Source organism: Tachypleus tridentatus, chromosome 7, assembly GCF_004210375.1.
Source record: "Tachypleus tridentatus isolate NWPU-2018 chromosome 7, ASM421037v1, whole genome shotgun sequence".
Lineage (NCBI taxonomy): Eukaryota > Metazoa > Arthropoda > Merostomata > Xiphosura > Limulidae > Tachypleus > Tachypleus tridentatus.
Genome location: NC_134831.1, coordinates 113,349,827 through 113,421,915, shown reverse-complemented (window position 1 = coordinate 113,421,915; position 72,089 = coordinate 113,349,827). Strand labels below are relative to the sequence as shown.

The following is a 72,089-nucleotide window of genomic DNA, read 5'->3' as shown; positions in this document are numbered from 1 at the left end:
ACTGTTTTGGATTCCGTGGGTTTTAAGCCAGGCAGGTTGAGACTGAAAAAACCATCGGCAGTAGACAGGATCGTCCCCACCATCTTTCCTCGTGTAGAACTGAGGACTGATCTCAGCCTGCAGCGTATAGGCCGAGTATTAGTTACCATAGTCGACAAAGTATAAACAAATAAAACCCAGTTTGTGATACCAATAATTTATAAACACCAGACAGGTTTAGAAATGCTTAAAGTTGCACGTGAAATAATACAGACCATATTTGTTGTCATGACTTAGGCTTACCATTTTTCCACTGGAGGTATGACCGATTCGCAACCGGACTGGGCGCTATCAGTGTCACTCACAGTTCCAGTGCTCTCGCTCGTGGAACTGTCCTCATCACTTGAACTTGTCAGATCTGTGTTAAAAGTAACTGTTCTAGGTTCGTTCAGAGTAGGTTAGTAATGGTATGGTGCTACTCAACACTGTTCAGAACATAAAGTCAAAACAGACTCCGTCTCTGTTTCTCCGTATGCACTGGACACGTTTATTTACATTCAACGCGCTGGCGTTGGCGGTTTGTTTGGCAACTATTACGTCACAGTACTTTTCCTAGCGGCAAACGTAAAAACTAAACGTTCGGATTGCCGCTCGGAAAGGGCTCTTTCTGCACCAAGTTCTATGTTTCATTTATAAGCACATATTTTTTATAAAAATTGTGAACCTGCAAAATTAATCAGTATGAGTAGTTCTTTTGACTGCAAAGTTTTCTTTTTTTCTGTAAAATTCATCTTTAAATACATCTTTTGTCGTAAACAGGTGGTCAACGGTACATAATGAAAATATAAGTCACCAATGAAATTAAAGTTAGCTGTTCTATTTATTTTAAATGAGATATAAGCATATTTTTACAATAAATAACTTATTTTACAGTGTTCACCAAACACTGAGAAAGTTGTGAACAGCTAGAATAGATTTCTCTCAATTTTTAAATTATTAATTTGTTTTATTTGTATGCTTTATAATGTTTTTCTTTGTTTCGAGAAAGATAACTATCCAAACAATATTAAAAATAAGTTTATATATTTTGTTCTCACTTACTTTCAGTTGCAAGTCTACGTTGGTTCAAGTTCAAAATTGTCTGTCGGATATCTGTTATGGCTGAACAACAACAACATTTAGAAACAAACTTATCTGAAAATAAAGACAAACAGAAGAACAAACTGAAATCTTCACCCGATAGGTCAGCCCAGCTCTCCAACGCCACTCCAAATTTAAACAAATTTGCAAGCTAAAAAAGAACAACACTTTTAAAGTGTTTTAAGACTATTTTTACGTGTTATTAAGTTAAGATTTACGTGCTTTCACCAATAAAAATTATTAATTATAATTAATGTATAAATATAAGAAACAGAAAATTAAGTTCAATGAATATATTTGTGTATGTTGTGACCTATTGTACAAAGGTAATTTTTTATATGCTGCGGAAAACTGACAAACGATTGGTGCTTTGTGAGAAATTAGGCTTATTGCTTAATAAATGTTAGAGTATTCTACTTACATAAGAATTAAAAGTGAAAAAAATTATAGAACATTATATAATGCAAAAAGTAAACTTCTTTTTTTCTTCTTAACGTTAATAGGATTGAGTTTTGTAGTAATTGTTTCTTGTTTTCAAATGATCCGAAAGAATTGCCTGAATGAAACAGATATACGTTTATTTTTTGTTTATATTAGTTTGGCAAGTTATAAATGTCTCGGACCCAGCATAGCCATGTAGCTTAAAGCGTGTGAGTCATAATCTGAAGGTCGTGGGTTCGCATCCCCGTCGCACCAAACATGCTTGCCTTTTCAGCCGTGGGAGCGTTATAATGTGACGGTCAATTCTATTATTCGTTGGTAAAAGAGTAGCTAAAGAGTTGTCGGTGGGTGGTGATGACTAGCTACCTTCCCTATAGTTTTATACTGCTAAATTAGGGACGGCTAGCACAGTTAACCCTCGGGTAGCTTTGCGCGAAATTGAAAAACAAACCAAAACAAATTGTATAAAAATATACATGAATGAATGAGTACATATCAAAGATTCCTCAAGTGAATCCAAAATGTTGTCGACGCGGTAAACAGAGTGTAAATAGATCATTGCGAAGCTCTGCACTTAAAAATCCAACAATCATATCATTAAACAGAAATACAATACCTAAATTTTCCTGAAGCCTCGCCCTCTCTCAAACTAAAGAACAATATTGTTGAAACACAAAGTGAAATTAAACACCAACAGTATTGAAATAGTCAGTGAAACTTAACACCTATAATGTTGAAACAGACAGTGAAATTGAAAACCAACAGTGTTGAAACAGATAGTGAAACTGATAAACAACAGTGTGAAAACAGTCAGTGAAATTCAAGACCAGTAGTGTTGAAACACAAGTGACAGTGAAGACGTACAGTGTGAAAACAGACAGTAAAACTGAAGACCAGAAGTGTTTAAACAGATAGTGAAACTGAAAACCAACAGTGTTGTAAGAAACAGTGAAATTGAACACCAAGTGTTAAAAGAGACATTGAAATTGAAGAGCAATAGTGTTGAAACAGACAGTGAAGTTCAAGACAAACAGTGTTTACACAGTCAGTGAAACTGAAGACTAACAGTATTAAAGAGTGAAACTGAAGACCAACAATGTTGAAACAGAAGTGAAAGTAAAGACCAACAGTGTTGAAACGGACAGTAAAACTGTAGAGCAGCACTATTGAAACAGGCAGTAAACTTGAAGACCAACAATGTTGAAACAGCTATTGAAACTGCAGACCAGCAGTGTTAAAACAGACAGTGAAGTTGAAGACCAACAGTGTTGAAACAGTCAGTGAAAGTGAAGACCAACAGTGTTAAAACAGTCAGCGGGAGTTAACACCAATAGTCTTGAAATGGAAGTTAAAGTGAAAACCAAGATTGTGAAAACAGATATTGAAACTGTAGACCAATTGTATTGAAACAGGCAGTGAAACTGGAGACCAGTAGTGTTAAAATAGAGAGTGAGAGTGAACACCAACACTGTTGAAACAGAGAGTGAAATTTAAGTCATTAGTGTTAAAAAGTCAGCGAAATTGAATACCAACAGTGTTCAAACAGACAGTTGAACTGAAGACTAGTAGTGTTGAAATAGACAGTGAAAGGTATGACCAACAGTGTGAAAACAGTCAAGCTGAAGACTGACAGTGCTTATACAGAAGTGAAAGTGAAGACCAACAGTGTCGAAACAGTCAACGAAAGTGAAGATGAACAGTGTTGATACAGTCAGTGAAACTGAAGACTAATAGTGTGAACACAGTCGGTTAAAATGAAGGTAAGCACTGAAGAAACAGACAATGAATGGTTAGATCCATACTGGTGAAAGGGACAGTGAAATTGTAGACCTACACTGTTGAAAGATTAAGTGAAAGTGAAGACCAACAGTGTTGAAACAGGGAGTGAAATTGAAAGACATACAATGTTTAATTAGTCAGTGAAGGTGAAGGTTAACATCGTTGAAACAGTGAAAGTGAAGACCAACACTGTTGAAATGGACTGAAATTGAACACCAACACCGTTCAAACAGTCAGTGAAACAGAAGACCAATAGTGTTGATACAGACAGGAAATTGAATACCTACTGTGTTCAAACATTCAGTTAAAGTGAAGACCAACACTGCTGAAACAGACCGTGAAATTGATAACTTACTCTATTGAAACAGTCATTGAAAGTGAAAACCAGTTGCGTGAAAATAGACACTGTTAAAGACCAACACTATTCAAAAACACACTGAAACTGAAAACCAGCACTGCTGAAACTGACTGCAAAATTGAAAATCTCCACTGTTCAAACATTCAGTGAAAGTGTCAAAAAACAGTTTTGAAACAGACAGTGAAATTAAAAACTGACGACACTACTGAAACAATCATTGAAAGTGAAGATCAACACTGTGCTAACCGTCAGTAAAACCAAAGACTAATAGTGTTGATACAGTTAGTAAAATTGAAGACGTACACTGTTGAAACATGCAGTGCAAGTGAAGACCAACACTGTTGACACAGTCCGTGAAATTGAAGACCAGTGGTATTAAATTATAGCGAAAGTGAGATCAACACTGTTGAAGCAGACTGAAAATTAAGACTATACTGTTGAAACAGAGTGAAATTGAAGACCATTAGTTTTGAAACACACAGTGAAACAGAAGAACAATAGTGTTGAAACAGTGAACTTGAAGATCAACAGTGTTGAAACAGTCAGTGAAAATGAAAACCAACATTGTGAAAACAGTTGAACTCAAGACCAATAGTGTCGAAAAAGAAGCTAAATGAAGACCAACTGTGTGAAAACAGACAGTGAATCTAAACATCAAGTGTTAAAATTGAAAACCCACGGTGTTGAGACAGTCAGTGAAACTGAAGACCAACTGTGTGAAAACAGACAGTGAATCTAAACATCAAGTGTTAAAATTGAAAACCCACGGTGTTGAGACAGTCAGTGAAACTGAAGACCAACTGTGTGTAAACAGACAGTGAATCCAAATATCAAGTGTTAAAATTGAAAACCCACGGTGTTGAGACAGTCAGTGAAACTGAAGACCAACTGTGTGAAAACAGACAGTGAATCTAAACATCAAGTGTTAAAATTGAAAACCCACAGTGTTGAGACAGTCAGTGAAACTGAAGACCAACTGTGTGAAAACAGACAGTGAATCTAAACACCAAGTGTTAAAATTGAAAACCCACGGTGTTGAGACAGTCAGTGAAACTGAAGACCAACTGTGTGAAAACAGAAGTGATAGTGAAAACCAACTGTATAAACACAGACAGTGAATCTAAACATCAAGTGTTAAAATTGAAAACCCACGGTGTTGAGACAGTCAGTGAAACTGAAGACCAACTGTGTGAAAACAGACAGTGAATCTAAACATCAAGTGTTAAAATTGAAAACCCACGGTGTTGAGACAGTCAGTGAAACCGAAGACCAACTGTGTGAAAACAGACAGTGAATCTAAACATCAAGTGTTAAAATTGAAAACCCACGGTGTTGAGACAGTCAGTGAAACTGAAGACCAACTGTGTTGAAACAGAAGTGATAGTGAAAACCAACTGTGTACACACAGACAGTGAATCTAAACATCAAGTGTTAAATTGAAAACCCACGGTGTTGAGACAGTCAGTGAAACTGAAGACCAAGTGTGTGAAAACAGACAGTGAATCTAAACATCAAGTGTTAAAATTGAAAACCCACGGTGTTGAGACAGTCAGTGAAACTGAAGACCAACTGTGTTGAAACAGAAGTGATAGTGAAAACCAACTGTGTACACACAGACAGTGAATCTAAACATCAAGTGTTAAAATTGAAAACCCACGGTGTTGAGACAGTCAGTGAAACTGAAGACCAACTGTGTGAAAACAGACAGTGAATCTAAACATCAAGTGTTAAAATTGAAAACTCACGGTGTTGAGACAGTCAGTGAAACTGAAGACCAACTGTGTTGAAACAGAAGTGATAGTGAAAACCAACAGTGTACAAACAGACAGCAAAACTGAAGACCAGTACTATTCAAAAGTGATATATTAAGCTTGGTATGTGGTATTTACAAAATAAAAAATTCAGATTGTATAAAAGTCACTGTTTACCATGTTCTACTGAATGACCAGATTTCCTGGAAACGGAACAACATTAAATTATCACAATGAACTTGAAGGAAACAAATTATAACAATAAGACTGATCCTTAATTGTAGTATATAATCACTGAGAAATGCACATTAGTGGGTGTCTACAGAAATTTACTGTGGAGGGGAGAGTTGTGTGAAATTGTGAATTGTATGAAAAAATCATACGAGGACTGTTAAAAAAATACGCGGACTGATGTCATAAAACAAAATGTACTTTATTTAGAAGTTACAGGTCTGGGACCCCTTCAAAGTACTCTCCTCCCCAACGCACACACTTATCCCAACGGTGTTTCCACTTGTTGAAACAGTCCTGGTACGCTTCTTTTGTAATGTCCTCCAGCTCCTTCGTCGCATTTGCCTTAATCTCGGGAATCGTCTCAAATCTTCTTCCTTTCAAGGGTCTTTTGAGTTTGGGGAACAAGAAAAAATCGCAAAGAGCAAGGTCAGGTGAGTAGGGGGGTGGGGGGGAAGAACAGTGATCTAGTGTTTGGCCGAAAACTCACGAGTTCTGAGGCAAATTTCGCAGCAACGCGGTGCATCTTCAATTTTTCGGTCAAAATCTCGTAACAAGATCCAACTGATATCCCACACTCTTCAGCAAGCTCCCTGACAGTCAGACGTCGAGTTGCCCACACCAGCGTGTTGATTTTGTCGACGTGTGGGTCGTCAGTTGACGTGGAAGAACGTCCAGGACGCTCATCATCTTCAATGGACTGTCGACGATCCTTAAAACGTTCATGCCACTTGAAACATGCCGTACGCTTCATAGCAACATCACCGTAAGCCGTGTTAAGCATAACAAAAATTTCAGTCGCAGATTTTCCAAGTTTAACACAAAATTTCACAGCAAGTCGTCGCTCCTTCAGGTCATTCATTCTGAAATCCGCCAAACGAAAAAATCGCACTTCAATTAAAACCGCGTAGCTAATACACAAATGAAGATATCTGCAATCGGGAAATGGCGTCGTAATCAGCTGATCTGTGCGAACCTAGCGACACCAAGCGGATTTCCCTGAAACCAACTGGAGTCGCGCAATTCAAACAGTCCGCGTATTTTTTGAACAGCCCTCGTATACATATGCTGAATGAATAAAGTAGTAATTGTCTCTTATTTTCCTAGGGGAACACTCCCCCCTTTATTGATACCCATGTGTACACTCAAGCTAAAAAATGACATTGTGGCTAAATGTGTTTAGACTTTTTTGAGTAATGTATAAGTGAAATTATTAGTGTAACAAGATCAAATAAGAATTAGTTTAGGCTTTATTATGAAATGTGTTATTATTGACCTGTATTATTATTGTAATGTTTTGTTTAATTTCAGTAGTATCAGCTACGTTAAATTGTTATGTGTCAATCTAACTCTTTCCTCACTAACAAAATGTGTTGTACAGCTGAACTCTATGGAATAAACATAATGAAGGAAATGAGAGATTTAAAAGTTGGTGAGTGAAACAAGTTTGGTTCTATACCTTGTGAAGTAATATTCTGTCTGGGATTTTCTTTACTAATTATCTGACATGAAGTGTAAGCTAATTAGCTCATATGAATATATTGTATTATCAGTTGAAATGTGTTAACCAACAAAAGTTTCTGTTAGAATTATCTAGCCCATGAACTTAATAAAACATTTAATAGTAATTTTAAACTAACTTTTCATGTGAAAATAAACTAATAAACCTTCTAAAGCAATATGAAATTAAACCGAGCATATATCAAATAAATATTAAATACAACAGTATTATAAACCAACACTAAAAACGCTTGCTATAGATATATACATTATGCACATGTGTACATTATGTGTAAGATTGCCAGTGTGCTACACAAAAGCGGCTCAGTTCAGTTCCTTTTGTGCTATCGACAACCGTTTGTCCACAGTTTTTAATGTCCTTGGCACAGTGCCAAACATGCATCAACTTCCCAATAGTTCACTACACTTCTGTCTTCCTTATGATTTACCACAATGATTCTCAACCTGTGTGTCGCGAGAGATTGGCAGGTGTGCCGCGGTGTTTTTGAAACACATTCAACTTTCTTGGGATTTTACAAGCAAGTCGAACACATCAGTTAATAAAAGTTACTATAAAGACACTCTGAAACCTTCCAAAACATTCTATGGTTTTCATTGAACTGAGAAGTTCATACTTAAATTTCATTCTCGACTGTAACGGTTCGACTGTTAGTTTAATTGTGGCGCAACAAGCGCTTCGTACGTCATAAATGATGCATCAAACAATCAAACTGCTTTCTGGAACACGTTCTTATTCTGCGGTAAGCTACAGCTGCTACGCTGTAGGTAGAAATTTCACATCAACTGCAAAACTTCGTGCTTATCGTGTATGAATTAGCTTTATCATTTATCCATGGAAAAATATTTAAGTAAGTCTGGTGCTGCAAAGAAGAATGTGTTGAATCAAAAGCAAGGAATCAAACGAAAGTACAAAAACAAATACATTGAATACAGTTTTATCACTTTGTAATCGGAACATTCTCAATTACCATTCTGCCTACTCTGCAATGCAGCTTTATCGAACGAGGCGCTTGTTCCTAGCAAACTGAAGAGACACTTGGAAACAAAACATTCAGCTGTGAAGGATAAACCAAAAGAAAACTTCGAGAATCTCGCGGCTCAACAACATGAACAATCAAGGAAGCTTGTGAACTACATGAAGCTGCCCGAAAAAGGATTGATTGCAAGTTATAAGGTTGCTCAATTGTTGGCAAAACGCAAGAAAGCGCATACGGAGGCCAAATCAGTCATTGCGCCAGCGTTAGCAATCATCGTTGAAACTATGCTTGGAACGGATGCCGCCAAAAGATTAAGCAAGTTCCACTGTCCAATGACACAATTTTGCGCAGAATTGTAGACTTGTAGAATTTGAAGGATTAAGTTTGCGAACACTTCGAAGCTCCTGAAGATGAATTGTCTCTGCTATGGTCTCTTCAATTTGATGAATCTACTGACGTTAGTGGAAAAGCTCAAGTTCTGGCTTTTGTTCGATTAATAAAAGATGGAAAAATCGTAAACAAATACTTATTTTGCAAAAATTTAAAAAGTACAGCGAAAGGCTAAGACATTTTCGAGGTGGTGAATGAAAACATTTTGCTCTTCAAGTTACATTGGAATAACTATGTCAGCGTTTGTACCGATGGCTGTCCTTCAATGTAAGGACAAAAGAAGGGATTCGTCACCTCCAAATCTTTGCCGAAAGATTTGCAGTCTGTTATGAATCAAGTTATTCAAGTGGTGAATTTCATCAAGTCTCGGCCACTTCAATCTCGACTTTTCTCTCTTCTCTGTGAGGCGATGGATTCGACTACAAAAGCTACTGTATCACATTGAAGTTCGATGGCTTTCGAAAGGAAAGGTGTTAAAACGTCTTGTCCAACTAAAAACTTGCTCTGGACGTGATTTTCGTTCTAAGACTTTTTAAATTAACTCTTCTGTGTTACGTGTATCTAAACGTGATGCACAATGACATTAATATCGTTTGCTTTGGCCGTGATTTTCGTTCTAAGGCTTTTAACGCTTGTCGTATAACATGTACCTAAAAAAATCATTAAGGCTTTCCTGGTGTGCCATGAAAATATTCAGATTGTCGTAGTGTGCTGCAAGTGAGAAAAGGTTGAGAACCACTGATTTATTGTGTCTACATGAGGACACATATAAGCTTCAATTTCGTATTATAATTCAAAATTGTTTTCTTCATAATGATGTTGTTAAATTGTTCATTTTAAATTCTGAAGCCAATGTTACTTATTGCTGTAGATATTTCTACCAGTATTACAAATTTGAAACTGATTTGTCAACCTCACTTGAATAACATATGTAAATTAATGTCTGTACTTCTGCCTTACCTCCTGATATATTTCTCAGTTGACATTACTACTTCTTCATGTTTCTTTTTACCCTTTATTGTAGTTTAGAGTAGACATATGTAATTAATGTTTTCTGTTTCGGTAAAGTCTACCTTCTGGACTGCTGTGGTTCATCTGTGCCTTGAGAACGTTGGGTTTCAGAAATCATTCACTCTCACATTCTCTTATTTTTCTTCTTATTCAGTCACATATTGTAGATTAGAAAATCTTAACTTCATTCAGAATTGAGCAGTGGAAATTGTTTGTTAAGGTTCTACAAGGTTTTACTTTTCTTTCTTTGTAGTTCTGCCACCACATGGTGTGCTATAGACCTGCCTAAAATTATCTATTCCTAGAAATATTTAATTTTAATATGGAAACTATGAGGTTGTTATGAAAGATTCTATATCAAGGTCACTTCATAACAACAGTGTATACACAGGATAGTTACAACAATGTATACGCAGGATACTTACAACAGTGTATACACAGGATACTTAGAACAGTGTATACACAGGATAGTTACAACAGTGTATACACAGGATACTTACAACAGTGTATACACAGGATACTTACAACAGTCTATACGCAGGATACTTACAACAGTGTATACACAGTATACTTACAACAGTCTATACGCAGGATACTTACAACAGTGTATACGCAGGATACTTACAACAGTGTATACGCAGGATACGTACAACAGTGTATACACAGGATACTTACAACAGTGTATACACAGGATACTTACAATAATGTATACACAGGATAGTTACAACAGTGTATACACAGGATACTTACAACAGTGTATGTATACACAGGATACTTACAACAGTCTATACGCAGGATACTTACAACAGTGTATACGCAGGATAGTTACAAGAGTGTATACACAGGATACGTACAACAGTGTATACACAGGATACGTACAACAGTGTATACACAGGATACTTACAACAACGTATACACAGGATACTTACAACAGTGTATACACAGGATACTTACAACAGTGTATACACAGGATACTTACAACAGTGTTTACACAGGATACTTAGAATAATGTATACACAGGATACTTACCTTCACATCCCTGTTTATCTTTCATCCAACATTTTACTTCTTTGATATATGGAGGAGGTATTTCACATTCCTTCTTTTTGGCTTGGTTTCAATCATTTTTCTCGAGTCATCTAGTTTTTTCTGGTCTTCTCCATTAGTTTCATTCAATACCAGTCTTTGTTTTACATGGATTGACTTATTCTGTTGCATCTCTTGAATACACTAAAGTGACCAGTCAGTTAGCTACAAGTCTTGGGTTGATCATCCATAGCTCCATATTACATTTAGCACCAAGACGACATTTACATTTGTGCTTTTCGACTAATACAGTTTAAGTTATTGGTTCAGCCATATGCTATGACATTGCAAGCCTTGGAATATGGTATCCATACTCTTATACGTTTTACTTTGGATATGATGGCTGTATTTCACAAAGCCATTACTGTATGGTATGCTCATATGTGAAACTTGTAGTGACACCTTGATTCCCAGTAGGACTGTTGTTGTTGCACAGCATGCCTCATTCTTTCACCACTTTTGTGTTTCTCTATTTGTTCTATATCTTATATAACTACAAGTTTACTTTTCACTGTTAGCCATCTATTGTTGATAACATTTCCTTGTTGTATATCAGTCTTATTGGGCTACCTCTTCAAAGCCGATGCATGAAACTTAATATATTGTATCTTCAACACCTCAACAAGTTGTTTTCCTTATGTATTTGTTTCATGATTGTAAACTTTATTCAAAAAAATGGTTACAGAACTCCTCCATCTGCCACCTTCAGATTCCATTTCATCTGTTTTTTGCCCTCATTATTGAAAGACATAATATACATTATACAAGCCTTACAGTAATTCCACATGTGGTCCTATATGGGACTAGAGTTTAATCTTGTATTTCATTTTCTTTTTTCTTCCTTCAAACTCATAAATAACTTGTTCATCCTGTCATCTTTCATTCAAATTACATATTCATTTAGTATTTGCATCAGGCATAAGATACTCTACAATCTGTGCCCACGATGCTTCAATAGTTTTATTTTTGAAATAAATTTTAATCACATATTAAGCTTTCCTTCCTAGAACTGAGACTGTATTTTGCACTTTAATATATTTTGAGTTACCATTGTTTTTTCCTTGAGTCTGTTCTGTTTCTTCCTCTATCATAGTGAAAACACTAGTTTTATAAAGTGATTGGATTTTAAATGAATGTAGAGGGCCTTGGATTCAAGAGGACTTCCAGTCATTACATGTTAGCGGGCTCTTCTTCCTCCGTCGAGACTTTTCCATTCAATATATAGAACAACACATAGTGTTTTTTACCCTGACTAAATGTTACATCATCATCTGAGAATGTATATGACTCCCCAGCTATGTATATATTGTGAGACTCTCCAGTTTTTATATTAATTAAAGGGCACCTAAACTGATGAGTTAATCTACTGCAGAAGGATATCTTTTTCTGAGAGTCTTATGAAAATGGTCTACTTCATTTATTTCTGACATGGTTAAAGTCCAATCCAATCTATTGTTTTCTAACACTGGTTTTTGATTTTGTTCAACTTCTGATTAATTACCTCTTCTAACTGTCATATTTAGCTTGTTAATTTCCTTTCTCAGAACCCAGCTTTTGAGACCCATTGGTCTTTATGACTTTCTTTGGGTTCAGTCTTCCATCTCAGGTTTTTGAATTTGAAATGTAAGGCAACCTGTTTTAAATTTTACATTTTTAGAACTTCAGAAATACATTTTCATGTACCTCCCAACAACTAGATTTCCTTCCTGACTGCAAGTTAGAAAACTGGTATGGTGGTAAATCAGAACTTATATAGATCTTCACAAGGCAGATGTGTTAAAATAAGCAGGATAGTGGAGAACTCTCCAAGTTAACTGGTGTTCTATACTGTGCCATAGACATTGAGAACTACAGTTATACTTAGTTTGACAGCATGAGAGTATCTCACTAAGGATAGGTTTTAAGTGATTACCTGTTTGAAATTAATTTAAATTCTAATCAGTGATGACAAGAACACTCACTTGTAGAGAAAAATATATATGTAAAACCGGCTGGTTTGGGTTGAGAACATTTTTGTGTAAAGGAGCAAACAACGTTTCAATCTTCTTCGGTTATCGTCAGGTTCACAAAGAAAGAACGAAGTAACTGACGATATATATGCAAAAGGCTGGTTTGGGTTGAAAAAAATTTTTACATATATATTTTTCTCTACAAGTGGGTTTTCTCGTCATCACTGATCACTAACTGACTGACAGCTGACCACAAGTTTGAAGGGGGTTGTGTAACTGGGTGTAAGAGTATAGAGGGCGAGCTGAGATGTTTGATTATATTTATTAATATAGGTATAAAGGTGTTCCTTTGTATTGGTTTATTTTGAGTTGTTGTATAAGTAAGGCTTCTTTAATTTTGCTTTTGTTTATGTTTGTTTCTTTATTTAGTATTTGAGTGTTTTCTATGGTTATGTTGTGTTTATTTGATTTACAGTGTTCGAAAACGTGTGAAGATAATTTTTTGTGTTCTTTAAATCTAATTTCCATTTCTCTACTTGTTTCTCCAATATAGAAGTCGTGGCAGTTATCAAATTGTATTTTATAAGTAATATTGGTGTAGTGTTTGTCAGTGTAGTTTTTACATAGTATAGATGTTAGTTTTGTGTCTGGTTTTTGAATAAATTTGGTATTAACTGGAATGTCATATTTTGTTACTAGTTTTTGCCAAATGTTGGTTATTTTTCTGCTGATGTCGGGAATATATGGTATGCATCAGTATATGGTTTCGTGATTTTTTGATTCGTGAGATATATTTACTTTTGTTGGTTGATTTTGCTATTTGTTTAGGTGTGTGTGTGTATAACGTTTTCTATGGTTTGTGGAGGAAACTTATTGATGTTGATGAAGTATTGTAACAATAAATCCTAATTTTAATGCTAGATATGAGTCAGGGATTGAAGAAATTTCGGATCAGCAAGGATTACAGAAGAATTGTGCTGGAGCATCAGTAATCGTACAAGCCAGTGCTGAAAATGTTAGTTTTAATGGGCATGGCTTGCGATCGCGTGATTGTGGCGTGTGTGGCTGTGTTGCGGGCAGTGAATATATTAAAGTGTTTGTGTGATATTGGGTGTTCTAGAGTTTGGTTGCGTTGTGCGTGTTGGAGCTTATTGTTTCTTTACAACAAACAGGGTATTCTACACTAAATTCTTATGAATTAATAACACTGTGATTCACATGTGAAACTGTGACATGTTATTGTTGAGTGGCTCTTAGCATAACACTTCCTATAGAAATATGAAACATAGAAAACTAAAACCCATCTAAAGCAGGGGCGATCAACCCGCGTCTCGCGAGCCACATGCGGTTCTTTGACATATAACATACGGCTCGCGGAAATATGTTGGATGAGCTCCTTTTTGCAACACAATTAATGTAAAACGTAAATAAAAAAAATTTAAGTGTTATAATTATTTACTGGATATCCACTGAGAATCCACTGGAGTAAAACGTACGTTTAATGCTAATGGTGAGAAAATATATTGAAGAATTTAAATCATAATTTTAATGCTAGATTTGAGTCAGAGATTAAAGAAATTTCGGATCTGCAAGGATTACAGAGGAATTGTGCTGAAGAATCAGTAATCCTACAAGCCGGTGCTGACAATAATCAGTGATGACGAGAAACCCACTTGTTGAGAAAAAGTAAAAGTGTTTTCTCAGCCCAAACGAGCCGTTTTTGCATATAAATTTCGGTGCTGACAATATTTGTTTTAATGGGCGTGGCTTGCGATCGTGTGATTGTGGCGGGTGTTGCGGGCAATGAATTTGGCGGAGTGTTTGTATGACACTGGGCGCTAGAGTTTGGTTGCGTTGTGTTTGTTGCAGCTTATTGTTTCTTTTGACTTCAACTTTTCAGAAGTGTCTGAAAATTTTGTGAAGGAAGATGACGTCATCTTACATCAGATTGTAAGAAGGGAAAGTATGAAGATGAAAATAGAAATTTTAAGCCAGAGTGGGAGGAATTTTTTACATTCATCATTAAAGCAGGTAAACCTTTGTGTCTTATCTGCAACTTGCTAGTCAGACATTACAAAGCTAGTAACTTGAAACGCCACTATGAAACAAATCACAAAATGTTTTCGTTTGGTTGTTTATCTAAATCAGAATTACAGTAAAACAAGTTAACTGTGTTAAAATCATCACTAAATAGCTAAACGCCCATATTCTGATTGTGAAGCTGTTAAGAAAAATATAACTGAAGTTGTTGCAGTGTTAGATCCAAAGAACACAAAACTTCAGCGACTAATGACACAAACACTAGCTTCACACCACACTACAGAGATACGTATCTCCCAGATCAGTGCTGATGTTGCAGGCAAAATGCAAAATGATTTAAAGAATTCCCTTGCATTCAGCTTAGCCCTTGATGAATCTACAGACATACAAGACAGTCCACAACTGGCGGTATTTATTCGTCATGTTTCGTTTGACGTAACTGTGAAAGAAGAGATGTTGGACTTAGTGGCACGAAAATAAACAACTTGTGGTGTTGACATTAAAATGCGCTTGACGGAGCCTTAACATATGCTGATATTCCACTGGATAAACTCGTCAGTGTTGCAACAGATGGAGCACCTGCAATGATGGGGAAAATGCAGGATAAATTGCACTTACGAAAAGTGATTCCAGCTTTCCAGAGTTTCTTCCTGTTCATTGCATTATTCACCGTGAACACCAGACAGCCAGATACTTCAAGCATGAAGATGTTATGAAATTTGTTCTTGAAATTTGAATTTCATACGTTTAAATGGGAAGAACCACCGACAGTTCAAAAATTTTATTGAAGAACTGGAGGTTGAAGATAAACCTAGTGATGTCTCTTTCTACTGCATTGTAAGGTGGCTGTCTACCAGCAATGTCTTAAATAGGTTTGTGGATCCGTTGAAGCCTATTATTACTTTTCTTAAAGAAAAGAAAAGATTCTATCCTCAAATGAAAATTGTGAATGTCCCTTACTGATATAATGAGTCATAAGCTAACTTTCAACTTAGCACTCCAGGGGAAGGATAAGATTCTTTCTAACCTTACTCAGACAATTTTCAACTTTCAGAATAAAATAAGAATTTTTTAAAGAGACATATTGTGAAGAAACTTCAGTTACTTTCTCAATACCAAAAGAAGAGTAAACACATTCCCGGATACTGAAATAAAAACCAGAAACTTGAAGGATACAAAGATAAATTACAAGACTTGCTTGATAATTTCCGAGACGGGTTTGAGGACTTGCAGAAGCTAAAGCCTTGATTTACCATTTTTGTAAATCCACCGATGTTTGATGTGATCCATGATGGTTGTGCAATTCTCGAACCTGTAGTTACACAAACATCTGCTGTGGAAATGGAACTAACAGAACTACAGGAGGACCTGGGTCTAAAGATGTTCCATAAACCCCATTATATAACTGAGTTCTGGAACAAAGTTCCAGAAATAAAATATCCTGAACTGAAGAGATTCAGTGTGTGACTCATCTCAACTTTAGCACGACATACTGCTGTGAATCACTGTACTCTGTCATAAAGTCTGTGAGTCGAAGAATCATGCAATCCTTACAAATCAACACCTGACGGAGCTAATTCGTACATCCTTGACAACATACTAGTCGGGATTTCAACCACTCACAACCAAGATTGAAACTCTTGTAGCAGTGTAAGACTAGGCAGCTAGTCATTACCACCCATCGCCAACTCTTGGGCTACTCTTTTACCAACAAATAGCGGGATTGACCATCACTTTATAACGCCCTCACGGCTGAAAGGGCGAGCATATTTGGTGGGAATGGATTAGAACCTGCGGCCCTCAGATTATAAATCGAATGCCTTAACCACCGGGCCATGAACCTCAGGAAGGACATAAACTATACGAGGTAGTAATCCATAAGGGTATAATTAGTTGAACGCACTGTCTGTAATGTTTTTATTTTGTTTTTTTAAATTTCCTAAGAAAGGGTTAAAGTTAAAGATTAACAGTATATTTTTGCTGTTAGTAACTTTATACAGTTTAATAATTTTCCTATTTTGTAAACGTCATGACGAGCAGTCTTCAGTTCTTACATCTAAAAATTAAATATACTAAATGTACAAAGTCTAACAGGTAATGTTCTTAAAATCAGTCTTACTATTGTTAAACTTTGCTACTTTACTACTATTACGTTTGCAGAGTCTTAATTGCTTTAAGGCAAAACTAATAAGCAGTTTAGGTAATGATATAAATATAGTTATTGACATATGTGTATAATACCTGTTTTTATAACCTTCTTGTACACACCATAGGAAGACCTATAGGAGAGGGTTAATTAATTTATCCTTTAACCAACAACAAAGTCCATCAGACCAATCTCATAACCATTATTACTAGTTACAGTTTACATACTACTAACTTCTAATATGTTGTGTCTTCACAGAATTCGGTAAACATTATTAAACATTACAAGGCTTTTGCACATGAAAAACCAGGTTTTTTTAGTGAAGTAATTTTTAATAGTTTAACATACCAGGATGAAAGGCACACTTCTTACAGCCCTTACATTACTGGAGTGAACCACGAGCTATATTTAACTGAGCAATACTTATTTCCAGGTTTTTCCAAATCACTGGTTAGTAGGTATTTGTGTCTGACATCCATACTCAGAAGTGACATTAAGTTACAATTTTTTGTTCTTATTCACTTGCTTATGTTTGTTGTTTCCCTCTTGCAAGGCTAGTTGTCACAGTTTTCAAAGGTTATTCTTCTTTGGAAGCAGTCCTAGGCTATGGTCCTGTCAGTGTCTACCTCTCTCACTTCATCTCCCAGTCTTCTTTCTTTTCTAGCAATCCTGGGGCTTTGTGTGTCCTATCTCATCATTTCAATCTCCTTTTTACATACTTTACCTTTTCCATTGTTCTCTTTTCTATCCACTTCTCACTGATCCTCTGTATCTTCATTATTGACAGGGAGAATTATAGAATCTGTCTCCCACTCTACTGTGGATTTTTATTCTAGTCTTTTTGTTGTCACTATAAAGTTAGGGGTTTCTGTCATTTCTTTATCATCTCTGAATCACTTTTTTCATTATTCCTCAGTTCTGTGTACAGAAGAAATATCTGTACCAGTAACCAAAGGAAGTGGAACTTGTGATTTGTTGGAATGTATGTAAGGGACAGAGATGGGTGTTGAAGTTGATTCATCAACTTTTAACCATGGAGGTCAAAAGACTTTTCATTTTGTTTTGAGAACAATTCTTTTGGAGGCACAGAGATATCCGTCTGAACTCCCACTGTAGTAGTGGAACAAAGTGCAGCAGCAAACGTCCGAGATGAAGTGGTGGACAACAACTTTCGAGCTTCAGGATAAGTAATGTTATGAATCGTTGGGGGAAGTGAATGGGAAATGAGTCTTAATTATAATAAATGCAAAGTATTGTATGCAAGATATCACAATTTAAATTATGAGTATAATTTAGATGTAAATAACAGTTTCGTGAAAGAAAGGGATCTGAGTGGAATGGTTGATCAGTCTCTTGAATTATTTAAGCATTGTGTTGTTGCAAGTGATAGAACAAACAGGATTTTAGGTTGTATTTACAAAAATATTGTGTTCAGTATCAAGTTCATTAGTAACAATATTATTGTGTTCAGTATCAAGTTCATTAATAACAATATTATTGTGTTCAGTATCAAGTCCATTAGTAACAATATTATTGTGTTCAGTATCAAGTCCATTAGTAACAATATTATTGTGTTCAGTATCAAGTTCATTAGTAACAATATTATTGTGTTCAGTATCAAGTCCATTAGTAACATTATTGTGTTCAGTATCAAGTCCATTAGTAACAATATTATTGTGTTCAGTATCAAGTCCATTAGTAACAATATTATTGTGTTCAGTATCAAGTCCATTAGTAACAATATTATTGTGTTCAGTATCAAGTCCATTAGTAACAATATTATTGTGTTCAGTATCAAGTCCATTAGTAACAATATTATTGTGTTCAGTATCAAGTCCATTAGTAACAATATTTTGCTTTCTCTCATCCAACCACTCTATAATCTAGCAAATGGAAATTTTTAAAACTTTTTGCATGCTATCATTGGATTTATGTGACTTGACATTTAAAGCTGTTTGGTGCGACAAGTGGATTTACCCAACGGTGTTGCAAAAACACTTCCTTATAGTGCAACAGCTGGGACCCCCACATGTCCTTGTAATTCCCACACTAGTACTGTGTGTACATACATAACTAGAAAAATGTAATGCTGTATATCACACATTTTATTGTTTCCCAGTATCACTGAAATAACACAAAAATTATGTTGTTTGTAAAATTTAAACTGTAGATCTATTCCTGTAATTAAAAACATTAAATTATGGTTTTTGTATCTGTTGAAATTCAAAACTAGTTATTTTGTATTAAGGACTTTTTAGGCATACTAATTGTGTTTTATTTATAAAGCAAATTGAGTTCTTAATATGTTTAGACTAAATTTCTGATTTAATGTATCTGCTCTTTTGCTTCCACAGTTTCTAAATGTTAATCAAAGGAATTCTGATTTCGAAAATTTGTTGTACTACAAATGTTTTAACATTTTTATGTCAAATTATTCTCAGAACATTTTGAAATTATTTCACATACAATGAGATTGTGATTTGCTTTTCTTGTTTTTTAACTATTGACAATGTTTAAAGTGATTTGTTTCTATATTGATCAAGAAAAGCAGACCTGAGAATAAACTTTAGTATGGATGTGATTTTTCTTACATTAAGATGACTTTATTTCATCATTTTGGGAAACAAATATGCTATCTAAGTCCAGTGCTTGTGCAGTCCATGAAAGCGAGTACACACTCCATGAAACCATATAAACAGGTATGCATTGGCTTCATAGAGTTTGGGAAATTAAGTTTTCAAATTTTTTGAAAAAGTATGGATCACATTGAAGTTTTACACAAACTGTACTATTTACACCGACTCACTTAGCTCTCCTTCTGGCCCTGGAATCACATAGAAGTTTTACACCAACTGTACTATTTACACCGACTCACTTAGCTCTCCTTCTGGCCATGGATCACATGAAGTTTTACACCGACTCACTTAGCTCTCCTTCTGGCCCTGGATCACATGAAGTTTTACACCAACTGTACTATTTACACTGACTCACTTAGCTTTTCTTCTGGCCCTAGAATCACATGAAGTTTTACACCAACTGTACTATTTACACCAACTCACTTAGCTCTCCTTCTGGCCCTGGAATCACATAGAAGTTTTACACCAACTGTACTATTTACACCAACTCACTTAGCTCTCCTTCTGGCCCTGGATCACATGAAGTTTTACACCGACTCACTTAACTCTCCTTCTGGCCCTGGATCACATGAAGTTTTACACCAACTGTACTATTTACACCGACTCACTTAGCTTTTCTGCTGGCCCTAGAATCACATGAAGTTTTACACAAACTGTACTATTTACACCAACTAAGCTCTCCTTCTGGCACTGGATCACATAGAAGTTTTACACTAACTGTACTATTTACACTGACTCACTTAACTCTCCTTCTGTCCCTGGATCACATGAAGTTTTACATGAACTGTACTATTTATATCGACCCACTTAGCTCTCCTTCTGGCCCTGGATCACATAGAAGATCACATGAAGTTTTACATGAACTGTACTATTTATATCGACCCACTTAGCTCTCCTTCTGGCCCTGGATCACATAGAAGTTTTACACTAACTGTACTATTTACACCGACTCACTTAGTTCTCCTTCTGTCCCTGGATCACATGAAGTTTTACATGAACTGTACTATTTATATCGACCCACTTAGCTCTCCTTCTGGCCCTGGATCACATAGAAGTTTTACACGAACACTACTATTTACACTGACTCACTTAGGTCTCCTTCTGGCCCTGGATCACATGAAGTTTTACACGAACTGTACTATTTATATCAACTCATTCAGCTCCCCTTCTGGCCCTAGAACCATTTCACGCTAGTTCTCTCCCTCTTTTAGTCGATGTTCAAACCAACTGGTTAATTTCTCTTTATCATCCATTTCTATCTAGTTCTTATGAATAAAGATCCATGTCAGCATTTGCGGGTACGAGCTCGCTAACACCACTGCTTAATCTGTCTGACCCATACATGGACTATGGTCCTGTATTCAAGGCTCGGCTCTGCGCCAGTTGGCAATTGACTTGGAGTGAGCAACATGAAAACAAACTTTTCCAGAGAAAACCCTCTATTGGACTTTAGTAGTCTTGTTTCAGTAAGGATCAGAAGCTGTCCTGCCTAGGCTACATTGTTAGGCCCGGCGGGTTAAGGCACTCCAATCGTAATCTGAGGGTTGCAGGTTCGAATCCCCATCGCACCAAACATGCTCGCCTTTTCAGCCGTGGAGGCATTATAATTCAACGACAATACAGTCGTAAAGAAATATCCTGCACTCAAACATTATAATACAACAAAACACACAAAGAAATATCCTGCACTCGAACGTAATAATACAACAACACACACAAAGAAATATCCTGCACTCGAACGTAATAATACAACAACACACACAAAGAAATATCCTGCACTCGAACGTAATAATACAACGGCACACACAAAGAAATATCCTGCACTCGAACGTAATAATACAATGGCACACACAAAGAAATATCCTGCACTCGAACGTAATAATACAATAGCACACACAAAGAAATATCCTGCACTCGAACGTAATAATACAATAGCACACACAAAGAAATATCCTGCACTCGAACGTAATAATACAATAGCACACACAAAGAAATATCCTGCACTCGAACGTAATAATACAATAGCACACACAAAGAAATATCCTGCACTCGAACGTAATAATACAATAGCACACACAAAGAAATATCCTGCACTCGAACGTAATAATACAACAACACACACAAAGAAATATCCTGCGCTCGAACGTAATAATACAATAGCACACACAAAGAAATATCCTGCGCTCGAACGTAATAATACAACACACACAAAGAAATATCCTGCACTCGAACGTAATAATACAATGGCACACACAAAGAAATATCCTGCACTCGAGGCGTAATAATACAATAGCACACAAAGAAATATCCTGCACTCGAACGTAATAATACAATAGCACACGCAAAGAAATATCCTGCACTCGAACGTAATAATACAATAGCACACACAAAGAAATATCCTGCACTCGAACGTAATAATACAATAGCACACACAAAGAAATATCCTGCACTCAAACGTAATAATACAATAGCACACACAAAGAAATATCCTGCACTCGAACGTAATAATACAATAGCACACACAAAGAAATATCCTGCACTCGAACGTAATAATACAACAACACACACAAAGAAATATCCTGCACTCGGGCGTAATAATACAATAGCACACACAAAGAAATATCCTGTTTCGGGCGTAATAGCACAACACACACAAAGAAATATCCTGCACTCAACGTAATAATACAATAGCACACACAAAGAAATATCCTGCACTCGAACATAATAATACAATAGCACACACAAAGAAATATCCTGCACTCGGGCGTAATAATACAATAGCACACACAGAAATATCCTGCACTCAACGTAATAATACAGCACACACAAAGAAATATCCTGCACTCGGGCGTAATAATACAATGGCACACAAAGAAATATCCTGCACTCGAACGTAATAATACAATAGCACACACAAAGAAATATCCTGCACTCGAACGTAATAATACAATAGCACACACAAAGAAATATCCTGCACTCGAACGTAATAATACAATAGCACACACAAAGAAATATCCTGCACTCGAACGTAATAATACAATAGCACACACAAAGAAATATCCTGCACTCGAACGTAATAATACAATAGCACACACAAAGAAATATCCTGCACTCGAACATAATACAATAGCACACACAAAGAAATATCCTGCACTCGAACATAATAATACAATAGCACACACAAAGAAATATCCTGCACTCAAACATAATAATACAATAGCACACACATAAATAAAGAAAAAGGCGAAGCTTTCAAAGCTCAACTTCAAAATACATTTAAAACTCACTGTGATCCAACCATATATTAAACAATAAAAAATAATTTGAATCAATTTTTCCAATAAATATAACTGAGACAAACACAAAACCCATCACAGATTATGAAAACACGTTGCAACAAATGAAATATCGCTACAAGAACTACTTGAAGCAATACAAAACACTAAAAACAAATCTCCAGGTGAAGATGAAATACAAGTTATTCTTCTAAGAAAGAGCACTCTCCGAAATTGTTTGACCACCTAAAAACACTTTTTAATCTATCTCTACCTTCAGGATTCATCCCAGTTTCTTGGAAGCTTGCTAATATATCAATGTTCCATAAGGAAGGAAAGCCAGCAAATAAACCTAATAGCTACCGACCAATCAGCCTGACCAGCTGTGTAGGCAAAATTCTCGAAAGAATAATCAGAAATAGACTCTCCACATTCTTGGAGATAACATCAAAATTACCAAAAGAACAAAATGGATTCAGGAAGTTTAGACAAAGAACAGATCACTTAATCAGATTAATTGAAACAATAATAAACAGCTTCAATAAAAAAGAATGTACTGTCTCTTGCTTCCTTAATATCAAGAAAGCATTCGACACTGTATGGCACGATGGTCTAAGGTTCCGAATGAATGAAATGGGACTACTGCATGGAATTATTCACTGATTATCTAACTTTTTGGAAAATAGAAAGTGTAGAGTGAATGTTGAGGGTACCTTTTCTGGGTACTTTACTCCAGAAGCTGGTGTGTGTGTTTTTTCTTATAGCAAAGCCACATCTGGCTATCTGCTGAGCCCACCAAGGGGAATCGAACCCCTGATTTTAACGTTGTAAATCAGGAGACTTACCACTGTACTAGCGAGGGGCCAGATGCTGGTGTCTCTCAGGGAGGGGTAGTTAACCCTATATTCTTCATCATGTATGTAAACAATATGCCACTGAAGGATCCGAATCATGGATTCTCTTCACAGTTCACAGATGATGTGGCAGTCTGGAAAAGTGCTCCAACACCAGCAATAGCAGCCACCAACATACAACCACAACTAAATAGAATAAGTGAATAGTGCCAAAAATATAGAATAAAAATAAATGCAATCAGTGATGTCGAGAAAACCCACTTGTAGAGAAATATATACGTAAAAACAGCTTGTAAAATATTTTCTCAACCCAAATGAGACGTTTTTACATATATATATATCAAAATAAACACAGCAAAAACAAAACTCATAGTCTTTACGAAATTGACAAAATACAAAAAAACAACAGCCAGAATTATATATGAATGGCACACTGCTTCAGACTGCCACATTGGCAAAATTTTTAGGTCTAACCTATGATTCAAAATTAACTTGGATTAATCATGTCAACAAAATTAAAAATAAAGTCTGGCGAAGAACTAACTATGCTAGGAGTCTAACTGGTAAAAACAGTGGAGCAACTACAGACAACACACTAAAAATATATAAAGCATATATTAGACCTGTAATAGATTATGCAGCTCCAGCATGGATAACTGTAAGCAATAAAATAATTAAAACCAAACTACAAACAATCCAAAACACACTCCTCACAACTGCATAGAGTTCCAAGAACTATATCATCTCAATTCATTCACAAATATTCAAACATACCAACCACACCAGATAGACTCCTACATATTACAATAATGTACTTTAATTAGAATTGGATGAAAAATGAATTACAATGTGAACTAAACAGGTACCTCATACATGATGAAGCTAAGCCTAAATATCTCTCCCCAGTTTATTTATATTTTAAATATAAAAATATATAAATACCTAAAAATAATAAATATTAACTAAAAAAAAGTGCCACCAACAAACTTGACATTCTGCTGATAGAATAGAATAATAACCATATATGTACCACAATACATGGACATTGTAAGGATCAGAATAACATTCAGTTCAATAATTACAAATTACAATATGCAAGGCCATAAGTGCAGGGGAGGAGGAAGAGGTCACAGAGAACCTGACCCTCCAGGGTATGAACATATCCCAAACACCGAGAGAGAGATTTATCTGGGAGTGATGCATCAATGTGTGGTCTGTGTGACACTCAGGTCACAATAGTCCACATTTAATGTTGTACTGTTGTTACGACAGTGAGCGACGACACCATTTTAAGACATTTTTACCATGGGTTCACCCTCGACGTTGGACAGTGTCATTGGTGGTGACATTGCCTATCTCAGTTGTGTTTTTAAATTTTTAAGGGGCATTGGTATTTTTAACTCTATTTAAACTTTGTTTAACATGATTCCTTTTTATAAATTTTGATAATTTTACTTCTGTTTCACCAGTTACTTGTCGCAGATAGCCTAGTTGCTTGTTTCATTGAACGCTAACCAACTCACTTCATTCAACTGATGTATCTTATCTCCTAGAATACTGACTACAATACTTAACCATTGATGAAACTATTACATCACCAAATGTTAGGTAATTTCTTCAAACACATCTGATACAGAGGTTAGGATGATAGGGTATTCTTGAACGATAATTTCACATATACATATTTCTGCATTACATCTGTTCACATTTTCCAAACAAACTTGTTTGTAACATTGTCAAAATGGTTTGTACTTTAACATATCAAATATTCCTTACGTTGTATTATAATATCATTGTGCTTTCAATGAACTTTAATTATACAAAATATTTGTTTCTTTCGAATGTTCACACAGAGACACCTCACACTTCTCGTCACTGATCTGATAAACTAGAGATAAAACAACCAGTAATAACTCATAATAACCAGTAATACATCAAACTTGAAACAAATCATGAGGTTTGTTCACTCTTAATGTATCCACAGATTGTAAATGTATCTCAGAACGGCTAGTATGGCAATTAACACTTTTATTGATAAGCAGAGAACAACGTTTCGACCTTTCTAGGTCATCTTAAGGTTAACAAAGAGTTTGTAACTGACCGTTGCCGGGCACATCTAAGGAACGAGAGTATAATGTGTATGGGATTGCAGGGGGCATTACAGTTAGATGTTAGGTTATTAATTAGTACATGTATAAAGGTGTTTCTTTATATTAGTTTAATTCTGGGGCTTCTTTGAATCTGGATATCCACAGACTGTGTTTTATTAAATATAACATTATACAGATTGTGTTTTAGTAAGTATAACATAAACACATTGTGTTTCAGCAAATATAACATTATACAGATTGTTTTATTAAGTATAGCATTATACACAATGTTTTAGTAAGTATAACATACAGATTGTGTTTGAGTAAGTGTAACATTATACAGATTGTGTTTTATTAAATATAACATTATACAGACTGTGTTTTAGTAAGTATAACATAGAGATTGTGTTTTATCAAGTGTAACATTATACAGACTGTGTTTTAGTGAGTATAACATACAGATTGTGTTTGAGTAAGTGTAACATTATACAGATTGTGTTTTATTAAATATAACATTATACAGACTGTGTTTTAGTAAGTATAACATAGAGATTGTGTTTTATCAAGTGTAACATTATACAGACTGTGTTTTAGTGAGTATAACATACAGATTGTGTTTTAGTAAGTGTAACATTATACAGATTGTGTTTGAGTAAGTGTAACATTATACAGATTGTGTTTTATTAAATATAACATTATACAGACTGTGTTTTAGTAAGTATAACATAGAGATTGTGTTTTATCAAGTGTAACATTATACAGACTGTGTTTTAGTGAGTATAACATACAGATTGTATTTTAGTAAGTGTAACATTATACAGATTATGTTTGAGTAAGTGTAACATTATACAGACTGTGTTTTATTAAATATAACATTATACAGACTGTGTTTTATTAAATATAACATTATACAGATTATGTTTGAGTAAGTGTAATATTATAGACTGTGTTTTATTAAATATAACATTATACAGATTATGTTTGAGTAAGTGTAATATTATAGACTGTGTTTTATTAAATATAACATTATACAGATTATGTTTGAGTAAGTGTAATATTATACAGACTGTGTTTTATTAAATATAACATTATACAGACTGTGTTTTATTAAATATAATATTATACAGACTGTTTTATTAAATATAACATTATACAGATTATGTTTGAGTAAGTGTAATATTATACAGACTGTGTTTTATTAAATATAACATTATACAGATTATGTTTGAGTAAGTGTAATATTATACAGACTGTGTTTTATTAAATATAACATTATACAGATTATGTTTGAGTAAGTGTAATATTATACAGACTGTGTTTTATTAAATATAACATTATACAGATTATGTTTGAGTAAGTGTAACATTATACAGACTGTGTTTTATTAAATATAACATTATACAGATTATGTTTGAGTAAGTGTAACATTATACAGACTGTGTTTTATTAAATATAACATTATACAGATTATGTTTGAGTAAGTGTAACATTATACAGACTGTGTTTTATTAAATATAACATTATACAGACTGTGTTTTATTATACAGATTATGTTTGAGTAAGTGTAATATTATACAGACTGTGTTTTATTAAATATAACATTATACAGACTGTGTTTTATTAAATATAACATTATACAGATCATGTTTTAGTAAGATTCTGATTTCTCTTCACTTGTGAGCTTTATGAAATTTTACTTCTTTAGTGCAGTAATTATAAAAATGGAGAAAGTGAATATTCCAATATTTTCCACCTACCATCAATAACCCTTTTTGAAAGTTACTAATGACAGGTGGCAAACATGAAACAGGTATAACACAATAACAAATAGTAAGCCATATGACAAACCATTTTCTAGTTGCCAAATTGTTATAAAAATGACATGAATAACTATTATATAATAAAGAACCAATACTTTATTCTATACAAGATAAAATAAATACTAATCCATGACTTGAATGTAAGTATTTGTTTGAAAAAACTAATATGCACCAAAATTATCAGATTATAATTTACAGAGTTTTACTCACTTATAATGAAAATTGACACAGTTATGTACCTTGAAAACTGCATCGTTAAATTAGAGCTGAACACACTACACTTTCAAATCTGATAGAATCTGTGACATAAGAAATATTATCTGATAAAATTGCACAAACATTTTCCAAAGGTTCTTTACCCTTAAACAAATAAAGCAAATTCATTCACCTAAGGTTTCAAAAGGATACATAAAACAGATAATCCGTGAGTACACTTTCATCTGTGGCTTCCTCTGTGATTGGTAAATGTGAAGACAAGAACAGAGTGAAATACAGATATTAAAAATAAGACACTAACACCTTGAGTTAAACAAATATACAGTAGTTAAAATGAACCTCAAGAATTTAAAACTCTTACCTTAGTCAGGAGTTTCACAGATGATCAGTTAAATAGGAGGAGTCAGAAACTCAAAAATAACCTTGGACTGAAACATTTCACATGACTTGAGGTTAAAAATCTTTTGTCCTTTTTGTATATTAAGACTAACTATCAGTTGCTATTTTTTATCATCGGCACAGTTCTTTTCAACTTTAATAATATGAAAGATTTCCACATAATATTGTACACAAACTTCCACATTTCTTTACACTGTATACTATACAAGAAAGTGTCCTAGTCCATCTACTGTTGTTGTGATTAACATTCAAAACATCTTGGGTTATTTATGAAACTTTTAAAACATATCCTAAGTAATGAACTGAACAACAATGTACACTAGAGTCAAATTTCTTTCAGTTAAACACATTTCTTTCAAAAGGTTTTAAACAAGACAAAATCCAGACGATAAAAGGCAAAAGTCCTAGAAAAAAATACAGAATTGTCCTTTTCTTAGCCCTAAATGTTTAGCGCAACTTGTCCAATATGTTTTACTTTCCTTAAGAAAGCAGAAGATGTTAAGTTTGGTAAAGAGTGGTTTTCTTGTTAAACTATATCATAGATGGAGTTCAACCAAACTGAAAGCTGAAACCACTGGGAGCCTGGCTAAAAGTACCACCACCAAAGTTGCTGAACGAAAAACCTCCAGTTGTACCAAAAAATGTCTGGAAGATATGGTTGGGATCAATATCTCCTGTTAAATAAAAAATGTAAAGTATATACACATCTATACTATTACATACCATGAATGTTGTTCAGAAATATTCATAAATATTACAAATAAGAAATAGACACAAATAATAATGAAATAGACACTATCCTTTTCTTACATCTTATAATTTTCCTTTAGTCTCATTAACCAGTAATTTTGTCATTATTTCTGAAGATATCCATAATATGTTCAACTGTAAAATTTAAATATTATAATATACCAGTATTTCTTCCACAAACAATCAGAATACACAATGATAAATTTTCTACACACCATCTACTCTATGTGGACATCGAAACTACATCGCATGGTTTGAAAGATATCTGGGTGAATACGACTGCCAAATCTAATGTTTCTTAAGTCATTTTTCTTATCAGAGCAACCATTATTAGCTTGGTGGTACCAAGATATATGTCCAGTTTCAAGAAATTGATTTTGGGTTTAAGGGTCTCTTTCTTAATTGTAGTCTTTTCTTCATAACAAGACCACTGTGGTGGAATGACTTGGGCTATGATTCATGGTCGACTGGTTTCCTAAACATTCTGGTATTCAAGTTTTTCAACTCCCAGTGAAAACTGTTAATGCAACCTTAATTTAGTGTTCCATAGTGCTAAAATCATTAATAACCTCACTATGACCTCTTGAGAATATTGCAACAAGTTTCTCTAATATTAAGTTCATTCTACCCTGAAATGGTGAGAAATTCATAATGAGCTAAATATAACGATGGTAAACTAAAGTCATGGTTCACACTTGTGATGACATACTCCTGCAATAGTCTATGTAAATCAGTTTTCTATGACATCCCAAAACTATCACAAGTACTCCTGCATACACAGACACTGATAGCTATATACAAAATCAGTTTCAGCTGGTAGAAACATAATTTGGAGACTATACACACAAAACAAACACAGATAAATGTTGTCTAACCTCCTCCAAAGCCATCCATGTCTTCCAAATCTTGACCACTGTCGTAACGTGCACGTTTCTTATGATCTGACAGGACATTGTACGCTTCTCCAACTTCTTTAAATTTCTTTTCTTGCTCTCTCCTTTCCTCTTCTGATGCACCAGTGTGACGGTCTATTACATAACAATTAATAGGAGAGACAAACTTGAGAAAGATTAACAAAGTATAAAATTTTGTTTAAAACCATGAAACTACAATACAAACCAGAAATATGTTGGTAGGCGAACCATGAACATTTAACCTAACAAAAAGATCATAGGTCAACCAACGAATGTTATTTATCTTAATATATCTTGATAAATCAGTTGAAAATGTTAACAGTTAAAAACAAACACCATACCTGCCTCAGTGTTGTGACCACTATGTTAACAGTTAAAAACAAACACCATACTTGTTTCAGTGTTGTGATCACTATGGTAACATTTAAAAACAAACACCATACCTTTCTCAGTGTTGTGACCACTATGTTAACATTTAAAAACAAACACTGTACCTGTCTTAATGTTGTGACCAATATGTTAACATTTAAAAACAAACACCACACCCATTTCAATGTTGTGACCACTATGTTAACATTTAAAAACAAACACCATACCTTTCTCACTGTTGTGACCACTTTGTTAACATTTAAAAACAAACACCATACCTGTCTCAGTGTTGTGACCACTATGTTAACATTTAAAAACAAACACTGTACCTGTCTTAATGTTGTGATCACATTGGTAACATTTAAAAACAAACACCACACCCATTTCAATGTTGTGACCACTATGTTAACATTTAAAAACAAACACCATACCTTTCTCACTGTTGTGACCACTTTGTTAACATTTAAAAACAAACACCATACCTGTCTCAGTGTTGTGACCAATATGTTAACATTTAAAAACAAACACCACACCCATTTCAATGTTGTGACCACTATGTTAACATTTAAAAACAAACACCATACCTGTCTCACTGTTGTGATCACTATGGTAACATTTAAAAACAAACACCATACCTGTCTCTGTGTTGTGATCACTATGTTAACATTTAAAAACAAACACCATACCTGTCTCAGTGTTGTGATCACTATGTTAACATTTAAAAACAAACACCATACCTGTCTCAGTGTTGTGATCACTATGTTAACATTTAAAAACAAACACCATACCTGTCTCACTGTTGTGACCACTATGTTAACATTTAAAAACAAACACCATACCTGTCTCAGTGTTGTGACCACTATGTTAACATTTAAAAACAAACACTGTACCTGTCTTAATGTTGTGATCACATTGGTAACATTTAAAACAAACACCATACCCATTTCAATAATGTTGTGACCACTATGTTAACATTTAAAAACAAACACCATACCTTTCTCACTGTTGTGACCACTTTGTTAACATTTAAAAACAAACACCATACCTGTCTCAGTGTTGTGACCACTATGTTAACATTTAAAAACAAACACCATACCTTTCTCACTGTTGTGACCACTATGTTAACATTTAAAAACAAACACCATACCTGTCTCAGTGTTGTGACCACTATGTTAACATTTAAAAACAAACAACATACCTGTCTCAGTGTTGTGATCACTATGGTAACATTTAAAAACAAACACCATACCTGTCTCACTGTTGTGATCACTATGGTAACATTTAAAAATAAACACCATACCTGTCTCAGTGTTGTGACCACTATGTTAACATTTAAAAACAAACACCATACCTGTCTCAGTGTTGTGACCACTATGTTAACATTTAAAAACAAACACCATACTTGTTTCAGTGTTGTGACCAATATGTCAACAGTGAAAAACAAACACTGTACCTGTCTTAGTGTTGTGACCACTATGTTAACATTTAAAAACAAACACCATACCTTTCTCAGTGTTGTGACCATTATGTTAACATTTAAAAACAAACACCATACCTGTCTCAGTGTTGTGATCACTATGGTAACATTTAAAAACAAACACCATACCTTTCTCAGTGTTGTGACCACTATGTTAACATTTAAAAACAAACACCATACCTTTCTCAGTGTTGTGACCACTATGTTAACATTTAAAAACAAACACCATACCTGTCTCACTGTTGTGACCACTATGTTAACATTTAAAAACAAACACCATACCTGTCTCACTGTTGTGATCACTATGGTAACATTTAAAAATAAACACCATACCTGTCTCAGTGTTGTGACCACTATGTTAACAGTTAAAAAACAAACACCATACCTGTCTCAGTGTTGTGACCACTATGTTAACATTTAAAAAACAAACACCATACTTGTTTCAGTGTTGTGACCAATATGTCAACAATTGAAAAAACAAACACTGTACCTGTCTTAGTGTTGTGACCACTATGTTAACATTTAAAAACAAACACCATACCTTTCTCAGTGTTGTGACCATTATGTTAACATTTAAAAACAAACACCATACCTGTCTCAGTGTTGTGATCACTATGGTAACATTTAAAACATACACCATACCTTTCTCAGTGTTGTGACCACTATGTTAACATTTAAAACAAACACCATACCTTTCTCAGTGTTGTGACCACTATGTTAACATTTAAAACAAACACCACTTACCTGTCTCACTGTTGTGACCACTATGTTAACATTTAAAACAAACACCATACCTGTCTTAGTGTTGTGATCACTATGTTAACATTTAAAAACAAACACCATACCTGTCTCACTGTTGTGACCACTATGTTAACATTTAAAAACAAACACCATACCTTTCTCAGTGTTGTGACCACTATGTTAACATTTAAAAACAAACACCATACCTGTCTCAGTGTTGTGACCAATATGTTAACATTTAAAAACAAACACCATACCTGTCTCACTATTGTGATCACTATGTTAACATTTAAAAACAAGCACTATACCTGTCTCTGTGTTGTGATCACTATGGTAACATTTAAAAACAAACCCCATACCTTTCTCAGTGTTGTGACCACTATGTTAACATTTAAAAACAAACACCATACCTGTCTCACTATTGTGATCACTATGTTAACATTTAAAAACAAACACCATACCTGTCTCTGTGTTGTGATCACTATGGTAACATTTAAAAACAAACACCATACCTTTCTCAGTGTTGTGACCACTATGTTAACATTTAAAAACAAACACCATACTTTCTCAGTGTTGTGACCACTATGGTAACATTTAAAAACAAACACCATACCTTTCTCAGTGTTATGACCACTATGGTAACATTTAAAAACAAACACCATACCTGTCTCTGTGTTGTGATCACTATGGTAACATTTAAAAACAAACACCATACCTGTCTCAGTGTTGGGATCACTATGTTAACATTTAAAAACAAACACCATACCTTTCTCACTGTTGTGACCACTATGTTAACATTTAAAAACAAACACCATACCTGTCTCTGTGTTGTGATCACTATGGTAACATTTAAAAACAAACACCATACCTGTCTCACTGTTGTGATCACTATGGTAACATTTAAAAACAAACACCATACCTGTCTCTGTGTTGTGATCACTATGTTAACATTTAAAACAAACACCATACCTGTCTCAGTGTTGTGATCACTATGTTAACATTTAAAAAAACAAACACCATACCTGTCTCAGTGTTGTGATCACTATGTTAACATTTAAAAACAAACACCATACCTGTCTCACTGTTGTGACCACTATGTTAACATTTAAAAACAAACACCATACCTGTTTCACTGTTGTGACCACTATGTTAACATTTAAAAACAAACACCATACCTGTCTCAGTGTTGTGATCACTATGTTAACATTTAAAAACAAACACCATACCTGTCTCAGTGTTGTGATCACTATGTTAACATTTAAAAACAAACACCATACCTTTCTCACTGTTGTGACCACTATGTTAACATTTAAAAACAAACACCATACCTGTCTCTGTGTTGTGATCACTATGGTAACATTTAAAAAACAAACACCATACCTGTCTCACTGTTGTGACCACTATGTTAACATTTAAAAACAAACACCATACCTTTCTCAGTGTTGTGACCACTATGTTAACATTTAAAATCAAACACCATACCTTTCTCAGTGTTGTGACCACTATGTTAACATTTAAAAACAAACACCATACCTGTCTCAGTGTTGTGTGTTTTATTCAATACTTCATATATTCTCCAGTACAAAATCTTCTAACTACATTTCTTGTGGCCATAAAGCTCAAGCTACTGCAGCAGTATATTAAAAACCTTACAAGTTGCTGTCACACCACACAAAGGAAGGTACAACTTAATGTTCTCTCCTGGTTTTACCACTCAATAAAATTGTTTAATGTATGACTGGGTAGCATGATATCAATGACATGCTATTCTAATGTTTGTAAAAGTTTTAATGTATGACAGGGTAACATGATATCAATGACATGCTATTCTAATGTTTGTAAAAGTTTTAATGTATGACAGGGTAACATGATATCAATGACATGCTATTCTAATGTTTGTAAAAGTTTCAATGTATGACTGGGTAACATGATATCAATGACACGCTATTCTAATGTTTGTAAAGGTTTTAATGTATGACAGGGTAACATGATATCAATGACATGCTATTCTAATGTTTGTAAAAGTTTTAATGTATGACTGGGTAACATGATATCAATGACATGCTATTCTAATGTTTGTAAAAGTTTTAATGTATGACTGGGTAGCATGATATCAATGACATACTATTCTAATGTTTGTAAATATTTTAATATATGACTGGGTAAAATGATATCAATAACATGCTATTCTAATGTTTGTAAGAGTTTTAATGTATGACTGGGTAACATGATATCAATGACATGCTATTCTTATGTTTGTAAAAGTTTTAATGTATGACTGGGTAGCATGACATCAATGACATGCTATTCTAATGTTTGTAAAAGTTTTAATGTATGACTGGGTAACATGATATCAATGACATGCTATTCTAATGTTTGTAAAAGTTTTAATGTATGACAGGGTAACATGATATCAATGACATGCTATTCTAATGTTTGTAAAAGTTTTAATGTATGACAGGGTAACATGATATCAATGACATGCTATTCTAATGTTTGTAAAAGTTTTAATGTATGACTGGGTAGCATGATATCAATGACATACTATTCTAATGTTTGTAAATATTTTAATATATGACTGGGTAAAATGATATCAATAACATGCTATTCTAATGTTTGTAAAAGTTTTAATGTATGACTGGGTAACATGATATCAATGACATGCTATTCTTATGTTTGTAAAAGTTTTAATGTATGACTGGGTAGCATGACATCAATGACATGCTATTCTAATGTTTGTAAAAGTTTTAATGTATGACTGGGTAGCATGACATCAATGACATGCTATTCTAATGTTTGTAAAAGTTTTAATGTATGACTGGGTAACATGATATCAATGACATGCTATTCTAATGTTTGTAAAAGTTTTAATATATGACAGGGTAACATGATATCAATGACATGCTATTCTAATGTTTGTAAAAGTTTTAATGTATGACTGGGTAACATGATATCAATGACATGCTATTCTAACGTTTGTAAAAGTTTTAATGTATGACTGGGTAACATGATATCAATGACATGCTATTCTAATGTTTGTAAAAGTTTTAATGTATGACTGGGTAACATGATATCAATGACATGCTATTCTAATGTTTGTAAAAGTTTTAATGTATGACAGGGTAACATGATATCAATGACATGCTATTCTAATGTTTGTAAAAGTTTTAATGTATGACTGGGTAACATGATATCAATGACATGCTATTCTAATGTTTGTAAAAGTTTTAATGTATGACTGGGTAACATGATATCAATGACATGCTATTCTTATGTTTGTAAAAGTTTTAATGTATGACTGGGTAGCATGACATCAATGACATGCTATTCTAATGTTTGTAAAAGTTTTAATGTATGACAGGGTAACATGATATCAATGACATGCTATTCTAATGTTTGTAAAAGTTTTAATGTATGACAGGGTAACATGATATCAATGACATGCTATTCTAATGTTTGTAAAAGTTTTAATGTATGACTGGGTAGCATGATATCAATGACATACTATTCTAATGTTTGTAAATATTTTAATATATGACTGGGTAAAATGATATCAATAACATGCTATTCTAATGTTTGTAAAAGTTTTAATGTATGACTGGGTAACATGATATCAATGACATGCTATTCTTATGTTTGTAAAAGTTTTAATGTATGACTGGGTAGCATGACATCAATGACATGCTATTCTAATGTTTGTAAAAGTTTTAATGTATGACAGGGTAAGATGATATCAATGACATGCTATTCTAATGTTTGTAAAAGTTTTAATGTATGACAGGGTAACATGATATCAATGACATGCTATTCTAACGTTTGTAAAAGTTTTAATGTATGACAGGGTAACATGATATCAATGACATACTATTCTAATGTTTGTAAATATTTTAATATATGACTGGGTAAAATGATATCAATAACATGCTATTCTAATGTTTGTAAAAGTTTTAATGTATGGCTAGGTAACATGATATCAATGACATGCTATTCTAATGTTTGTAAAAGTTTTAATGTATGACAGGGTAACATGATATCAATGAAATGCTATTCTAATGTTTGTAAAAGTTTTAATGTATGACTGGGTAACATGATATCAATGACATGCTATTCTAATGTTTGTAAAAGTTTTAATGTATGACTGGGTAACATGATATCAATGACATGCTATTCTAATGTTTGTAAAAGTTTTAATGTATGACTGGGTAACATGATATCAATGACATGCTATTCTAATGTTTGTAAAAGTTTTAATGTATGACTGGGTAACATGATATCAATGACATGCTATTCTAATGTTTGTAAAAGTTTTAATGTATGACTGGGTAGCATGATATCAATGACATGCTATTCTAATGTTTGTAAAAGTTTTAATGTATGACTGGGTAACATGATATCAATGACATGCTATTCTAATGTTTGTAAGAGTTTTAATGTATGACTGGGTAACATGATATCAATGACATGCTATTCTTATGTTTGTAAAAGTTTTAATGTATGACTGGGTAGCATGACATCAATGACATGCTATTCTAATGTTTGTAAAAGTTTTAATGTATGACTGGGTAACATGATATCAATGACATGCTATTCTAATGTTTGTAAAAGTTTTAATGTATGACTGGGTAACATGATATCAATGAAATGCTATTCTAATGTTTGTAAAAGTTTTAATGTATGACTGGGTAACATGATATCAATGACATGCTATTCTAACGTTTGTAAAAGTTTTAATGTATGACTGGGTAACATGATATCAATGACATGCTATTCTAATGTTTGTAAAAGTTTTAATGTATGACAGGGTAACATGATATCAATGACATGCTATTCTAATGTTTGTAAAAGTTTTAATGTATGACTGGGTAACATGATATCAATGACATGCTATTCTAATGTTTGTAAAAGTTTTACTGTATGACTGGATAGCATGATAACAATGACATGCTCTTTGAATGTTTGTAAAAGTTAAGATATTTCTTTATAAAACATTTCAAACAACCCATAATATCATTAAGAATACAGTTTTAATGTTTGTTTTCCAATTCGAGTAAATAAGTTTTTTTCATTGTATTACCAGCTTATTAACTTCCCAACTCTGTAATATGTTTATTATAATAACCCAGCCTAAAAATATAAAACTATCAAGCAAGAAACTATTCACTGCATGTTCGTAAATTGGTACAACTTTACATTCAAATAATGACTTGTAGTAGTAAAAACTGATTTATAAATGATAACTTACCAGGATGATGTAGCAATGCTCGTTTCCGATAAGCTTTTCTTATCTCCTCTTCAGAAGCATTTTTCTCGACACCAAGAATCTTGTAATAGTTTTTCCGTTTACTCTTCTTTAGTTCTAGTTTCGCTTGTTCTAAAAGCTGTTTGTGTGCTTTGTAGAAAATGTAATAAGTAAGAATTTAATGTTGATAGTAAAGTTATTCATACACGTCCTTCAACTGTCTGTTATTATAATTAGAATACGATGTTCCCACACTCTTCTGTGGTGTTCAGATACCTTCCTGAATCAATCAAATATTTCTATTAACCTATAACTACTGAAATCAGGCTTCACCTAAAACATCAACAACTCGTTTTGATATTTGCCTGTGACTCGTGTACCAAGTCTGGACCCATCAGCTTTACTATATAAATGGAGGCTCATTTAGCTTGGCTGTGAAATATAAAACAGTTTCTGTACTTTTTCATTTCCTAAAGCCCTTCACTAACTGTATTAGGTATGAATTATCAAAGAAAAGCTGTATTTCAATGACACTTTACTTACTATAAAAATTCTAGAATATCTCAGATTAACTGTTAAGTTTTTAGTCTCAAGTAGCCCCTCACACAGCTGGCAAAATAATTAGAATTAAAAAAAGTTATTTCTAATTTATAGGTTTCAACTTTCATTTACATAACCCTGAGATCACTCAAAGTTAATACAAAAAGTTATATTTTATTTAAGTTAAATATATATATTTCATTTTTCCATGATATTACTAACTGTACTATTACTCTAAACTTATATTGTATAATCTGTAATACATTACAATGAAATGTTTAAAAATAAGACATATATAAAAGTGTACATTATTTGTAATTATTTTGTGAAATAATCTTAAATAACTTTTCAACACGTCTTTAGACTTTGATATAAAATTTATTTTAATGTTTTATTTAGAACAACACACATCCATGGACTACGGACCCCAGCCAATGTTACATTATAGTGAACAGAGAAACATTAGCTCTCAGCAGAACGTGGTACGTATTAAACAATCTCTTGTGAACAAATAAAACACTGACATAATTATATATAAAAATTATTAAACCTTAGAAATATGCACTTTAAATCATACACGACACATAATTATGTGAATTATAAAACTACAAGTCTAAATATAATGCAACTGTCTAACTAATGATTCTTGGTTAGAAACAACTCTTGAATGAGGACAAAGCTACAAAAATGCTGAGAGTGGTTTAATTAACTCTATATATAACTTCTGTGCCAGTTTTAAAATAACAGTTAAGAGAACATATTTCAAAAAGCACTCTTTTCAGTGGTTACAACTGTGTAGATCAACTAATTATAACTGACTGAGAAATCACTACTCTCGGTGTTCAAAGTGGGTGTCGCACCTGTTAAAGAGTTCAGATAAATGTATTCATCCTTTCATCCAATGTGCCCTATGGAACTTGAAAGAAGAACTCTACACAGAAACAAACTGAATATTTCATTTTACAGTTTGTTTCAAATTAAAATAATTAAAACTAAGAAGACATAAAAGTTTAAATTATACCGTTAACTGTATTTCTGACTTTACTGTCAAACAACATAAAACAGCTTAACTGTGTTTACATGTAGTCTTGTCGCATGTAAAGAAAACTGTTACTACAAGAAAGGCGTTAAGTGGAGATCCGGTCCTTGTTCTTCCAATGAACCAGTTCACATATTCTCTACACGATAATGTTGAATACTTCTATAAAATCAACCAAGTCATTAACCCTTTAGTATTAACTTCTGGTCAGAATCAGTTACCTATATTATATGTCTCTCATTTATACCAAAGTGTACAGACAATCCAACAAAACAACCTCTTTATGGAATGTTGACTGTAATATCAAATCTGCTACATGTTTCTGTACAAAATTAGAAACATTTTAAGCACAATGTACCAAATATCAGAACACTTACAAAAGTACCTGTACTTAACATATGTATGCAAACTAGCACCAGTCTTACAAGTCAGAGTGATGTCCGTGTGAATAACAGACACATAATGGTCTATTGTACAGTTACTGTATGAGCATATCCTTCAGAGCCTTCAAAATGTGTATCCACAGTTCCATTCAATATCACTGTATATGTGGTTTTTACAATATATTTGTATCATGTATGTAGTTTTTACAATATATACGTACCGTGTATGTAGTTTTTACAATATATGTGTATGATGTATGTGGTTTTGACAATATTTTTGTACAATGGGTGTGGTTTTGACAACATCTCTGTATGATATGTGTGGTTTTTGACAATATCTTTATATAATGTATGTGGTTTTTACAATATCTCTGTATGATGCATGTGTTTTTTACAATGCATGTTTTCTTACAGCAAAGCCACATAAGGCTATATGCTGTGTCCACTGAGAAGAATCAAACCCCTGATTTGAGCATTGTAAATCTGAAGACATACTGTTGTTCCACTGGAACACAAGGTTCTTACAATACCTCTGTATGATAGATGTGGTTTTTACAATATCTCTGTATGGTGTATGTGGTTTTTACAATATCTCTGTATGGTGTATGTGGTTTTTACAATATCTCTGTATGGTGTATGTGGTTTTTCGTTCCTCTATCAGGAACCGTCATTATATCAGTTTTATAAAGTAAAATGAATAGTTGATAACTACAACATCAAATACATAATACCATGTTGAATGACACTCTGTAAAAGGTCATGCCTTTTTGTACTTTGACCCCCACCTTGCAGATAAAGTTATAAAGAAGTGTTAAATCCATGTATAGAAAAAATAAAGTCATTAACTTGATCTTATGGCCTACTTTCAATATAAGTAGGAATGTAACTCTCATCAAGGTTCTTTATAAAAATGAAATTAGTTGATGAAATAGTTCGAAGTTTGTCTCACATGATCCCAAGATTACGTAGTTTTAAAATAACAAGACTTTTGATTTGTTCTACTATTTATAATAAAACTATCACTATTTAATGTAGTTAGTTGCAGTCAGTATGAGAATAGTTAACAGGCAACATGATTTTCATTTTGTGTATAAAAATACTCTATATTATCTTATGATTTTCAAATTTCATTTGCATAACCTATAGAACCTTTTACTGAATATCAAATGTTTTTTAAAGAAAATATTTATATTTTATAACCCATTTTCTTTATTATATAATTAACTCAAGATATTATCATAGATGTACAATACAATAAGTTGAAATGGACATATATAAATAACTGTTAATTGTTTTGGAATTTTTTTTGTCTAATTTCATGTCATTTTCTTTTCATTTACAGTTTATTATTAATTTTATTTTCTAATTCTTTGTTGTTTATTCTTGACACAGATAAGTCAACCTTTTCCTGCCAACGTGACCCTGTGGATTATTATATAATAAGCTCTTACAGGACAAAGGTCATCCACAAACCTTTCCACTGATGCTTACAGACAAGAATGATACAATTTTGCTTAGGTGTTTCCAAAAGTCAAAATGTCTCTAAGTTAAATGTATACAATCATAAAAATTTCAAATATACATGTCTAAACACAAATAACACTTAACTTATTAAAACATAAACATACAACCTTAATGCAATCTGTGTTTAGAAAACTACTACATAAAAGCTGAGAAACATTTGCCAAACATCAGGTATACAAATAGACTAACCATCTTTTTGAACTTCATGGTACAAATCCCTACAGTGATAGAGGTTTCTTCAGATGGTAACTAAACAGTCTGAAATCTCCTCTTTCGATTGGCTGTTGGCATGTCATTCTACTAACAACTGTCACCTAGCAACACTGCTTTCACTTTGTAAGTGGGTGTTGCTGACCTTAAGCTTAGAAATAGTGGAATGTAAAACCACATCAAGAAATTCTTGAAAATTTTCCAAATGCTAATAAAATACAGGTGGAACTTAATTTGACCTCGCATGCTAATAGTATTTATTCTATTCTCACAGTATCATATATAATAATCCCTAAAGTTCAGACTTAAAACCAAGAACAGATCACGTGACACCCAAACACTGCAGTTTCAACTGCTGTTTTAAATCTTAAATGAACAAAACTTAAGTTATAATATACTACATAACAGTAATTATATCAAAATAAAATCATATTACAGCAGTTTAATTATATTGTTAACGTAATTTAGTAACATGTACAGAAGAGGTTTTAAAATGGCATTGGTGACATTCATAGTTATGGGTATGCTCACTGCTTACAGTATTCCTGGCAGTAATCCTAATAATATCTCCCAAGTTTCAGCCAGCTTAGGAGATTTGGGTTAGTCTGAAGTCTATATACTATGCTAACATTGGAAAATGACCTTCATAGAAATAAAACATAATACAAACAGATACACTAAACATTATGTACTGAACATAATACAAACAGATACACTAAGCATTATGTACTGAACATAATACAAACAGATACATTAAGCATTATGTACTGAACATAATACAAACAGATACATTAAGCATTATGTACTGAACATAATACAAACAGATACACTAAGCATTATGTACTGAACATAATACAAACAGATACACTAAGCATTATGTACTGAACATAATACAAACAGATACACTAAGCATTATGTACTGAACATAATACAAACAGATACATTAAGCATTATGTACTGAACATAATACAAACAGATACATTAAGCATTATGTACTGAACATAATACAAACAGATACACTACACATTATGTACTGAACATAATACAAACAAATACACTAAGCATTATGTACTGAACATAATACAAACAGATACACTAAGCATTATGTACTGAACATAATACAAACAGATACACTACACATTATGTACTGAACATAATACAGATACACTAAGCATTATGTACTGAACATAATACAAACAGATACACTAAGCATTATGTACTGAACATAATACAAACAGATACACTAAGCATTATGTACTGAACATAATACAAACAGATACATTAAGCATTATGTACTGAACATAATACAAACAGATACATTAAGCATTATGTACTGAACATAATACAAACAGATACACTACACATTATGTACTGAACATATTTCTTTTTTTTTACACACTAAAGTCATTTCAAGATTTTGTTCATGTGTATGATCTTTATGATGAAACAAAGTGTTCTGTACCCAGATGTTGTCTTTTCCCTTGATTCTTTCTCCTCAAGACTTTCAATGGCCTTTGTTATTTTCTTTACTAACACAGAATATATATATAACTATGTATTCCTTTTTCACTAACATCAGTTTAAAACCTTACCCTGTCTATCTGCTGTTATTTTCTTTGAAAGACAGCTAATTAACTACAAAACTATTGACCATTTTCTTGTGTAAAATAAAACATACACTTTCCTATACAAACTCATTACTGCAGTAGTCCATACAGAGGTACTAAATAGTTGTTTGAATTGTATTGACTTTAGGTATTAAAGTTAAAAGGCTGTTTTTCTTTACTTTATAAAATAGGCAAACAAGTTATATATTTCCTCAAGTCTTGCATTATACTGGCTTCATTATTTTAAAATGTCTCTGTTGATTAATAATTTACTACTGGCTTCTTCCTACTTCTACAGTTACTCCTGTCTACTACATTCAATCTTACAGTATTGTCCTCCATTACTTAGTAGCCAAATATTATTGTATACACTGTTACAATATTCAGTTGTACAGTATTACTGTCAACAATATTCAGTTGTTCGGTATTAATGTCAACAATATTCACTTGTTCGGTATTACTGTCAACAATATTCAGCCGTACAGTATTACTGTCAACAATATTCAGCCGTACAGTATTACTGTCAACAATATTCAGTCGTACAGTATTACTGTCAACAATATTCAGTCGTACAGTATTACTGTCAACAATATTCAGTCGTACAGTATTACTGTCAACAATATTCAGTCGTACAGTATTCTTGTCAACAATATTCGGTTGTACAGTATTCTTGTCAACAATATTCGGTTGTACAGTATTCTTGTCAACAATATTCGGTTGTACAATATTACTGTCTGCGATATTCAGTTGTACACTATTACTGTCAACAATATTCAGTAGTAAAATATTATATTTTACAATATTCAGTTGTACAGTATTCTTGTCAACAATATTCAGTTGTACAATATTATATTCTACAATATTCAGTTGTACAGTATTATTGTTTACAACATTCGGTTGTACAATAATATTTACTTTATAAAACTATACGTATGTCAACTAGTCTTGGGTTCTTCGCATCTTCTATAACTAGATATTTTGGTAATTTATTTTCAAAATAAAATAGCTACCCACCTCTAGTCGACTCCTTCATACAAACAGTTTCGTAATCCCTCACACATTCTTCAAACATTTCTAAGTCCATGTAACTGAATGAGAGATACAGAAACAGTTTTACAATATAAAATTGACTTACAAATTGTATGTTGTAGATACAGCAAAAATTGTTACTCTAGAACTGTGTAACATTCTCAATACCTTACTTATAGAAATACTGATAGCTAGAATTAGTCAAAAACAATTTTTTAATAATTATTTTAACATTGAATAAATTACTTGCAAAAAAGTCAGATTAATTTACAGGGCTTTCAAACATCATGTAAGATATATATTAAGTTGGTTTTTACCAAAACTAAGTTTTATTCACTAACACAGACTCCAACATCAAATATTTTGTATTAATTGAAGGAGTACGTTAAAACATGTCTTTGTTATGAAACATGTAATTAATCTCATAAAACCTGTACACTATATCACTTGATAATTACAGGTAAAAACTTTATCCCTAACTTCTACAGGTTTCACAAAGTTTGATCATGGCCTCAAATATCCATAACTCATATCATACAGCACACAGGTGTCAAACAGTTTGTTCAGGGCCTTGAATCCATATCTTCAAGGTTTTAAAAATTCTGAAAATACAACAGTTTTATTTGTGGTATACCTCATGTATATAGTTAGAACTTTCTTTATTAGATTTCATGATATTTTAGTTAAGTGTACAGTTTTAACTGTACATGAAAAATCAAGTTTACAGAATCTCTGTAATGTTCTTTCTCCTTCAAGAAACAAAATAAAATCACCACTAAAACACAAAGACAGAAGAAAATGTATTATCAAGCAATTTGGTAAAATAATAAAAAAACAGTTATAAAAACAGTGCCATGGTAATAAATAACTGTTTGAGGTTCATAAGTAAACAAAATTCCTGCTTGAAAACTAGAGATAGCTGTAAATCTGTACTCTATTAATTTTGTCACTAACTTAAATAGTTGTTTGAGGTTCATAAATAAACAAAATACCTACTTGAAAGCTAGAGATAGCTATAAATCTGTACTCTATTAATTTTGTCACTAACTTAAATAGGTAAATTGATTAATCTTTAACTGTACTACTATCGAACAATTTTAAAATCTTTGAACCAAGAAATACAAACAAATCATTTGAAACTTGTATTTGTATAAATTTGTTTCAGTAAATCTTTTTACCATAGAACAAAATTTTCTTTTATTCTATATGGATTGTAAACATTGTTTTTAAAATCAAACTTTCCTGCAATTATGTCTACACTTGTATTCTTAGAGTTATTACTAATGGGTTCTATTACCTACAAAATTATTGCTCATCACTAGTATACAACTTCTAGTAGGAATACAAATGATGAAATACTTTAGAGGATTTATACCTACATTATAAAAAAAGTTTCTAGAAGTTAACTGTGGTGATAATCAGGTGCATCACATGGGATAGTTCATGTTGAAGTGAAACAGATAAAAAACAATGTGGTTGTGTGACAATTAATATATAACACAAACCTCTCTACATGATACAGTTTCTAGTAGTGGCATGTTGCCTCATGAAACGGGTTCCGAGTTTTTCAAGTACAAACTTTTAGCTCACAGCACCATCATCTCTTGACCCATTTGATATCTAATTACAGTTTTGGATTCAAATAAAATCCTTTCAACTGATGTATTATGTCCAAAATTTCATAAATTAATTTGCTCTAATCCTGTATGAATGCATTTCAATTTGAGGGTAGGCTAGCATAAATCCTGATGAGTAATAAAACTGAAGTGAATATACATGTGTCTTATGTTGGGTATTGGTGGTGCACAAAAATACAGCTAATAAAAACAGTCTTAAAGTTTAATTTACTCTAATCCTGCCCTGGCTATTGAGGATTCCCTCTTCTTTTATTTGGTTAATGATAGAAAATACTGCAAGAAAAAAAACTGATTCTGACAGTAAGTTGTTTAAACTTTACAGCAGGCTTAGCATGGACCAAACATGTAGGCCTATGAAAGGTGTTTCTTCTTTTCAGGTTACCAAACAATATTAGTAACTAGCTCTTATTTTAATAACACAAAAAAGGAACAAAAACCTATATTTATCATACTGTATGCACTCTTACTTGTTAATCCATTATTGGCCAGTAAGTAAATAAAACTATAATGTTCAAGGTCTCTAATAATAAATTCCATACATGTTGAGGATCTCACTACTGATTCTATTTATAGTGTAATTATCTGTACTTCTCCTGTGATCCTGCTAACATATTACAGTAATTTTATTTGGAATGGAAGACTGCTGACTTAAAGAATAGCCAACTACTTTCACATCAAAGCTGACAACCATCCTATGTTTACTTGCAGTACTGGTCGACTTGTCTTACAACATGGTATAGTCTTTAATTTTTATATTATACTGGGTTATGCTATATTTAAAGAATTTTGACTGGCTGTACAATGACAGCTGATTGCCTGAGAAAGTTTGATGATGTAAATACATGTTAATGATGTACAAGTTGTCAGGACTTGAGGACAAGAAGAACATGACAGTAATGGTCAGCAAAGCTCTAAATAAGTTGAAGTTGAAAGCAAGTTCAAGTAACGGCTACTAGATGTTAAAAGAATGATGTCTAGCATACAGATGTATCCCAGTCAACAAATGTTAATATCATTCAAATGAAAGAAAAAAAATGTTATCTCAATGGATTTAGCACTACTTTTGTAAAGGTAGAGCATACAATGGTTCAAATCTGTTCGTAACTGTAATATACTTGTAAGATTTTAAATTCAACTTACACTGAATTACACTAATAAACATCTGATATAAAACATTCCTAATTATACGTTAGTAACAAGTGGAAAGTGTATAAACAAGTTAATTCACGACAACTAAAAATACAGTGAAAACACTTCATATAGTTACCCAGTAAATTCACTGATATCTTCCACAATGAACTGTCACAAAACACCAACAGAACTTAAGACACTTTCCTTTTAAGTGACCTAACAAAAGTTTCCAAAATAAAATGCTAAAAAGAACCATTGTTGTTTGAACACCTCATTAAATCAACTGAAAACCTGTGCAACCTAAGTGTGACAGTTTATGAACTTTCCTGTGCTTATACGAAAAGACGCACTTCCTTACCACTTTGCACGACGTAGATACGCTTTTATGTAATTCTCATCCAGCCTTATGGCTTCTGTACAATCTTCTATGGCCTCTTTTAATTTTGAAATCTATTATAAGAACCAAGTAATGGTGATAAATAAGCATGAAAGCAAATTAACATTAGAGATTGTCTTTCTAAAACTATTTATTTGAATAAACAAAGTATCATAAAAAGTGTCCATTGTTCCTTCTGTAGAATGACAATTAATCAAGCTTTATTACGAAGACACTAACATTAATATATGTAACTATGTTAAGTGTTGAATATAATTATGAAAACATTGAGGGAAATAGGGTCCAAAAACAAATGTCACAACTTAATGATGTTAAAATGAACTGATTTACAATACAGTTATATACTGATGGCTTACACTGTCACTGATAGTCACCCAACTAATCACAATTTGTCTTATTGGTACAAAAAGCACAAGTAGTCATACTATGCCCAGTAGTATTAGGGTTGGGATATAGATCACACGATAAGCAAGTAGAAATAAAAATTTTAGTAATTCAAGGAGATACTCCATGCAAAAATTTGGCACAATTAATACTTGAAGTGTTCACAGAAACAAAACTGAAACCTTGCAAAGGTGACATTAAATATCTCAGAATCTGTCTTTTATGAGAGAGCTGCAGATTGACTGAAGAACTTGTTACTTTGCTGTAAATACAAGTGTGAATTACCTTGAAATACACATTAGTATGAAATGATCTTGTCTTGATAGCCACACTGAAAACAGCTGCAAATGAGTAAAAACATACTAAAAGTTTAAAAAGGCCATTTGACTACAAACAGTGAAGTGAGAAAAGGTGAATCCAGTTTGTTTGACACAGAAAAGGATAACAGTATGACAGTCAAGTTTGAGACTGTATCTTAGAGAACAATGTTGGTGGTATATACAAAGTTGAAAGGTACAGTAAAATTTTAATTATCATGCCACTCCTTCAGGAGCTCCACTGTCTAGACTAGGAAAACATATATGTAAAAATGGCTGGTTTGGGTCGAGAAAAATTTTATGTAGAGGAGTGAACAACGTTTTGACCTTCTTCAGTCATAGTCAGGTTCACAAAGAAAGAAAGAGGTAACTGACCGATAGCTGAACACATGTTTGAAAGGCAGTTGTATAGCTGGGTGTAAGAATGTATAGGGTGTGCTTAGATGTTTGATTATATTTATTAATATAGGTATAAAGGTGTTCCTTTGTATTGATTTATTTTCGGCTTGAGTAGTTGTATAAGTAAGGCTTTTTTTAATTTTGTGTTTGTTTATGTTTGTTTCTTTATTTGGTATTTGGTCGAAACATTGTTCGCTCCTATAAGTAAAATATTTTCTCAACCCAAACCAACCGTTTTTACATATATATTTTTCTCTACAAGTGGGTTTTCTCGTCATCACTGATTACCTAGGCTAGGAATCAATTTTCACAAAGACTCTTATCAGACAAGTAAGATAATTTGTTACTTACGAGGTAAATGCAACACTTATAAATATGACTTAATTCACACTGTCCCAACATGAACATTCTCAAGGTTGTACGAGTTTCATGTAAAAACGGAGGTCAGAATAGGCTGAATTATGAAGACTAATTAATACATAACATTTGGGACACTGTACACTGATATATTATATGGCAGTATAAAAACAGTGTGATGCTCTGTGTGAAGCAAAGGACTTTTTATAGTCTGTATCATAATGTTTTGTAGCAAACGTTGATCAGTTCACCATCTACTTGTTGTTTGTAACTCCTGTATTTGTATCACTCACATTTCCATATTAATGTGTATATATATAATTATTAATGTTTGTTTTTAAGATAATGCCATTACCATATGCTTTGTTTTCTTATTTTTTCCACACTTTTAGAATTTTAAGGAACAATACGCTGGTAACTTTACCACTAAAACTGTGCCTGAACCTCAGATTCTAAACATGTTTCTGTTTTTGTCATTTTGAATAGGACAAAAAAATAGTTTAGACTAATGTTTGTCTCTTCAAACTGTTGAGATAGAAATTCTGTTAAATACAAAAAAAATTAATTTTTAAATATAAATATTTTTCAAGTAATTTGAGCTTACAATGACTGTTCTCTGTACTAGTCCATAGGGTAGAATTTCAGTTATTCAAATGTTTCTGTTTCTTTCCTCAAACACCTGTTGTTACATTAAAATGAATAAAACTAAATTGTATCATATTATAATGTCAGTATATTTCATACTTGTACTTATTGATAACTTACAACTTATTACAGCTGTCCAATGTTTTAAAAATATTTTTTACCACCAGTACTACAAAATGGTTAACTTACCTTAGCACATACAGTAGCACGATTAAAGTAAATCTTCGCATTGGTGTAAACATTGGATGGGTCAATTTCCAAAGCACTGGAATACAGATCATATGCCTCCTGCAGTCTTCCCTTCTTAAAGGCATCATTTCCTTCATCTTTCTTACCCATTAAGAGCTTAACTCTCTGACAGGTACAACCAATAGAAATCAGTAAATAACACCATCCAAGTTTTGTTTCAGGTCATGTTACATCAACACTGTATAAACATTTAATAGACAACTACAATAAAACAAAGTTTTAACTCACCCTATAAAGATCTTGAACTTTTGAGTAATCAGGTGCGAGCCTCAGGACTTGCTGTAAATGATTGTAGGACTTTTCAACAAAATCCTGGTAATATAGACACATTCCCCGAACATAAAGTGCATCTACGTTCATAGCATCTACATGGAGAATATCACTGGAATAGCAAAACATGTAAAATTACCTCTTTAACCAATAAATTGCCAATAGTTTACTAGAAACCACTATCTGATGACCAGTCATTCAAACACTAGTAGCCAATACTTTACTGGACACTACTATCCAGTGACTATAAAGTGAACACTTTGATAACAGACAACAAACCCAGTACCCTATAACCAGTCTTTATTTGACTGGACACTACTCTCTAGTGCCTATAAAGTGAACACTTTGATAAAAGACATTAGAGAAATCAAAATTCAAGAAAATAAAGACAAGACATGATCTGACTAGAAACAATAGTACTTATAAGACTCCCTCATCAAATTACCATTGGTCTTAAGATTTGTAATTGTTGTTAAGAACTGATATAAAGATATCATAAAACCAACAACGTACTTCGCTATTTCTTGGGCTTCTTCGTATCTTCCTAAAAAAGCTAAACACTCTGCTTTTATAAGTTTCAACTTATTTGAACTAACAGCTTGCTGAATGGCTCTGTCCATGCAGAAAACAACCTAAGAAATATTTTTACATTTTTAAAGTAATGAAATATAATTTATTAACCTTTTCAGATGAAATTAAATATTACACCAGTAATGACTCTAGCTAATTTAATACACTGTTCTCAATTATAATGATTAGAATGTATTGATTACTCAATGAACTAATCATGCTGTTACAATGTTTGGTCCCAATTTGACTAATATCTAACAAGGTATAAAGTTCAATGGAAGACTAATACAAGTCCTAAATCCATATATCACGTTAATAATGTTAAATAATCCCTTTGCATAAAAGTTGATAAAAAAAAATTATACAATAAATATATACATTAAACATCCAACTAATACTCTAAATGAAGTAAGCATTGAAGGAAAATAGAAGTTACTTATAAAACACATAAAACCTTCTTCACTATTATAGATTCCCAAGTTATAACACTAGTTTGATATGTACTATCAGAAAACTTCACCCAAATACTTTGGAAAGTAGTAAGACATCAGACAAGGGCTGTTTATTTTTAATAAAATAAGCTACAATGCAAGTCAATAAAAATATATTTTAAAGAATTTCTCCACAATATTGTCCTTAATTCTAAAACTAAACAAACAGAAATGTTACAGAGTTAGACGTTTAACACTTTTAAATCAAACAAATAAAAATTCACGAAATTCTTACAAGGTCCTCATACGTTACGACGAAACAATAAATGTTACCTATCTGAATGTTTATTTTTATGATTAAAGTAGTCTCAGGAAAATTATTTTGAGAACAAAGTTTCTAAAGACTCAATATATAAAACATATTATGACTATTATTGCTACAAATATGTACAAAAATTATTACTTTTCTGTACTCTTTTTTGTCATATGCTTTCTCTCCATCTCGCATAAAATGTTCTAGAATTTCCAAATTCTTTTTCTACAAATGAGGGAAGAAAACAATAAAATACCTGGTAATCACACTTGTTAAAGTACAGTTTCATTAGCTGTACACTGTGTCAACTTGTCGACATGTGTTTAATGTAAACAGATACAAGTATATAATGATACACAAGCTGAAATAAACATTATTTTAATACTCAGTATCAAAAGATTCTTTTACAAAACATTAAACTGATTGCTTAAATTTTACAGTAGTTTTCACAACATGTTCAATCTTTGAAAAACCACTAACTTTTAAAACCTTTTTCAAAATAAATGTTTATAAAAGTGAAGATCTCTTGGTGACAAACCTTGACCTATACGTTGTCTACTAATTTACATTAACCATTCTCATAACACTACCTGTGCTGTTCAACTTAAAACATATTTGTAAATGTTGTTTGTTTTTACATTCTTTACCATCATACGATATGTTCACATTCATGAACACTATAGACTATATGTATTAACAAGCATAGCAATTTAAACTAGGTTAACTAGTGTCACCAGCACCAGCTATCCAACTACTGTAACACAAGTGTCACCAGCACCTTTACCAGTTATCCAACTACTGTAACACAAGTGTCACCAGCACCATCACCAGTTATCCAAAACTGTAATACAAGTGTCACCAGCACCATCACCAGTTATCCAAAACTGTAATACAAGTGTCACCAGCACCAGCACCAGTTATCCAACTACTGTAACACAGGTGTCACCAGCACCTTCACCACCAATCCAACTACTGTAACACAAGTGTCACCAGCACCTTCACCACCAATCCAACTACTATAACACAAGTGTCACCAGCACCTTCACCACTAATCCAACTACTGTAACACAAGTATCACCAGCACCAGTTATCCAACTACTGTAACACAAGTGCCATCAGCACTTTCACCACCAATCCAACTACTGTAACACAAGTGCCACCAGCACCTTCACCAATAATCCATCCTCATAAAACAACCCACAATCCTTAACTGTTGTATAAGAAACTGTATAATACATGTAATTCAGTATGAAACCAATAAGAATCTGATAATCCCATTCCCTCAGTTTCTCTCCACAAACTAATCCATGTTGACTAATAAATATAATTAGCTCCTTGTGTAATACTAATTAGATATCACTCATCCATTAAAATGTAATAACTACAGTGTTATAGTTTCTTGACTCTTCACAAAGTTGCTTCCAGTGTAAACTTCCTGAGACAGCTTGTCATTCAATGCATCACTTCTTCCCAAAATACTGTTTGTAATTACTTGTAATGGACTTGCTGCTTCTGTTACTGCTATTTCTAATGACTTCACTACAACAACTACTTATTAACAGATTTACTACAACTGTCTGTTGTGGGTTTACTACAACTACAACTACTTATTAACAGATTTACAACTACTGTCTGTACTGGGTTAACTACAACTACTTATTAACAGATTTACTACAACTGCATATACTGGTTTACTACTACTACAACTACTTATTAACAGATTTACTACTACTGTCTGTAGTGGGTTTACTACAACTACAACTACTTATTAACAGATTTACTACTACTCTCTGTAATGGGTAAACTACAACTACTTATTAACAGATTTACTACTATTCTCTGTAATGGGTAAACTACAACTACTTATTAACAGATTTACTACTACTGTCTGTAGTGGGTTTACTACAACTACTTATTAACAGATTTACTACTACTGTCTGTAGTGGGTTTACTACAACTACAACTACTTATTAACAGATTTACTACTACTCTCTGTAATGGGTAAACTACAACTACTTATTAACAGATTTACTACTACTGTCTGTAGTGGGTTTACTACAACTACTTATTAACAGATTTACTACAACTGCATATACTGGTTTACTACTACTACAACTACTTATTAACAGATTTACTACTACTGTCTGTAGTGGGTTTACTACAACTACAACTACTTATTAACAGATTTACTACTACTGTCTGTACTGGGTTTATTACTAGTACAACTACTTATTAACAGATTTACTACTACTGTCTGTACTGGGTTTATTACTAGTACAACTACTTATTAACAGATTTACTACTACTGTCTGTACTGGGTTTATTACTAGTACAACTAGTTATTAACAGATTTACTACTACTGTTTGTAATGGGTTTATTACTGGTACAACTACTTATTAACAGATTTACTACTACTGTTTGTAATGGGTTTATTACTAGTACAACTACTTGTTAACAGATTTACTACTACTGTTTGTAATGGGTTTATTACTAGTACAACTACTTATTAACAGATTTACTACTACTGTTTGTAATGGGTTTATTACTGGTACAACTACTTCTTAACAGGTTTACTACTACTGTCTGTACTGGGTTTATTACTACTACAACTACTTATTAACAGATTTAGTACTACTGTTTGTAATGGGTTTATTACTGGTACAACTACTTATTAACAGATTTACTACTACTGTTTGTAATGGGTTTATTACTAGTACAACTACTTATTAACAGGTTTACTACTACTGTTTGTAATGGGTTTATTACTAGTACAACTACTTATTAACAGATTTACTACTACTGTTTGTAATGGGTTTATTACTGGTACAACTACTTATTAACAGATTTACTACTACTGTTTGTAATGGGTTTATTACTAGTACAACTACTTATTAACAGATTTACTACTACTGTTTGTAATGGGTTTATTACTAGTACAACTACTTATTAACAGATTTACTACTACTGTTTGTAATGGGTTTATTACTAGTACAACTACTTATTAACAGATTTAGTACTACTGTTTGTAATGGGTTTATTACTAGTACAACTACTTGTTAACAGATTTACTACTACTGTCTGTACTGGGTTTATTACTAGTACAACTACTTATTAACAGATTTACTACTACTGTTTGTAATGGGTTTATTACTAGTACAACTACTTCTTAACAAATTTACTACTACTGTTTGTAATGGGTTTATTACTAGTACAACTACTTATTAACAGATTTACTACTACTGTCTGTACTGGGTTTATTACTAGTACAACTACTTATTAACAGATTTACTACTACTGTTTGTAATGGGTTTATTACTAGTACAACTACTTATTAACAGATTTACTACTACTGTTTGTAATGGGTTTATTACTAGTACAACTACTTATTAACAGATTTACTACTACTGTCTGTACTGGGTTTATTACTGGTACAACTACTTATTAACAGGTTTACTACTACTGTTTGTAATGGGTTTATTACTAGTACAACTACTTAACAGATTTAGTACTACTGTTTGTAATGGGTTTATTACTAGTACAACTACTTATTAACAGATTTACTACTACTGTTTGTAATGGGTTTATTACTAGTACAACTACTTATTAACAGATTTACTACTACTGTCTGTACTGGGTTTATTACTGGTACAACTACTTATTAACAGGTTTACTACTACTGTTTGTAATGGGTTTATTACTAGTACAACTACTTAACAGATTTAGTACTACTGTCTGTACTGGGTTTATTACTAGTACAACTACTTATTAACAGATTTACTACTACTGTCTGTACTGGGTTTATTACTAGTACAACTACTTATTAACAGATTTACTACTACTGTCTGTACTGGGTTTATTACTAGTACAACTACTTATTAACAGATTCAGTACTACTGTTTGTAATGGGTTTATTACTAGTACAACTACTTATTAACAGATTTACTACTACTGTTTGTAATGGGTTTATTACTAGTACAACTACTTATTAACAGATTTACTACTACTGTTTGTAATGGGTTTATTACTAGTACAACTACTTATTAACAGATTTACTACTACTGTTTGTAATGGGTTTATTACTAGTACAACTACTTATTAACAGATTTACTACTACTGTTTGTAATGGGTTTATTACTAGTACAACTACTTATTAACAAATTTACTACTACTGTCTGTACTGGGTTTATTACTGGTACAACTACTTATTAACAGGTTTACTACTACTGTTTGTAATGGGTTTATTACTAGTACAACTACTTAACAGATTTAGTACTACTGTTTGTAATGGGTTTATTACTAGTACAACTACTTATTAACAGATTTACTACTACTGTTTGTAATGGGTTTATTACTAGTACAACTACTTGTTAACAGATTTAGTACTACTGTTTGTAATGGGTTTATTACTGGTACAACTACTTATTAACAGATTTACTAATACTGTTTGTAATGGGTTTATTACTAGTACAACTACTTATTAACAGATTTACTACTACTGTTTGTAATGGGTTTATTACTAGTACAACTACTTATTAACAGATTTAGTACTACTGTTTGTAATGGGTTTATTACTAGTACAACTACTTATTAACAGATTTACTACTACTGTTTGTAATGGGTTTATTACTAGTACAACTACTTGTTAACAGATTTACTCATACTTATCAATAGATTTACTACTACTGTTTGTAATGGGTTTATTACTAGTACAACTACTTATTAACAGATTTACTACTACTGTCTGTACTGGGTTTATTACTAGTACAACTACTTATTAACAGATTTAGTACTACTGTTTGTAATGGGTTTATTACTAGTACAACTACTTATTAACAGATTTACTACTACTGTTTGTAATGGGTTTATTACTAGTACAACTACTTATTAACAGATTTACTACTACTGTTTGTAATGGGTTTATTACTAGTACAACTACTTATTAACAGATTTACTACTACTGTTTGTAATGGGTTTATTACTAGTACAACTACTTATTAACAGATTTACTACTACTGTTTGTAATGGGTTTATTACTAGTACAACTACTTATTAACAGATTTACTCATACTTATCAATAGATTTACTACTACTGTTTGTAATGGGTTTATTACTAGTACAACTACTTATTAACAGATTTACTACTACTGTTTGTAATGGGTTTATTACTAGTACAACTACTTATTAACAGATTTACTACTACTGTCTGTACTGGGTTTGTTACTGGTACAACTACTTATTAACAGATTTACTCATACTTATCAATAGATTTACTACTACTGTTTGTAATGGGTTTATTACAAGTACAACTACTCATTAACAGATTTACTCATAGTTATCAATATATTTACTACTACTATTCAGAAAGCTATTATTACTACTGGTTTAACAGATAAAAGCAATAGAAACTGTTACACAGCTACATACTAAATTAACGTACCTCTGCAGAAAGAGATGGATTGTGAGGATCCAGTTCTTGGATTTTGTCTAATGTTCGTCTTGCTGCACCCACATCACCAAGAGCTATATGGCATTTAAATTCTCAAGGTAGCCCTACAAAATTACATGTAGAACACTTACAGTGAGTATGTTTAGAATTTGAAATACAAAACTGGATATTAAGTTTTGGAATCTAACCAAAAATAACAACTCATTCTCTTATTTCATTTATGTTTTACTCATATTTTATAATTTATATGCCACATTTTAATATTATTTTTAACATAATTCACTAATAAATATTTCAAATGTTCAAGTCACATGTCCACAGAGATCCTAGAAATTTCATATAAAAACATTTTTTTTTACAGTTTTTCTTCTGCCCATCACAGAAGACAGGTTTTTTATTTCCTAGTCTTCTTTCTCTGTTGATTTTCCTTCTCTGTCTGAACATTTATTACAAGAGTCCTCTGTTCAATGTTATGAGGTCATAGAAGGGAGGTAACAACGACCAATGAAGAACGGATTCGATAATGACTAAAAATGAAGTTTAAATATGACTGTATGAAGTACGTCACAAACTATTTATGTCAAGTGAACAGTGTTGTATGAAAAGTAATTTATGGTTTAGTGGAAAAGTGACAAGACAAAGCTTGTGTACAGAACAGTAGATAGTTATGGAATGATCAAAAGGCTTAGGGATACATTGTACATATGGTGTTGTTTTGTTCAATCTTTTGATGTTATTTACATTGCTGAATATCTTTTCATGATAAATAACATTTGTTTGGTTGTTATAATATAAATTTCTCCTAAGATGAGACATCGAGCAAGATGTATTAGATTTTGAGAGTACACACTGTGACAGTGAATTATTTCAGTGACTAAAGTGTAAGTGGTGAAACTTCTATTTAATGAATAAAAAATAATTCCTAATTTACTACTAACAATGAATAACATATATGTTGATTTCAACTAAAAATACTGTTACTTGGTCTGGCCTTCCACCATTATAAAAGGGCAAATCTTAAGAACTCCATAATACTTTGTAAGTTTATGCAACTTTTTTTATATAAGATATGGTGAAAAGTGATGACAACTGTAACTGGCTAAATAGTTTTACAACAAATATTTTAATAGAAATCAATAAAGTTTAAATTACTGGATATATAAAATGGAAACCTTCTGATGAATAATTAAAACAAAATAATGGCATAGATTTTTACATTTTACAAAAACGTACCCTAAAATACAATTTGTGGAACTTTGAGAAATAAAAAATAATAACAGAAAGTTAACTTCTTACAGAAGAAACTGTTTAATTTGTTTGTGACAAATTTCATCAAATTTAGTTGGGTATTTCTATTGTAAAAAGGAAAAAAACAAACTGATATCAGTACCATTTCCTCTAGTTTGAAAAGAGGTAAGTAATTATGTTGACAATTTCTTGAATAAAATTAGCTTTCTCTAAAAATGTATCATCAGATAATGCAAACATGCCAACCCTATTTGTGACACTCACTTTATATTCCATATCAAATAAACCTTATGACACTACTTTAAATTCTGTAACATATTAAATAAACCTTGTGACACTCACCTTACATTCCATAACACATTAAATAAACCTTGTGACACTTACTTTATATTCCATAACACATTAAATAAATCTTCACCAAGTTGTTTTTGATTTACTAATGCATACAAAGCTGTTGAAGTCCAAATTTAATAGACTCAAATTTTAACCTAATTTTCTGCACAAACCTGTATTCTAGCTGTTAAAATAACGTTCTACAATTTTCTGCTTCAATGGTTACAAATAGGTCAAAAATAAATTTGTTACACAATGACAGAGCAAAATACGAGTCTTTCGTGATGACAAGAAACCCACTTGAAGTAAAAACATATCTCAGGATGGCTGGTATGGGTGTTAACTTTTATGAAAATAAAGCAGAGATCAACATTTTGACCTTTTTAGGTCATCTTCAGGTTAACAAAGAGAGTATTTGCAACTGACCGTAACCCAGCACACCTTAGGGATGAGAGTATAAATGAGTATGGAATTGTAGAGGGCGTTGCAGTTGGATGTTAGGTTATTAATTAGTATAGGTATAAAGGTGTTCCTTTATATTGGTTTAATTTATGGTTTTAGTTGTTGTATACAAAGGGCTTCTTTGATATTGCATTTGTTTATATTTGTTTCCCTACTTAGTATGTGGGTGTTTATAATTATGTTTTATGTGAAATATGGAAATATACATACGTGTATTTACTTTGTGTTAGTTAAATGTAGAGTTTCAGAAGAAAGGTTTACAGTAAATATTCTTCATTCTTTGCAGAAGAGAAACCTTTACCCTTTACAGGAAAGCATTTAAAGTGCACCAAAATGAGTCACTTTTTGGACATGACTGTTCTGGTCAAAGCTCATGTAAAACCAACATAAAGATTACAGTAAAAAGAAAAGAATGATATAAAAAGAGAAATGAGAAACTTGTCTGTTAACAAACAAAGACAAAATAATAACAAGTTATAAACATATGTAGTTCAAGGAAAATATTTAATTTTGTCTGTTTTTATACCACTTCTAATAAGAAATTTGTTTGTAAATGTAGGTATTTACAACAGTTCATCTGCAAGGAAATTACCATCATCAGTTTCACATATCACATGCATTATCTCTAGAAGGAAGTGATTAAATTTACCAAGAGGAAATATGTACACACCTTCTGGCGATGACCGAAGAAGGTCAAAGCGTTGTTAAGCTCCTCTACGTAAAATATTTTCTCAACCCAAACGAGCCGTTTTTACATATATAATGATAAAATAATAAGATGTGAACCACTCTTAAGAAAACATCAAAAACAAGAAGCTTCTAATACATTCAAACAGCCATTTGGTTCAAGTTGTAAGTGAGTATACCATATTCAACTGGATAAAGCATCAAACTTATTAGCTGAACATGAAAGAACACAACTGTAATTAATTTCCAGTTAATAAATAGACTTAGGTGATCATATAGGCTATCAAAAACACAAATTACTTTTGAGTTACATCAGAAATTTCAAAATTACACACACATATGTAGTAAACAAAACACATTACACACACACCTTCAAAACTTCTGGTCTAGGCAGGTGGCTTGTTGAATATCTTCAAGTGCAGAACTATATTGACCAATCATCATCTTGCAAGCTGCTCTGTTTCCATAGTAGGCAGCACAATCTGGACACAGGTCTGTTCCAGAACAATCATACTTGTATAGTTACAGTACATTTTCACAATTAAAACTTAAGAAAAATATGTTGTTAGTTTTATTTCATACTTAAGTTCATAAGCTTGGGTTGTGATAAATTCAAAAATTATGAAGGTTTACAGACATGGTATTATGTATCTAATGTCATGTATCAACTATTTACCATTAGTTGGTTTGGTGTTTTATGGCACAAAGCAACTAGGCTATTTGCACAGTTTATCATTAGACATGGTATTACATACCTAATGTTGAATACCAAATATTTACTTTACCTTTACACATGCTATTATGTAGAATTAAAGTCAATATTACCTCTTCTATATGGGGTTGATCCAATGGACTGACCCTATGCATGTTAAGTGATTTCTATGGAGACCTTCCAATGTTATGTTGTACATGCATGTTAAGTTATTTCTATGGGGACCTTCCAATGTTATGTTGTACATGCATGTTAAGTTATTTCTATGGGGACCTTCAATGTTATGTTGTACATGCATGTTAAGTTATTTCTATGGGGACCTTCTTCCAATGTTATGTTGTACATGCATGTTAAGTTATTTCTATGGGGATCTTCAATGTTATGTTGTACATGCATGTTAAGTTATTTCTATGGGGACCTTCCAATGTTATGTTGTACATGCATGTTAAGTTATTTCTATGGGGACCTTCCAATGTTATGTTGTACATGCATGTTAAGTTATTTCTATGGGGACCTTCCAATGTTATGTTGTACATGCATGTTAAGTTATTTCTATGGGGACCTTCCAATGTTATGTTGTACATGCATGTTAAGTTATTTCTATGGGGACCTTCTTCCAATGTTATGTTGTACATACATGTTAAGTTATTTCTATGGGGATCTTCCAATGTTATGTTGTACATGCATGTTAAGTTATTTCTATGGGGACCTTCCAATGTTATGTTGTACATGCATGTTAAGTTATTTCTATGGGGACCTTCCAATGTTATGTTGTACATGCATGTTAAGTTATTTCTATGGGGACCTTCTTCCAATGTTATGTTGTACACTTATTTCTCATTCTTGTAAGACTTACTGTTTAATACTCCTCTAACCAAACAACCATTAACACTGAAGAAACAAATTTAAAACAGAAGAAGCAACAAAGTTGGGTTCAACATCTTGGCAACTGCAGGACCCATAGTATGGATTTGTGCTTCAAATGCTGAAATTCAAAATTCTTTGCCTGAACCTTGACATACATTATTTTTAAGTGACGTACTAGAAGTAAACATAAATCATTCAAGATACCATAAACATAAGGCTTAATTGTGGAAGTGGAAGACATAATCAGATAGTAAATAATTAAATTTATTATATCACTGATACTACAAACATCCAGCTTTCTTCTTTCACCAGTGTCATCAAACTGTCTTTCAACAGTAAGTTGATAATGTTTAATAATGTTTAAAAGAAAGAATTTAAACAAATAAAATAAATACTTCTTTTATAAACAATTGCATGCTATGTCTCTTTGCTTTTACTACAGCTGTAATTTATAAAACTAATACATTTAGACACAAATATTTTACAGCAGATAACATTACTTGATAAATTATTTCTTAACTGCAAAATGTTTTGACAATTAAACATGACTTAAAAATAATAAAATAGATTGTTTTCAGTTTATTTAAATATACTGTTAACAAAAACTACAATATCCAAACATTATAAAACACAAGGTTCATGAATTAAAGACACAAATCATTCTAGAAATGAAAGTACTACAGACAAACAGAAGAGAGTTAATTTATTCAACTAAAAAATTCATGCAGTTTGTGGTAACTATAGATTATATCTGATAAAACTTTGTACAAAAACATTTATATTCTAAATTGTATGACTACATAAGAGAATAGACGTATGGCTAATACGATTAAAACAGTAAATGTACTGTGGTTTATTATTCAACATTTACTGACAAATACATTAACCAAACTTACTAGCTTGTGAATTAGAGTTACCCACTGTTGACCTCACAGCCACAACACATATATAAAACAGTAACTACTCAATGAAGCTTTTAAACCTGAAACTGCAGCAAACACTGACAATATTCAAATACACATGAAAAAAAATATTCCATGAACTTGATATATTGGAGAACACACCAAGTTTCATGACACAATTAGTCACTCACCACAAATAAACTTACTAAACTATGCTCTGTATTGAAAAATAGTAATAACTAAAGACACTAATAACAAGCCTAATAATACTTTCACATAAAGACACTTTATATAATACCATAATATCATTCCAAGAACTCTTTAGTGTTTACTGTCAACAGATAAATATCTATAGTTATTTAATGATTGTTTTCACCATACTTGTCTGATTTATATAAAGATTTCCATAAAATATTTAATATTTACATTAACTTTAACATTGAAAGAAAACATAACAAAAGAATTTTCCTATCTTTGATTTCTTTATCCAGTTATAAACACATAGCTCTAAAAACTACCACTACAGATATGGCAGAGAAATAATGGAGTACAAACTATGCAACAAGAATGACAGAATTTCTTCTTTAATGAAATATCACAAACTTACCATCCTTTTAATGTCAAATGTCAAACCAGATGCCTGGTCATTCATATAATTCTCTAGTTTAAACTCAAACTTACATTTGGATTACTATTACGGTCACATTACAGAACTCGTATCTAAAGTTTATTCTCCAACACGTACCAATAGCTTCACTGTAGAGAGGCAAAGCTTCCCTGTACTTCTTTTGTTTATAAAAAACATTCCCTTCTTCTTTTTTGACTTCTGCTAACCTAAAATTGAGTATAAAAAACTTTAATATAGTAAATGTGATATGGACACCTGAGTCATGACCAACACATCTTCAAAAACTTGGTCAGTCAGAAATATAACAAAGTTCAAACTTGCATGTCATAATAATATGACAATTATAAACTATGTCAATGTCTTAATGTTTAAAGATGACAAAATTAGCAAGACATAGTCTTCCCTTAAATTTAGATATAAATTGTCTTGTACATAATTGTATTTTTTTAACTCTAAGTACCAAGAAACTACAGAAAAAAATAAACACTTTGCAATACAGTTAGGCAGTTTAATTATTTAATATAATCAATTACCTAAGAACAATGTTTAATGCTATATAAACTAAGTGGTTAATTGTAAGTTAATGTTTTCTCACTCTGAAAATGTATTTCTGATACATACTTGCCTCCTCTAACCTAAAGCTATATCAATCCTGGTTTGTCCTCTAAGTATTGCTAATAAAACATTTTTGCTAACAGTGCACCATCCTTTTATACCCTTAAATTTTCAGAGTTCTTTCAGAATGTGTACTAATCATGTAATTACTCTCCACTAATTACACTGTGCCATCTTTATTAATGCATTAGCTGTCTCTACTATTCTAACACAACCCTTTGAGTAGTAGTAGTTACAAACACTGGCACAGTAATGGGGAAGAAGGGTGGTGAGTTGATGAAAGGAGGTAAGTACTTGTCAGAAATATATTTTCAAACAAAAAAAAGTGTTAACTTCCAAAATGGCACTCCCTCCCCTGATCCAAACCTGGAATCCTACATTAAAAAGATGGAGAAATCAGTGAAGGTATAACAATATTTAATCAAGCAGAGAAAAACTACCTTGAAATAACAGGTGCACCATAATAAGAAAAAGAAGGCACACCTGTAGGGTATAGCACTACTTACTTAAGAGGTATGCTCTTTGCCCACTAACAAACACAGCAATACATGTATGGCAGAATGTAATAAGTAGGCACCATAGCCTCAAGAAAGAGATGTGCAGCACTGTTCTGTGTTGTATAACTACAATCCAAAACAGTGCAGCATGGACAAAAAGAAAATGACTAGTACATAACAGACCCAAATAAATGTGTGCTTGGGACACACCAGAGCATGTCAGTTGCTGTCCAACTGGGCAAAACATCCAGTAGAAATACCATTTTTAGGATAAGTAACAAGAGTGACCCCATAAAAAATATCCAGGAGAAGTGCCCTGAATAAGTAGTTTGATTAAAAACTGTCACATTATTCAGTAGTCAGCCAGATGTCAACAGATTGTGCATAACTCATACACATACGTAGAAAACATTAACATAGAACATAGAAATAGTCAGTCATAGTCAGGTGCTGATAATGTGATGTGTAGCTAGGGCTAAAGAATAGTAAATTGTATATGAACAGGGCAAGTGTGGTCCATTCAAAGCAAAAACACTGAGGGAAAGCACCTCAGGATATGTCGGATTTTGCTAAGTGTGGTCCATCTTGGCAGAAAACATCCAATGGTAGCATCTTGCATAAGATACAGAGATAAACAAGTGAGGTTTGTACATGCAAAACCTAAGTGGGAGCATTAATGAGTACACAGAATTAGGCCACGTGCAACCTACACAAGAAAAACACATCTGGGAAAGTCACGTAAGTACTGAGTATTATTCACTAAGGAAGTAAATATCCAATGGAAGTGCCTTGCTTGAGAAATTTATTTTATGATTAACAAGTGTGGTCAGCTCAAGCAAAATATATCTGGAGGAAGGGTCTTGGATCCAGGATATTATGTTCTTGCATAATTAATAAGGATAACAATGATAACACTATTACTCAGTGGGTACGTAAGAACTATCATGGTTAGTTTAATTTACTGAAAAAACACCACTCAGAAGGAAAGTGTCATGGTCCACCACTCCTACAACTGGGAATCAGAAGTGACATGAACTTCCATGTTCCATTAGAAAAGGGGGGGAGAGGAAAATGTTCTGGGGGTCTAGAGCAATGACACATTACAGACAATACAATGGGTGTCTGTGATTCCCTATTTTAAAAAGCAGGAAGACCCCTATTGTAAGAATCACAGGTTAATACAAAGGAACAAAAATCCAATTCATGAAGACCACAAGTGAGCCCTTTACATGAAACATATATCCTCACACAGACACAAATATCACCAGAAAAGCAGCCACTGGTCTTACAGAAACATCCCATCTCAACAGTGAGCATTACAGAAGTATACAGATTTAGTTAGTAGTAATATAGTAATAAGAATACCTGACTAGGTATTTAGTTAGTAGTAATATAGTAATAAGAATACCTGACTAGGTATTTAGTTAGTAGTAATATATTAATAAGAATACCTGACTAGGTATTTAGTTAGTAGTAATATAGTAATAAGAATACCTGACTAGGTATTTAGTTAGTAGTAATATAGTAATAAGAATACCTGACTAGGTTATTAGTTAGTAGTAATATAGTAATAAGAATACCTGACTAGGTATTTAGTTAGTAGTAATATAGTAATAAGAATACCTGACTAGGTATTTAGTTAGTAGTAATATAGTAATAAGAATACCTGACTAGGTATTTAGTTAGTAGTAATATAGTAATAAGAATACCTGACTAGGTATTTAGTTAGTAGTAATATAGTAATAAGAATACCTGACTAGGTATTTAGTTAGTAGTAATATAGTAATAAGAATACCTGACTAGGTATTTAGTTAGTAGTAATATAGTAATAAGAATACCTGACTAGGTATTTAGTTAGTAGTAATATAGTAATAAGAATACCTGAAATATGATGTATATCGATGATAAAATATAACAATATGTTGATTCATCCCAATCAAAAGTAAATAGATGTGTGTAGAAACATCACACGGGGCGATACCCACGAAAGAAGACACAGCTAGGTTGTCAAAATAATGTGCAACAAATGCATTGGTAGTTTGCCCACATACCAGCCTGAATGATCTCCACCAAAGGATGACAGTTTTGAGCATCTAAAGACATAATTAGATGACAAACTTGATGGGATGAAAGATTACGTAGACGGCAACTTTCCATGGAAACATTAGAATACTCTGATCGCAGGAGCTTATGATACCAACCAGTAAGGGTAATAGGTAAAAGATCTCAGGAAACAGATACATTCAGGAACAAACAGACAGGAACAAAAAGGCACAAAAGATGTTATGAGCCATATAACATAGCATAGAGTGAACTGGACAAAGAAGTAGATCCTCATACAAACAGAAGTACAGATGGGAAACAGAAGGTAAGTACATAAGAGAAAAAAACTAAACTTTTCCAGAAAGTTGATGTCCTGATGAAGGAAGGCCCAATCCAGATAGATGATAACATACAAAAAATGGTAAAGGAAACATAAAACATTAATGGCATAAATACTGGAATGACAATGACCACATGTCAGGTGGAGGAAGAAATAGATCTTATGGGAAAAATGGAACAAGGAATACATATCAATGAATTCAAAGGCAAAACTGAACAAGACATGAAAAACAACACTGATATCCTAGTCTGGCAGAAATCAGATATTGTGGATGGACCAAAATAAGTTAAAACAAAATAACCAGGTGAGAGAAGGTTTTTCTGTAAGTGGAGAATGAAAGGTGTTCAGTATATCAGCAGATGAAACAGACAACTCTGATCAAACAACTAGATGAAGAAGTGGGATAGTTGACAAACAGAGGGTCGGGATGATCGGAAGCAATGGTGAAAAGATCAGTCTGAAGTAAGACCAATGCCTCTGGTACATAGATACGCAGTGTCCATAGTTGAGAACACACACACAGCTTACCCAAAACTATGTTGAAACATAGTTGTAATACAAAGGGTATTAGAATAATCCAAGGGGTCAACAATGTTTCACTGGTTGAGAAACATCCAATGAAGGAAATGCATGTGTGCCCAGGTTACCAATCATCAAGGAAGGTTACATGTTGTATATATTACTTATATTTATCAATTATCAAGGAAGGTTGTAGTTTCATGTTGTACAGGTTATTGATGTCTATCAATCATCAAGGATGGTTGTAGTTACATGTTGTACAGGTTATTAATATTTATCAATCATCAAGGATGGTTGTAGTTACATGTTGTACAGGTTATTAATATCTATCAATCATGAAGGATGGTTGTAGTTACATGTTGTACAGGTTATTAATATCTATCAATCATGAAGGATGGTTGTAGTTACATGTTGTACAGGTTACTGAGATCTATCAATCATGAAGGATGGTTGTAGTTGCATATTGTACAGGTTAATAATATCTATCAATCATGAAGGATGGTTGTAGTTACATGTTGTACAGGTTACTGAGATCTATCAATCATGAAGGATGGTTGTAGTTACATATTGTACAGGTTAATAATATCTATCAATCATGAAGGATGGTTGTAGTTATGTATTGTACAGGTTATTAATATCTGTCAATCATGAAGGATGGTTATAGTTACATGTTGTACAGGTTACTGACGTATAGCAATCACCGTGTTTATTAACTTGCATTCAAAATTTTATTGAATTACTATTTTATGAATTTATGTCAATAAGTTTGGAATCAAAGCTGCAGATTATAATTCCACATTTAATATTGTATACGAGTTAATTTCTGAATTTAAAAATATGCATTAAACGAATGTGGCTAAATACAGGTTTTAGTGAGTCACGTGGTATGTTGAATGTAACACTGTTTAAAATTAAATGTTTGTGATGTCATAATGCAAAGTGTATAGTTTCGCACAAATTAGGAACTCAAATTAATAGTACTGACAAACTAGAATATAAAATAAAAGCCTCATATATAATTTTTATTTTGTTGAGATATGACTTATGTACTAAATCAAACACAGTAGACCCATTCACTTCTCTCCACTTTTTAAAGTGGTCTCTTACGTACTACTCTTACTACAATATACGGCATGTGAATAACCAATGAACAGCTTAGAATGTCTCAAGAGCAGTTTTCTCAGCCATTTTAATCTTTGAAAATGCTGCCACATTCTTTTGATCCAAGATTTCAATGAGGCAGGTTGTATTTTTAGTCTGCTCGAAGTCTCATGTTTTTTAAAATCAAAATGCATAATATTTAGTAAGCTTAACAAATTATAGTGTAATTCTATGGTACCAGTGTAGTTATTTATGATTTCTTGGTTATAAAACGAAATGTATTAAACCTATTTAAAAGGTTCGAAATTTAAATTTAAGCACCTAATTTAAGTCAAATACATATTCTCTCTCTCTCCATGTGTTTAAAGCAAGCTGAAGAGATATTCTTTCTCTCTCCATGTGTTTAAGGCAAGCTGAAGAGATATTCTCTCTCTCCATGTGTTCAAGGCAAGCTGAAGAGATATTCTTTTTGTCTCCATGTGTTCAAGGCAAGCTAAAGAGATATTCTCTTTCTCCATGTGTTCAAGGCAAGCTGAAGAGATATTCTTTCTCTCTCCATGTGTTTAAAGCAAGCTGAAAAGGTATTCTCTCTCTCTCTCTCCATGTGTTTAAGGCAGCTGAAGAGATATTCTCTCTCTCTCTCTCTCCATGTGTTTAAGGCAAGCTGAAGAGATATTCTTTCTCTCTCCATGTGTTTAAGGCAAGCTGAAGAGATATTCTTTCTCTCTCCATGTGTTCAAGGCAAGCTGAAGAGATATTCTCTCTCTCCATATGTTCAAGGCAAGCTGAAGAGATATTCTTTCTCTCTCCACGTGTTCAAGGCAAGCTGAAGAGATATTCTTTCTCTCTCCACGTGTTTAAGGCAAGCTGAAGAGATATTCTTTCTCTCTCCACGTGTTTAAGGCAAGCTGAAGAGATATTCTTTCTCTCTCCATGTGTTTAAGGCAAGCTGAAGAGATATTCTTTCTCTCTCCACATGTTCAAGGCAAGCTGAAGAGATATTCTCTCTCTCCATGTGTTCAAGGCAAGCTGAAGAGATATTCTTTCTCTCTCCATGTGTTTAAGGCAAGCTGAAGAGATATTCTCTCTCTCCACGTGTTCAAGGCAAGCTGAAGAGATATTCTCTCTCTCCATGTGTTCAAGGCAAGCTGAAGAGATATTCTTTCTCTCTCCACATGTTTAAGGCAAGCTGAAGAGATATTCTTTCTCTCTCCATGTGTTTAAGGCAAGCTGAAGAGATATTCTTTCTCTCTCCACATGTTCAAGGCAAGCTGAAGAGATATTCTTTCTCTCTTCACGTGTTTAAGGCAAGCTGAAGAGATATTCTTTCTCTCTCCATGTGTTTAAGGCAAGCTGAAGAGATATTCTTTCTCTCTCCACATGTTCAAGGCAAGCTGAAGAGATATTCTCTCTCTCCATGTGTTCAAGGCAAGCTGAAGAGATATTCTCTCTCTCCACATGTTCAAGGCAAGCTGAAGAGATATTCTTTCTCTCCATTTATTACAGCCAAAGTTACAGTAAACATGGGAAATTTAAATAATTTTATCATAATTCTTTCTTAAACTACAAACTATTGTTTACAGGGAAAAGTTAAATCTATTATAACTCTTATTGTGATGGTTTGTGAAATTAAACCACCTTAAGATATTATCATGTTTAACTGCTATTTACTCTAACTTATATGAATAGTTACAGACAATTCCATGAGGCAGTCAGCACACCACTTCCTCTGATCTAGTAGTAATACTTATGACTGCTCTGGTTCTAACTCCTAACAAAATAGTAATTTATATATTTTAAAACCTTAATATATAGATTCAATTTCTTCCCAGAAATTACAGTTATAACAGATGTAAATTTTTGATATGGGATATGTATTAAACATATTTTCTGGTTTAGAGACATTTATAACTTACAGGGCATGAAGATCACCTAAAAGACACACAAAATTCGTTGACAGCACAGCCCTGACTTTTTACAACTTACTTTAAAGTCGGTATATATGAAAGTTCCATTTCTGACTGTTATTCACTAGACAAAAATACAGGGAAACCAGTTGAATTAATACCACTACTACCAAACAGTATAAATAGTGTGTGTACACATATAGTGTATATAAAGGACATAAGACATAAAATTATTTTTTGTAGTATTAAATAAATTTCATTATAAAGAAAATATTAAAAATTAAAAATGGAATTTCTATAGAGACAATTTGTTCTAACATCTTACTGTAATCTAGATGTTTAATTTTCATTCAAAGTTGAATTAGAAGACCAAAATTGTCTTTGACATGGACATGTTTGGTTCTGTCAACTTTTGTTCATTCCACTTTAATCACATGTCTTGCAATCTGTTTTGTTCCTCTAAATACTGATGCAGACTATAAGTATGGGTAACTTTTGATTCAATGTTGTAAACTTCAGTTAATATTTTAACATAAAAATAAAACATTTAGTTAGAAACACTGTTGAACTGTTGTTAATGAATTATTGTATCAGTCTCTAGTATGAAATCTATTCTTGAGAGACTCCAAAAAGGGCACCACTACTGATATAGACAACTTTTGTAGGCCATTAATCACAGTCAGAAAAAAACAACAAAAATTATTTATATAGAGATCAAAATATGACATAGCCAAAACACATGCAGTTTTCTATAACCATGATATATACAAAAGTTTCAAATACAAACCATGAGTACAAACCTTACTGTATCTGAAGTATTTACTTAAACAAATGTAAAGAATGATTCAAAGTTTATCAGAACATAAATTTTTAAAACACTTTTTATTGCTTTTTTGTAATTGGTAAAACATTTTGATTATTGCTGTAATCACTGTTAAGTACAGAGTTACATTAGCCTAAATTATCATAACTTGTGCCTGAATGTATCATGCACTCAACTCTCACCATCATTCCTAACTTCATCAGTTCAAAAATATTCATTATTGTTTTTTAACAATGTTTTGGGACAACAAGGGAGCTGCTAATCCATTTCAGTTGTCCCAAACTAAAACTATTAAAAAAAATATTCTAAAGTCAACCCTTATAATTCATATATTCAGTTTTAATGCCCTATATTTAATAAACTGGAACTACAAGTAGTAGTTTTTCACCCTAAACTCTATTCATAAAATGTATTTTAATACAGTTACACATGACAATGATTTACTCCAAAATACATTAAAAGTCAATGTACCATATGTTATTCACTTTAGGTTTGTATATATCATAGTTAATTGTGCATTTCAATTTCATAATTATCAATTATACCACATTATTAATACTAGTTTTTTACTAATGGTTACTATACTACAATATTAACAGGCTTACCTAATATTATTAAAACCAGTACTAATCAGTATGAATATAGTTATGTACACTATTATTAAGAATAAATTCGTAATATTAATAATATGCTATTAACATTATACCGAATAAAATATTCATATCGAAACTGTAACAAAAATATAGGCCTAACTAGGCTACAAAAATGTAATTGTCAATAGTCATTTTCTTGTGTGTCTGTCCACCTTTCGCAAAGTTTGATTAAAACTAAAACAGTAGCCTAAAAAACATTTTTAAAATTTATTTTCAGTATTGCTGCAGACATGACCTTCGACATCGATACACAAAAAATATTATTAAACTTTTTAATGAAACATCTGTCTGTGTCTTACATTTATTTTGTTACGATAACTCTTACTTTTTTGGGCAATGTTGAGCCTTAGGTGGAATTTCTTGAATAATTTCTACATCACAATCCATCCCTTCCACATCCATATCAGCCATTTTCTTGCTTACTCTATAAAGGTTAACAACTCGCCCCCTTTATTCCATAAAAAAATTAAACAAAAACTAATTTACAAATCATAACTTCAAATCATTAAGTTCGAAACATTAAATAGCTGAAGAAATTCGACTGCATGGTAGAAGTTTAAAAGCTTGAATCTAAAGTAATAGTAATGCTAATAAAAATTAATTTTATTTTAAGCGTTCAATGACAGTTGTTTCGAATGTGAACAATTCAATGATCTGGTGGCACTAAGAAGCATAGAATGTTTATTATCTTATTGTTAATTAAAACTTTAATATTAACATCGTTTGTTTGTTTGTTTGTTTTCGAATTTCACAAAGCTACGCGAGGGCTATCTGCGCTAGCCGTCCGAAATTTTGTAGTGTAAAACTAGAGGAAGGCAGCTAGTCATCACCGCCCACTATTGGGCTACTCTTTTACTAACGAATAATGGGATTAACCGACACATTATAACGCCCACACGGCTGAAAGAGCAAGCATGTTTGATGTGACGAAGATTCGAACCCGCGACCATCAGATTACGAGTCGAGTGCCTTAATCGGGCCTACATTAGTTAGTGTGATGACTAATTTACCTTATTACCTCGTCTTTCACTACTAAATATGGACGACTATCACCAAGAGCTCTCTTGTAGCTTTGCACAAATTCAGAACAAACAATAGTGGGAGTTGGGAAGCATAAATAATTGCCACCAAAGTCAGGCTTGAGGGTCAGGGAGAGCTACAGTCTCAGGAAATATGGGATAAAAAATAACGTATTTTCAATTTCATAATAAACAAGGAAAATCGCAGTACTGCGGGAAATCACTTTGCCTCAAAAATTTACAACGCTAAAATCAGGGTTCGATTCCCCTCGGTG

At 32.7% G+C, this 72,089-nt stretch overlaps 1 protein-coding gene across 1 annotated transcript; it reads right to left on the bottom strand.

Moving 5' to 3' along the window:
* Positions 1-27,554: 27,554 nt before the first annotated feature.
* Positions 27,555-71,260, bottom strand: LOC143256423 (dnaJ homolog subfamily C member 7-like). Its single transcript, XM_076513641.1, is given in 13 exon segments — positions 27,555-28,763; positions 29,715-29,867; positions 37,583-37,729; positions 43,897-43,970; positions 47,038-47,129; positions 49,368-49,532; positions 49,656-49,809; positions 50,211-50,329; positions 51,162-51,236; positions 56,450-56,577; positions 59,572-59,682; positions 62,415-62,503; positions 71,121-71,260. Coding segments are annotated over 13 exon segments (1,518 nt in total). The 5' UTR covers positions 71,207-71,260; the 3' UTR covers positions 27,555-28,638.
* Positions 71,261-72,089: the final 829 nt, after the last annotated feature.